Genomic DNA, 72,089 nt, shown 5'->3' on the forward strand with positions numbered 1-72,089 from the left:
ATTAACTCTCACTTAAAATTGGTCATTAAAATACTTCATTGTAAGTCATATTTGCAGTATATAAGTCAAATTATACCATTTCTGTCCAAAAGCTTCTAGCATTACATTCAAATTTATCTTCTCAAGGCAACAACTGATTGCAAAAAGTAAAGTAACAAATAGTAGATGTAAGGCTTGAAAAAATACCTAATATAAAAATATGATGAGAAAATGGTCTTGTTGAATTTATCTGGACAATAAGATGCTGGACTCTATGCTTGATATAGGTATGCAAAAAAAGAATCTTGACTGAATTTGAACTGTAATACTGCAACAAGGTGAAGGAATCCGCCATTGGGGGAGGGCATGGGGAGGGTTTGGGGGAATCCCAGAGCCTATGAAACTGTGTCACATAATGCAATGTAATCAATAAAAAATTATATTAAAAATATGATGAGAAAAATCTTAAAAGAAAAAGGATAATCTGGGGGAAAACACAGCTGTCATATTTGGTATGTGGAGTATAGCGTTTTGTTACTACACTGAAATAGTTAAGACAAAGAAAAAAGGTTATTTTGGTTCATCGTTTTGGAGGGTCACAGTGTCCACTCAGGCAAAGTTCCCTGGTTTCTGCTGTGTGGTAAAGCGGAAGGAAGGTAATATTACAGCACAGAGAGGAATCATTACATAGCAGGCCAGGAAGCACAGAATAGCTGGAGTGCTTGGGCTTTTATAAGTAGCCCTTTTCACAAGAGTTACCTTCCAGGGGCATACCCTAGGGTAACAAGGACCTCCCACTAGGCCCACCTGCCAAACAACACAACTATATTAGTTATAACCTCCTTAGTACCATTAAACATCTGCATGAGTTCAGGAGCCAAATTTTATCCAAACTACAGTATGGGATTTCATAATTAATATACTGGGAGAGCAAAAACAGACATAGGGCAATTATACTGATTTGTGCCGTAATTATCGGGTTTCACTGTGGAATGTGATATATATACACAGAGCTGCCAAACCTCCACTTCATCTGGTGCTTGTGAATATGGCTGAAGGTAGGGGAAAACTGACCACGTTTAAACCATAATTTTCTGGCACAGTTTCCCATGACACAGTTACTGTAGAGTAGAGGAAAGAAAGCAGCTGTATAACATCCAAGTACAATTTCACTGCCATCCTTAAATAATGGAGTTACACTGTGAAGTACGTAAAAGTGTTACTGCATAAACTTTACTGTATGTACTAGAATTATTGTAAAAATTAAAAATATCATTGATGACTAGAATGTCCTTTCCTTTTTTCTTACAAGTTCAATCCTTGATACATTTTTGTCAGATGTTACAGGCCCAATTATGTTCTATCATCTTTTTTCCTAGTTGAGGGTTTTTTCACCTCCTCATAAAGCTAGCTCAGTGCAAGTACTCCAATTTCCTTTAATGTAACTTTCTGGAGCCTATCCCAGGGCAACAGACCAAGATCATCTTTTTTCTTCCCAAAGAAAGGCTTACATAACTGGTTATGAAATTAACTGATATACCTTGGGTTATGCTCCAAAGTGAAACAACGAGAAAATTGATAAGGTCATTCAATTTTCTTGTTTGTCTTTACAATCAGAGAAGGGATCAGTTAGGGGGGAGTATTTTTAATATGTTTATTGCTTTCACAGACAGAAGCAGATTCAAAATGGCATCCATACTCAAAAATTCACTTACCTTCTTAAATACATGTAGTCTGAATTTCATTTTAAATTTGAGAGTGACATCTCTTTTAAATAGGAAAAAAGAAATATGAGGGGAAACAAGAGAGAAACAGATATTTTTCAAGGATAGTGTCACTAAGTAGAAAAAACTGATAGGTTATGACATGCTGTTGATGATTGTAAACGCAGCCTCACTGATGGGTTTAGAGATAATGCAACCTCATACTTTGTGAACAATACAAATATCTTTTTGTATGAAAGGGAAAAATTAAGTAAACTGGAAAAATCAGTCATAAAATTGGGCAAAGCGAATGGCTTTGGAAAACCATATGTGGTCAGGTTGTACAGATGATATCTGCTCCAATAAATGAAATGATTCAGTGACAAAAAATGGCTGAACTATTTCAAAAGTGTACTAGTGGTGCATAAAACTTAAATGGTAACTGGCTATTGGTCTCCTAGTACAATTCTGGGGTTTTGGTTTGGTTGCTATGCCCTTTTGTTGTTATGACATTTGTTTGGAAGGGAGTATGGTTTATTTATTTATTTTTGCTTTGTTCTATTTTCGGAAGTATGTTAGTGTTGGGCAAAAAGTTTTAAACAAAAAAATTTTAGAAACTGTTCCCAAAACAATGTTCTGGCTTGTTTCTGCAGAACACAGGATTTTGATCCCAGATGGGTGCAACCCTGTTATCTCCCAAGGGCCAGTGGATATCTATAACACAATTCATGGATCATACAAAATTATCAACTTAAATAATTATCCTTTTATAGATGTACTGAATATTGAGTGCTACCTGTGGTTGCTATAGAGGGACCAAATGAAATGATTTTGCAAGGTCTTATACAGCCTTCTGACTAGGTGTTCTCCACCTCCCCTCACAACACTCAAGGATTTTGGGTATAAGTTTTAGTACTGTAAACCCCAAAGATAGTTCTAATTATTAGTGATAGCATTGTATTTGTAGTCACAGGATTCTACTACTTTGAGATATTATTGACTTTAGTCTCTCAAAAAAGAGTTTCAACAGCAGCCAAAACAGTATTTTTTACACCAAGAATCTATGTCTCCTTTCAGATCATAAGCCTCAATGATTTCCCTTTTCCTTTAGAACCAACACACACATGCCACCGGCTGTCTGATCCTGCCCACCTCAGTCTCACCGCTGACGTGGTTCTCTTCAATTTCTTCTTCAGCTACTCTAGTTCGTTTAAACTACTAGTTTCCAAACTCGGTTGCTGCCAGTACCCTTCCCCAGGGGTCACCTGCCAATGCCTGGCCAGCTTTAGTTGTCACAATTTGAGGGACAGGGGTGCTGCCACCCATCTAGCAGTCCTAGACCAAGGGTGCTGCTCAAAGCACCATCAGGCACCAAGCGGGTACCAACAACACAGAATCCTCTGGAAGAAGCGTTGGTGGAGTAGAGGATTCCTTCACACCATGCTTTCCCTCTTTCAGGCCTTCCCTTCATCTTTTCCCCACTAATTCCTTTCTGATAATCACTCTCTCAGACTCTTCCATTCGGACACATATTATAGCCTTTCAAAGACCGGCAAGGCACTCAGGGATACCACTGACAAATTTTACATTTTCTCCAGATATTCCCAGGAACTAGTACAGAACAGATAATTTAGCCTCACTTAGAAAGTCATAGGATAATGATATCATTAGGTTGTAACGACTAAGTAACACATCTCTTCAGCACAGCGCTCGAAGCATAGAAAATCCAAGAAAAAAAAATAATTAAAAAAAAAACCGCTCCGTTCAATCCCTTAGTGCTTCCCGCCTTCCTGCAAACCTTCGGCGCGTGAGGAATCCTCCCTCCTGTCAGCTAGCGAGTGGACACTGCTGCGCCTGCGCTCTTTTACCTCAGCCGCCGGGCTGGCTGTCGGAAGCACTTGCTCGTCACCACCGGCCTGTCAGAAAAACCGGCCCGTGGCTATTGCGCACGCGCATACCGGGAATTCCGCCTTCTCCCGGCCGCTAGTATCCAACCAAAGAAAAGCAAGTAAAGCCTTGTGAGCACGCCTGCGCGAGCGAGCGAGCGTACCCCGGAAGCGGTTCTTAGACCCATGACACGTAGCAACGGAGCCGGTGTGGGGCTCTGAAACTCAGTTTTGGAGGCTGCTTGGGGCTCCTGGGGTTGGAGTTGCCGCCGTTCCCGCCGCCTCCGCGTTCGGTGAGTGTCCCAGACCGCGGCAGGCTGCTTGGCTTCCCCGCGCACCTGTGCGGCTCGGCTTGCTGCCGGCTCGCGGCGCCGCGCCCTGGTCCTTCGGTTCGGACCTGGGGTCTGACGGGGGTCCCCACTTCCAGGAGCGACCTGCCGGCCCCCTGCAGTCCCCCGGCAGCCCGCCGGCCCCCTGCAGCCCCCCGGCAGCCCGCCGGCCCCCTGCAGCCCCCCGCAGCCCGCCGGCCCCCTGCAGCCTCCCCGCAGCCCGCCGGCCCCTTGCAGCCCCCCCGCAGCCCGCCGGCCCCCTGCAGCCCCCCGGCAGCCCCCCGGCAGCCCCCAGCCCCCTGCAGCTCCCCGGCAGCCCACCGATCCCCTGCAGCCCCCCTGGCAGCCCGCAGGCCGCCTGCATCCCCCCCCCGCCCCCTGCAGCTGCCGGCCTGGCCGCGCGAGGCGGCAGCGGTGGTGTGAGCTGGAGCTGTCCCGAGGCCAGGGCTCCTTTGCCGGCTGTTACTTGAGAGCCCAGTGGGTCTGCTGCTCCCACCCCGAAGCCGAGGTGATTTCGCCTGTGGGGTCGCACATTTTTTCCTTTATCTCCCTCTCCCCCCTTCCAGGCTTGCAGGTGACTCCCCCAAAGTACGGAAGGCGTGTTGAAGCCCCGGGGTCGAGGGACGGACTGCAGTGACTAGTTGTCATTCCGTTGCAGATCCTTTGCAATGTCAGGCTTTGAGAACTTGAACACGGATTTCTACCAGACAAGTTACAGCATCGACGACCAGTCGCAGCAGTCCTACGATTATGGAGCGAGTGGAGGACCCTACAGCAAGTAACTTTTCCAGTTTTGTGGTTTATTTAGTCTGCACTAACAGTGACAGCATCTGTTAGTGTTTTCTTCTGCCTGAGACTGAATGAGCACATGGTGCTTCTTAAAAATGTGATTGTGTGTGATTTTTCCATCCTCTAGAGAGGAGGGAACAGCCTTTGGTTTGCCCTCTGCTGCACACTCTTAGGATGTGCTGGAGTGGACAAGCAGCATCTAGACAAGGATGGAACTAGAAGATAGGCTATTTAGTCTGGAGGACCTGCCCCAAATTAAAATCTTTGATGAGAAAACTTTCTGGTGAAAGTCCAGCTTTCAGACTTTAGCAGTGTTAATTGAAAAATGCTTAGGGACACTGCCTAGTGGTGGCTTTCTCTGGTGTAAGTCATAAAGTAATTATAATGTTCTTATAATCATGTTTGTTTGTTTTAATTTGTACTAACACATGATGAACATTACGGCCTGTAGCTTACAAATTAACCTCTTCCAGATTTCAGGGGGCGGGGCAACTAAGCCATTAGGACTCGTCTTAAAAAAAAAAAAAGACTTTTTTTTTAAACCATAGTTGTTTGCAGCAAAAGTAGATTCACTGAAGGCTTTTTCTAGCAACCTCTAGGACATCATATACTTAGTCTCACAGCCTCTAAACATTTTACCAGCCTCTCATCAAATTCAGGCGGTTTCTGTACCAGGGAGGCTTCAGTCTTCCTGGGCTCCTTTAAGAGTCTTGTGAAAGTGGCCTGTTACGCACACACTCAGTTAAATGCCCAAATCAGTGTGCATCCCAGGTGAGGGCAGTCAGATGCCATCTGATGTTCAGAGTCATCAGTACCACAATGCCTGTGAAATGTATTCCGGGGTGTGGAAACCACACGGGAAGGTTGTGTACCCCATTCAGTCTGAGCAACATGCAGTAGTGCAATGTTTCAGTTCATACAATTGTATGAAGAGCCCAAGAATTAGGAAAACAGCAAATCAAAATCAGCGCCTTTCGATGGTCTGACAGGGAGAAGCTGTCGTTTGTACAACGCACAAAATCTTTGTGTGGCATTAATTAAATCAAACCCTAAACGCCCCATTCTGCCCTCCCACCAGATTAACAAATTGAACCATTAGAATCAGTATGTTAAAATACCTTCTCTGGGGAGGCTTCAAAAAGTTCATGGTAATACATATTATGGAAAGAACAGTACTTTTTTTTTTGCAGTGAAATTATCTTTTAATTGTATTTTTCCTCATAGTTTTTGAAGTACTCCTTGATTTGTTAATATTTTTTCTATTAGATTATCAACATACAATGAGGATTTATTTTATCTCAGTCAATTGGCTAGACACAGTTTTAAAGATTATACTGAGATCAACATTCATTTGTTTACCTATTGTACATTTTTGATAATTACTCTGGCTGAATGTAAGTTTGGCCAGAGTAGGTTTAATTAATCCTGTCTGTAGTAGCAACAGCGCTTGGGAGAGCTTGTCTGTTTAGCCACGTGATCTCTGGGTTTAGGTTCAACAGAACTATTCCATTTGAATTGCTGTCTCCTAGATTTATCTGTCTGTTCTCTCCTACTCTGTTCTTAGGATGGCTGTAAGGGGGTAACTTCCTCTCCCAGCTGAGATAGTCTCACTTCAGTTTTTACACAGCAGTTTTGTCTGCCGCTAGTCCTTCATTCTCCCAGTTCCATTCCAAACAAATCACATGCCACTAGCACTGTTCCCTTACTAATGAGGTTTCTTCCGGGTGGGTATGTAGCTTCACTGCCAGATAAATATCCATCTTAACTTACAAAGTAATTATTTGGTTTTCTAGAGTTGTTAATGAAAACCAACTGATAACTTCTCACTATTGGCTGTAGAAAATGTGGGTTAAAATAGCGTACTGCTTGGATTGTCAAGTTTGACTTGACTTCGTTTTGGTGCATAGCTCCGCATTAGTGCATAAAGTGAGCTTTTGCATTTTGCACTTTGCTCTGTGGGTACTTAATAGGTATCACCCTTTTGTCCATATACCTGTTCCCATCCCTCCAAAAAAGTAATGTTGCATAAATCCCACGTCAAGTTCTAAATATGGCTACAAAATATATAATAATAGTTAAAAATGTTTAACTATTAACAGGTGTTGTGTTCTTATCTTAAACTTTACAAATATAGTACCTTTGTGAAAAATCTGAAGGTTTTTGTGAACTTATGAGTAGCTAACCCAGCATAGGAAGAAACTCTGCGTGTATCACGGAGACACTGTTTCGGAGAGTACTGCTTTGGTAAATGCTTCTCTTTCTGCCATTGAAGTGTGCTTTAATCTGCATTGATTGCTACCATACCATGTTTCGGTGTTTTTTTTTTTTTTCTTTAAAGATTTATTTTATTTATTTATTTTTTTAAGATTTATTTATTTTTATTATAAAGTCAGATATACAGAGAGGAGGAGAGACAGAGAGGAACATCTTCCGTCTGATGATTCACTCCCCAAGTGAGCCACAACGGCCGGTGCTGTGCCAATCCGAAGCCGGGAACCAGGAACCTCTTCCGGGTCTCCCACGCGGGTGCAGGGTTCCCAAAGGTTTGGGCCATCCTCGACTGCTTTCCCAGGCAGGCCACAAGCAGGGAGCTGGATGGGAAAGTGGAGCTGCCAGGATTAGAACCGGCGCCCATATGGTATCCCAGTGCGTTCAAGGCGAGGACTTTAGCCGCTAGGCCACTGTGCCGGGCCCCTATTTTATTTATTTTAAAGGCAGAGTAAACAGGTTAAGTGAGAGAGAGAGAGAGAGATAGGTCTTCCATCATTGGTTCATCCTGCAAATGGCTGCAAAAGCCAGGAACCAGGAGCTTCTTCCAGGGCTCCCTCAAGGATGCACAGGCTCAAGGACTCAAGTCATCTTCTGCTTTCCCAGGTGCATTAATGGGGAGTTGGATCAGAAGTAGAGTAGCTGGGACTCAAATAGCATCAGTATGGGATGCAAGCATTGGAGGTGGCAGCTTAACGGGCTATGTTACAGCACTGCCCCATGTTTTAGTTTGAAACCAGCAGCAGGGCCTGACGCTATAGCTCAGTGGCTATTTCCTCACCTTGCACATGCTGTGATCCCATATGGGCACTGGTTCATGTCCCACCTGCTCCACTTCATATCCAGACCCTGCTTGTCATCTGGGAAAACAGTAGAGGATGGCTCAAGCCACTGGGACCCTGCAACTGTGTGGGAGACCTGGAAGAAATTCTGGCTCCTGGCTTCTGATTGACTCAGTTCTGGCTGTTTGAGGAGGGAACTAGTGGACAGATGATCTTTTTTCCTCTCCTGTGAATCTGAGCTCCTTTACAATAAAAATAAACAAATCCCTTAAAAAAAAAAAGCTAGCAGTATTGGATCAGAAACTTTCCTACATGATTCTTGTTAGAAAAGCAAAATAGCGAAGTCCATGTTCTCTTTTTCACATTGCATTTTGAAAATAGAATGAAAGTACCACTTTGAAACGGTTGTTTCACCATGTTGCTAACACCATGTCTCTTCTTCATGTGGACTTTGAGTCTCTATTAGTGGCTTTTCTGTTGTGGATGGTAGACCTCAGAGGGCCCTTGAGGCCTAGAAGAAGCATTTAAGGTCAAAAATTACTTTCCTGACAGTACTAATATGTGCTGCATGTTTTAAGTTTGATGTTACAGAAATCCTGGTTCATAAAAATGCTGATCCATGAGACTGAATCAAGGCAGTGCTATCAAATTGCTATAGTAGACTGGTTTCTTTTTGCACACTTGTTGGAGTCAGTTGTATTTAAGTATTTTCCTGATCAGACAGTAAGAATTACAGTTTTACTAATTCTAACCCTTGAGCATGCACATTTCTTTAACATTCAGTGTGATAAAATAAAAAAATCATAAAACCCTTTCACACATACTAAAAGGGTGGTGATTTTTTCAAGAAGAGCATTGGAATAGTCCGAGTTGCAAGCTAAATAAGCTGCTTTTTCCTAAAAGCATTTTTATTTGTAAGAACTGCCAGGGGCCAACATTGTGGTGCAGTGGGTTATTCCCTGCCTGTGATGCTGGCATTCCTATGAATGCAGTTCAAGTCCTGGCTACTCTACTTCAGACTGCCCACTGATGTCTCTGGGAAAGCAGTGCAAGATGGGCCACATGGTTGGGCTCCTGCCACCCACTGGAGAGACCTGGATGGAGTTCCAGGCTCGTGGCTTTAGCCTGATCCAGTTGCGGCCATTGTGGCCACCTGAGCGTTGAACCAGCGGGATAGCAGATCGCTCCACCTCTCTTTAACTCTTGTTTTGAAACAAATAAATTTAAAACAAACAAAATAGCAAAAACAACTGCCAAAGATTTGATATTCAGACTTGAGTATTTGACAAATTTTTGTTCTCAAAAGTGAATGAACTGAACCTTTACCTTGAGGACAGTAACTGAAAATGTGTGTCACCAATGTATACATTCAAGTTTGCAGACAAAATGAGGGTTTGGAAAGCTTGAATCTTCCACTTGAACGTTGACTAGTTACACTGTCAATTTTCCATTTATTGACTTTTTTTTTTAATCAGAGCCGTGGTGATTCTAACATTTTTCTTAATTGGTTGAATTAAATGTGTCACTATTTGAAAGACATGTCAAAGTAATACTGAATATTTTCTGAATGGCTAATGCATGGTACCATAAATTCATACGCTGATAAAGAATTGAAAGAGCAAAATGTTCCTTATGTTTACATGGAAGAGGTCTAAAAAGTTTATTAATACTGTTTTCAACTCTGTGTTGCAGCTTGAATTTTGAAAACTACACTTTATTTTTGTGTGGTGCTGACCCTTCCGTAAAAATGTATGATAGTCAAGCAAAGCTTTCCATTTATATGTGCAGGAACGTTAGTTTTCCGTAACAGATTGAATTCAGAAGGAAGTGTAAGATTTTATCTTTTGTTAAACTAGACAGTAATAAGTAGTATTTTCATAATTATACCAATATTACTTACTGCATTTTTTGAAAATAGTTTTTATTAAAAAGTTTATGCTGATATAATGTATGTACTGTTTAAATAAATTCATTTAAGATTTTCTTTTTAAATTTCTAACAAGCATTTACAGGCAGTAACTCATATAAACGAAAACGCTTTGGAGGGTTTTTTTTTCTTTTTTTAAGATTTATTATTTTTATTGGAAAGTAATTTTACAGAGAGAGGGAGAGGTAGAGGGAAGTCTTCCATCTGCTACTTCACTCCCCAAATGGCCACATTGGCCAGAGCTGAGCCATTCTGAAGCCAGGAGCCAGGAACTTCCTCCAGGTCTCCCAGGCGGGTGCAGGATCCCAAAGTTCTGGACCATTCTCTGCTGCTTTCCTAGGCCACAGGCTGGGAGCTGGAGAGGAAGTGGAGCTGTTGGGATTAGAACCAGCACCCATATGAAAAGCCAGTGCCAAGGGTAAAGGATTAGCTTACTGCATCACTTTGCTGCTCCCTGTAGTTTTTACTAAATTTAAGAATATAAAGTGGCCCTAAATATGTATGTGTGTGTATGGACATGTATATATATATACTGGTCCATGCTGTTCTTGGTTTTATATTATATAATCTCTCAGAAAATAAAATACAATTTATTCAGACTATACAAATACCAAACTGGAGCGTTTCCAGATTTTGTGGCTTCAGAAATGGACTTGAGACAATCTTAACTTCAATCAGTGCAATAGAGTATTATGTACTAAATCACAAAGTGTTGGTGGTTATCTTAGTTTAGCTTGCCCTATTTGGGATGGGTTTATATGTGCATACACATTTGCGTGTAAATAGAAGTAAATAGAAGTATTTGTGTGCCAGAAAGATTGTGAAAGCACAAATACAGACCAAATTATTAGAATTATCTTTGTTGGATAGGATGTTGAGGTAATTTTTACATCTGAGAGCTGAGAGTTGGCCACTGGAATCAGTCTAATTTTGAACGCTGAGTCCATCATGAACAATTATTTTAAGGTAAATTTCCAATTCCATATCTTCATAGTAGAGACAATAATATCCGTGTCAGTGTTATAATGTGAAAATATTATAAGCCAATATAAAATAACTCACAGTAAACACTTATAATACATAGTAACATTGCAATACATGGTTATATTTTAGAAAATTTAATAAATATACCTATATCACACATGTTATTTTAGGATTAATTTTATTAAACAATAAGTATACAACATTTTCCAGCATATAGAAGTTTGTAATATGAAAATTAAGTCATCTGTTTTCACCCATTTTCAAGTTTCTCATACTGTGATTTGACGTTTCTTGTACATACACTCAGAGATACCTTTACAAGTTTGTGTGTGTGTGTGTATCTGTAATCGCTGTGTCAAATATTACCTTTATCCCCACTGAATATATTACTATTTGTCCTCTCAACAAAGTTGCCGCATTGTTTTTAACATATGCATACAATGTTTCCCTTTTTCCCCTTCCCCATATTATTGCTGTTAAAAAAATGATACAGAAAATACTTTATCGCATTGCCAGACATGCAAGTAGTACTTTATTTAAAAATGTATTGAAATAGTATGGTACATCTTGGACTCACATTGGAATTTCCAGAGTTGTGTACATCTGAAAAAATGCCGTTAGTTTGATTTGCTTTTAGTCAAGATGCTCAATTAATTTAAAAATTGACTAGTTTGGGCCCGGCACTGTAGCCTAATGGGTAAAGTCCTTGCCTTGTACACGTATTGGGTAGGCCAGTTCATGTCCTGGCAGCCACGCTTCCCATCCAACTCCCTGCTTGTGGCCTGGGAAAGTAGCTGAGGACGGCCCAAAGCCTGGACACCCTGCACCAACGTGGGTGACCCAGAAGAAGCTCCTGGCTCCTGGCTTAGGATTGGCTGGGATTCGGTTGTTGCAGCCACTTTGGAAGTGAATCAGCTAACAGAAGATCTTCTCTGTCTGTCCTCCTCTCTGTATATCTGACTTTCAAATAAAAACAAATAAATCTTTTTTTGAAAAAATTGACTTTAATTTTAAAAGATCAGTGTTATTGGATGTTACTAAATTTTTACGTTTTCTGAAACAAAAGTGTAAAAATATAAGACTAAAACATCTCTAAGACTTCTCAGCCTTCATTTTAAAAGTGGTCTTAAAATAGTTTGCTTCTACATATTCTACCATAAAATCATATTAGTCCTATTAATATATAAGTCATATTATTTGAGAACATAGTGAAATTTAAAGATGTGGCCTCAGTATTCTGTTCCCTTTTGTCATTGTACTTAAGTAGCCATATTAATTACTCTCCAATAGTCGATTGCCATAGTACCCATCAAGTAAGACATCGGGTATACAGGCAGGTGGAAACATTGAAAGCCCTATTTCAATGTAAATGATGTTAATGTTATATATTCTTTCATAAAAAGTAGATTTAATTTATTCCAGTTTATGGTTTGAAATTGTACTTATCTACTTACAAAAGTGACATACTATGAAGACTTAAAGAAGAATGATAAAAATTATAATGGCAAGTTACAGACAGAGTGTCATCTGTACCTTTCATTCACAACATACTTTTTTTAAAGATTTTTTTTTTTTTATTAGAAACCCAGATAGACAGAGAGGAGGAGAGACAGGAAGATCTTCTGTCCGATAATTCACTCCCCAAGTGACCGCAACGACTGAGCTGTGCCGATCCGAAGCCAGGAGCCTAGAGCTTCTTCCGGGTCTCCCACATGGGTGCAGGGTCTCAAGGCTTTGAGCCGTCCTTGACTACTTTCCCAGGTCACAAGCAGAGAGCTGGATGGGAAGCAGGGCTGCCAGGATTAGAACCAGTGCCTATATGGGATCCTGGCGCATGCAAGGCAAGGACTTCAGCCACTAGGCTTCTGCGCCATGTCCACAGCATACATTTTATTTCACAGTGTTTGTGTATACTCACTAGGAAGGAAAAAAGCCACAATTTGGAATTTATTGCTTGTTACCCTAATGTTTAAACATTTAGTAGTTAATGAAGTACTGTTTGCCACAGAGTTGTTATCAGCATCATTGGGAGGATTCTCTGCAAGCAGACTTCTTGTTTAATTATCTTGATCTTAGTAATAATTCAACAACCGTTTATTTAAAAAAAAAAAAAAAGGCTGGCCAACTCGGAGCCCCATGTATTACATGCCTGAATTTTTCTGTCAAATGGCATTTAAGAGATACTCATGTTGGGTACCTGAAATGTTGATGAGAAATTTACATTCCATTGATTCATAGACAATATGCTGGCTACGACTACTCGCAGCAAGGCCGATTTGTCCCTCCAGACATGATGCAGCCACAGCAGCCATACACTGGGCAGATTTATCAGCCAACACAGACGTATACTCCATCCACAGCTCAGCCAATCTATGGAAACAACTTTGAGGATGAGCCACCTTTATTAGAAGGTAGGAGTGACGGTTACATTTGGTAGTATGGGTTGAATATCCTTTATCCAAAATGTCTGGGGCCAGAAGTGTTTCAGATTTTGTAGTTTCTCAGATTGTGGAATACCCACAGAGTATATCTAGTCTAAAAATCTGAAACCTATAGCATTAGAGATACCCAAAACTATAGTGTTTGGCTGGTTAATAAAAATAAATATTAATTTGGAGAAATTGTCCTTTCCTTTAACCCATTGTGCCCATTGTCTTTTACAAGATAGCTAGATAGGAAAAGTTAAACTGAACAATAAATATACTACTTGGCATAACTTTGAAGTAAACATTTACTTTAGATTATTGATTCATTTTGTCATTAGAAGAAGTGAAAGAAGGTAATATGATATTGAGTATTCTAAATGGAAATAAGCTGGTGGAAATATTGACATAATTGAAAAGGAGAGTTTTAAGGTTATTTTCCAACCCCAAATACCAGTTCACTAACTCTGAACTTTCCCTTTCCCTTCCTTTCTTTCTTCTTTCATTTTTCAGGAATGAGGAAGCTCAGGTGCACCCCGTTTTAAAGGCAGTAAAGGTGTGGAGACTTTTCAGAAAAGTGCACAGATGTTGTTTGAGACGTGGCTTAGTATATAGCTTCATGGGCCTCTATATTTCTGAGATGAATATCGGGAATTTGCTATGAATCCATGTGTTCTTTTCTATGCAGTTCGGGCTGAGGATGTCATGATCATAGCTATATTCTTTTCCAATACCAAACCAGAAACCAAAAGTCAGAAATGGTTTAGTTGAGAGAGAGACACCACAAACCAGGTAGAATGTTAGTGATATTGCTAACACAGTATTCCTATTGTTGCTGGATCCTCTTTTGCAGTTAGATATTTCCTTTTGTTTCCTGTTCCAACACAAGTTCTGTTGAATTAAATTATATTGCAAATCCTGAGTGACTTCCTTATTTTCTTTTTCTTTAGAGTTAGGAATCAATTTTGACCACATCTGGCAAAAAACACTTACAGTGTTACATCCTTTAAAAGTAGCAGATGGTAGCATCATGAATGAAACAGATTTGGCAGGACCAATGGTTTTTTGTCTTGCTTTTGGAGCAACATTATTACTGGTAAGATATTTATAATTTTTGTTTTTTAAAGCCAAGAGACACAGATAGATTCCCCTTTTGATAGTTCACTTCCCAGATTCCTAGAATAGCTGAAACTGGAGTGGGCTGGGGCCAGGAACCCAGAACTCAGTCTGGATCTCACACGTTTGACAAGGACCTGGATTATGAAAAAAAATCTGGCAAACCTGGTACTTTTTGGAAATTTCTCTGTACTTTAATTTTAGTGATAATATGATCTGAATATGACAGTTGTTCACATAGCATGACTAGTATGCTATTTCCAGTTTGGTTAATCTTTGCTGTACAAATGCAATTCAGTGATATTTTTTAGCATGACAGAATTGCTAGAGGTTTTTTGATTTTGTTTTTTATTGTCTCACTGAAGGAATGGAAACAAATGTTTTGTTGTATTACTTTTGCCTTTTCTTCTTTCCTCACAGAATCCTGACTTCCTGTTTATCCTGTATTTTTGTCCTCCTAATTTCTGTAACACTCATGTAAAGTGAATAATGAAATTATTTCTGTGGTTAAAAATATTACATCCGCCAATGATAATAAATTGCTGAAGGCCATTTGGGGTGAATTAAAGGTTTTCAAGTGATATGGGCTGCTATCCAAACATTCTGAATTATGTTCCATCTTGTCTCTGTAGTTTATTTACTTAAAATCAACCAGAGTTCTTTTTAGGAATCAATTTTAGTTGACTTGCCATGGTTTTGTTTCTTAATTATATGTTAGGTTTTATAGTCAAATGCTAACTGAAATAGAAAACTAAATATTTGTGTATTAGAAAGTATTGCTTCAAAGAAGGATGTAGAATCCCATTTTTTTTATGTCCTTGCAGAAAGAATATTTATTTCTGTTCATTACAGTGGTCATGAGTTAAATGTCTTCCACATGTACCATTTTAGGTGAAATCACACTAAAAGTAAATTCTCCTTTGTCCTTTAACTTTTAATCTTTTCTCCACCCTAGGCTGGCAAAATCCAGTTTGGCTATGTGTACGGCATCAGTGCAATCGGATGTCTAGGAATGTTTTGTTTATTAAACTTAATGAGTATGACTGGTGTTTCATTTGGTTGCGTGGCAAGTGTCCTTGGATATTGTCTGCTTCCTATGATCCTGCTTTCCAGCTTTGCAGTCATATTTTCTTTGCAGTAAGTACTGATATTTGTTTGGGGGGTTGATTCACTGATTTTGTGTGATATGAATTAACTGCATCATCATTTTGAGATAAATCACTGTCTCAGCAAACATCAGGTAATTGGTATTAGAAGTAAAGACTCCTGCATACTTTTGCGTGATAAATAATGGGAATGAAAGTAAATTTTAAAATCATCATACTATATCTCTGCTTTTACCTGTGATCAGGAATTAAACTATTTTTTGTTTTGCCTGTGTCATAACAATAATGAATCAAAAAGTGTGGTTAGCTTAAATATTACATGGAAAAGCTCAACTCATTATTGCAATTTTTTTTACTGAGGCAATTGAGCATATTACAGACATGTAAATAAATATATACAAGAACACTCTGCTTTAAGCCTTTCAGCTAAAGATGAAACATATCTACACTACAAAGCCTATTATTGTCTTATTTAATTCTCAGATGTACTTGTAAACAACTTCAAATATATGTATTTTTTAAAATCATGTTTTAGGTTAGGATGAAATAAAGGGCTATTTACTACCAATAAGGTTATCTGTGACTGTGTGCAGGTCCTCTCAGTGGCTTCGACTCCCCTTTGTGGCCAGAGCTGGATGCTGCCAGTCTGAAAAGTACACTTAGAGTGTTTACCAACTGCTTGCTTCATGCTAGAGATGTGGCAAGATGATGGTTTCAGCATGTTCCTGCTTGACATAAAAATGTTTCAGATTTTCAGGACAGAAATTTATTGTTGAAGAACTGATATATTTGAATTTTACTTAAGTTATTGTTTACTGGAAGTGTTTCTCAACCAGGAACATATTTGCCTCCCAGGGGATGTCTGAGAATATCTGGATACAGTTTTGGTGTTGTGGTTGTGGGTGGTAGGAATACTACTTCCTTGTGGGGTGCAGATCAGAGATGGTGCTGAACACCCCAGCCACGCATGGTGAGCCTCAGAACAAAGACACATGCAGCCCATTCATCAGTAGAGGCAGGGTTGAGAAACTCAAGCAGAAGTAGCAGTAAGTGAGCTTTTTACCACAAGAAATGATTTAACACCATGAAGTCATTGAGAGGTCCATTTTAACATTTGAAAAACATCCTGATAATTTCTGCATATGTCAACATGTGAATTTAAAATGCTTTTCTTTCAAATAGGTTTTTGAATTATTCTTAGGCAACTAATCTCACCTGTTTTTCTTTCCCTGTTTGTTTGTTTGTTTGTTTGTTTTTCCTTTAATGGTTGCAGAGGTATGGTAGGAGTCATTCTCACTGCTGGGATCATTGGATGGTGTAGTTTTTCTGCTTCCAAAATTTTTATTTCTGCATTAGCCATGGAAGGACAGCAACTTTTAGTAGCATATCCGTGTGCTCTGTTATATGGAGTCTTTGCCCTGATTTCTGTCTTTTGAACTGAATTTGTCTGGGATGCGGACATCAGTGGGAGAAACACGCAAAGAGACCTTGAACTCTTAGATCGGACCAGCGAACCGCTACAGCGCACCTCTCCTGCAGATTTACGTTTAACAATTGGAGCAATGGAAGCAAACATGGGTCTTTTGTTCATTTTTATAGAACTTCAAACAGTATGTTGGATTTTCCTACAGTGTGACTAGCTTTAAGTGTTTGTGCTTATAGAAATAAGAAGTGCTATTTCTTTCCTGTTACACAGCCTTTGAGAAACTTTTAACTTGCAAATTATGTTTTTATAGATTTTTATCAAACCAACTGCAAGGCTGGTATCTTTTCTTAAAAACAACTCAGACATAGTAAAAAAAAAAGACACAAGACTTCTTGGAGAAATACTTTTCCAAGGAATTTGGAAAGAAAAAATTACATGCCCATGTCAGTTGCACTTGAAGACTAAAGAAAAAAGATCTCATTGTTGACTTGTATGAGTTTATGTTTCAGAAGTTTGACATTCCTGTCAATCAGTCTCTTGAAAATTTTTGCTAAAATTCAGATAGGAGGCTTACTGTCTCTTATTACAATTGAGAAATGTGAACTCCTGTTTAGAGAATATTAATTAAGCCATTATGACCTAGACTGGCTGCATTAGTGCTCATAATTGGGTCTTCACCTTTTCCCAGAAAATCACTATCCTTTTTGAGGGAAGATATTTAAAATTTCACAATTTCTGTATTGCAGTTATCAATGTAAAGTACATTTGATGCTTACTAATTAAAATTTTCCAAATTAACTTTATTTGTGTTTTTGAGTATGCTTTCATCACACCACTGTTTCAAGTGTCTTGTTTTTCTTTAAATGGGGATGTTACTTTGACTCCCAGCTCCGCCTAGCCTCGAAGATAGAAACCACCTAATAATAGAAAGAATGGATTACATGAAAAGCAGTTTGGTTTGAGTTATATTATTTTTTGTATCGAATATGTTTGTTTTATGTTGTCAAGCTCTCTTATCACTGCATCTGTAGGAAAATACTGTATATCCTGTATGTTTTTCATGAGCTTTTTCTAGATAAACAGCTCTGATTGTGGAAAAAAAAGAGTTACAAGAAAGGCATGGAAAGGAAAATGTCTTTTTGTTTTGTTTTGTTTTCAAGTGGAGACTCAGACTAAATAAAAAGGAATACCAAACTATTGTGGTAATGATTCTTTTTTGGAGTAAGTCTTCAACAATAAAAGGAGGTTGAGATAAGTAAAATTTTCTCACATTGTCATACTTTCTCATTACTAGCATCACAGTGTATTTTTTCATTAATTCTTAATCTGGGAAAACAAACTAATGATTAGTTTTGGACTAGGTTTCATACATAGAAAATTGCTATGGAATATTTTTGTCTAGTAAACCTTATATATCAACTTTGATTTTTTTCAGTTTATTTTACTAATACAATTGTTAAGGCAATTGTGACAAATGCCTTCTGTTAATATCCAGTTCTTTTTTTTTTAAGATTACTTTTATTTTTATTACAAAGTCAGATATACAGAGAGGAGGAGAGACAGAGAGGAAGATCTTCCATCCGATGATTCACTCCCCAAGTGAGCTGCAACTGCCAGTGCGCGCCGATCCGAAGCCGGAAATCAGGAACCTCTTCTGGGTCTCCCACACAGGTGCAGGGTCCCAAAGGTTTGGGCCATCCTCAACTGCCTTCCCAGGCCACAAGCAGGGAGCTGGATGGGAAGTGGAGCTTCTGGGATTAGAACTGGTGCCCATATGGGATTCCGGCACACTCAAGATGAGCACTTTAGCCACTAGGCCATGCCGCCAGGCCCAATATATCCAGTTCTTTCTAATGAACAAGGTAGATGATTCTTTGGGAATTAAAATCCCTCCTTTTTCATTCGCTTTCAAAATTAAATCAGCCTAATTCCCCAAATAAAGTGTTTATTTGTTGTTACCCCAACCAAATAATTGTTTGAATTATTGTTGTAGAAATTTTGGTTTTGTCGAACTTCCAAATGATGTCAAACTGTTTTATATTCAGCTGTTTTGCAGTGTCAAAAGAGGCTTGCAGGGAAATTTCCTGTATACTTTAGCGTTTACTTGGTTTCTCGAGGAATTGTGTATAGCCAAAATTTCCCTTATAAAGTTCTCTTAAATTAAAAATACAACATATGGATAGCCATAGTTACACATACCTTAAAGACATACACCACATCTCAAAAAAGTACCATGTGACATTTTTGTGTGTGTGTCTTGCACTGTATTAGCTTTGGGGTTTTTTTTGTTGTTTCTTTTAAAGATTTATTAATTTTATTACAAAGTCAGATATACAGAGAGGAGGAGAGACAGAGAGGAAGATCTTCCATCCGATGATTCACTCCCCAAGTGAGCCACAATGGGCCGGTGCTGCGCCAATCTGAAGCCGGGAACCAGGAACCTCTTCCGGGTCTCCCACGCGGGTGCAGTGTCCCAAAGCTTTGGGCTGTCCTTGACTGCTTTCCCAGGCCACAAGCAGGGAGCTGGATGGGAAGTGGAGCTGCTGGGATTAGAACCGGCGCCCACATGGGATCCCAGTGCATTCAAGGCGAGGACTTTAGCCGCTAGGCCACGCCACAGGGCCCTGTAATAGCTTTGTTACTTCAGTTAAGTACATACTAGATTAAGCATCTGGCTTGCTTTTGAGGCCATTTACACTAGAAACATCACAGCATAGTTTAAAGGTCACCCACTGATTGTGGTGAATACCCAAAACACCTTGGGGATGACCATATCACTGCAGGTTTTGTACTTCTGGGCTCACTCATCATGCTTGCATGCATGCAAAGATGTAGTCAATTTTGCATATTTGTGTAAAGGTGTATTTTATGAATTGTCTGTAACAATTTGCCTACTCTGTGTTTTAAGAATTGTATTACTAGCCTTGTGGAAACAGGTATTTCCCCAGATACAGTTTCACAGATAATAGAGTATAAATCTTAAAATACTCACTGACATCCCCTCCAAATACGCTTTTTTTAATTTAGTAATTTATTGTTTAATTCACAAGCTTAAATGGCTATAGTTAAAAAGAAAACAATAGAAATTAAACTCCACCACCACCATCATCAAAAACAAAACAGTGAATCCAAGACACTATTTGTAAGTCTAAGGCCTTCTAGCCTTCCAAATGTAAGCACTCCTAAGTCTGTAACAATTGGAAGAACAAGGCACAAATATGAATGGAACCATGACATTTATATAACTGGAAGATCCTTCCTGGAACTATTTAATTGGCTTTAAAAGAGAAAACAAAAACAAACACTTCCTAGTGTTTGAATAGAATGAAATTCTAGTGTTCCCAATCAGCATGTTCCATGTGGATAGACACCAACAGTGATCTGGCTTTCCTTTATGCCTTCCTAGAGCTCCAATCCATATTCACTTCAGCAGAGACTCACAGGCAACAGGAAAGAGCCTAGCATTAAAATCGGTACAATTCAGTGTAGTTGTATGATCTTGTTTATGCACAAGCTCACAAACCTGGAGTTGGAGGTGTAACCTAAATGGGTGCTAAGAGAAGAGTTAAAGAAAAATTAAAAAAATTAAAGGAAAAAAAATTAGAAAAAAAGGGAGAAAACAAAACCCTTGGGAAATCGGAGCATTTAATATAGGAACTATAAGGCCAACAGCATTTAAATCCACTTTTTTATTTAAAAAAAAGATTTTTTTTGGCTTAAAATATTTCACTCAAAAAGAATCTATGTCAGCAGTATATGATTGTCACCAATACACTATGAATACCTTTCACGATGTAAATCCATGTCCCTGCCCCTTTTTTTACCCTATTGCAATTATTACAACCAAGAGACTAAAGCTCAAACACATTTTTGCACTTTTGAATTTGAACTGTGCATAAACCTAATTTTCTATTTAAGATTGGGACACTGAGTCTTCCCTGTGGATCTTAGGACCTTTTCCCACAGGTTTTTCGTTTCATTTTTTTTTTAAGATTTATTTTATTTTTATTACAAAGTCAGATATACAGAGAGGAGGAGAGACAGAGAGGAAGATCTTTCATCTGATAATTCGCTCCCCAAGTGAGCGCAACGGCTGGTGCTGAACCAATCCGAAGCCAGGAGCCAGGAACCTCCTCCAGGTCTCCCTGGAGTGCAGGGTCCCAAAGCATTGGGCCGTCCTCGACTGCTTTCCCAGGCAGGGAGCTGGATGGGAAGTGGAGCTGCCGAGATTAGAACCGGCGTCCATATGGGATCCCAGTGCGTTCAAGGCAAGGACTTTAGTCACTAGCCCACACCACCGAGCCCAACAGATGGTTTTCTGGTTCATCAAAATTGCTGCAGCTTCACTGTCTCCTTAGGCTTCTTCCTGCCCGCAAGTGGCTGTGGCGACAGTGATGGCTGCTGGGGTGACAGCAGCAACTGCAACCACGGCCTTCTCAACTTTTTGATTTTTTGTGTTTCTTGTCCTTCTTTTTCCTTTTTCTTTCCACCTCCTTTTTGATAGGAATTCCTTGACCGGTGCCGCTGGTGACCAGTTTGTTGAGAGTGCCTGAGGCAGAAGAGAGGATGCAGGTGCTCGGAGCTTTTTAGCGGGTGGCTTAGTAGATACAGACCCAGATTAGGAGATGAGACCCTCCTTACAGACTGTGGGCCTGGACAGGCGGTCTTTACTCTGGGAGACTGCCTTCTCTGGGGTGAAGACGCGTGGGCAAGGGGCCAGGAGAAGGTCCGAGGAGCGCGAGGCCCAGGGGAAGGCAGGTGCCCTTTGATGGTGAGAGCGCTTTGTGGGCAGTGTGGATTCATGAAGGACCTTTTCTATGCTTGGATGACCTCGAAGGCGACCATCCAGGTAACTGGGGAGCTTCTTGGTTTGGGTGACAGACAATGAGAGTCCTGCTGTTTCACTGGCAGCGATGGCGACCTTCATTTTGGAGAAGATGGAGAAGAAGCTGTCCTGTTCTTGGGAGGTGGAGAAAGGGCATATTTCCGTATTTCCAGTATCTGATGAAGTACCGCCGAGGGGAAGGAGAACGCGGGCGGGGTGAAGTCCCTAGTCCTTTTGGTGGCGCAGGAGACCGGAGTGACCGGAAGAAGTGAGCGGAGAACAGACCGGAAGAAGTGGGAGAACGCCGCCTTCTGGTGGCTGGTGGGGAAAAACTCCTCAGTCTACTGTGAGGAAAGGACCCACGGGCGCTGCCGCCGTGAGGGGCATGCCCTCCTGGCAGGGGACGGTCTCCACCGGCTTCCTATCTCGCCATTCTTCACCTGGAATCCTTTGAGTCACTCATTTTCTGAGGAGGAAGAGCCAGAGGCAGATGAAGACTGCCGTCTGTCCTGGTGCCTCTGTTGCCAGAACCGGCCGCTACCATTTTACCACCTTCGTCGGCTTCAGGGAACTCTACTTTTTTAAAGTTGTGGTGCTGGTGAAGGAGACTCTTTTCTCAGGACCTTTATGCTTTGACGCTTTCCCTCAAGTCCTTCCCTGAGACACAGAAACACGGCTCTTTCTCGTGCGCCTTGACTGCTGAGGTGTTGGGGAGTGGCGAGTGCTGGGTGGTGGAGCTGCTGGAGGTGATGGCCTGCGTCTTCGCCTCACTGGACTTGCTGAAGCAGAGGACCTAGTTTTTTGAGAGGAATTGTCCGTCCTCTTGGGAGGCTGCTTAGGGATGCGGAGGCTGGCGAGCCACTGTGGACAGGAACGCGGACCCACGCCGTCGTCCCACTGGAGACCTGCGTTGTGCCCGGGTGGGGTTCTCTGACGAGGCCGTCTTCTTGGTGAGTGCCGTGTTGAATTGGGATCTATGGCTCCGACTAGGTCGAGTGTGAGAAGGAAGATGAGACCATGGAAATGACCTTGATGTGGAGCGTGACTGAGCTCTTGCCCGGGTCTTTCCTTTTGTGGAGATATATATATATATATACTTTTTTTTTTTTTTCTGGAGAAGGTGTGGTAGGTTTTGGGACAGGTTCTGGCTTGGGAACTTGAAGGATGTCGCTATCAGAAGTGGTCTCTTGTACTGAGAGTTCTTTGACTTACTCTGAAGGGTCTGGGCCTCTGTGGAGTTTTTCCTTCTGGAGGAAGGATAGGACCAGCAGATTCTGTGGTGGAAAGATCGAGAATCACTGTGCTTTCTCTCACGCGTGCCAGAGGAAGATGTTCTAGGGGAAAGGGTTTGGATTTGTGTCTTCTCTGGCCTGCAGCTGCTCCTTTGTGTCTCTGATGCTTCCTTTTTCTTCCTTATCTCTCTTGTCTTATATTTTGATAGTATATTTGATTTTACTTGTAGAAGTGGAAGCATTTAGAACTTTGGGCTAAAAGGAGTTAACAGAGTTTTACCCTAGAGGATAGTCTGACTCATCATGGAGAATTTGGGGAAACAAGACCATATTTAGAGAGCATCCAGCCTGCTGTCATTGTCCAGATCCGGTGTAATGAATGACTCGGCCAAACTGCTTACACTGCCTTACTTTTCACCTGGTCTAAAAGAGCATGTGTGCGTGTGATATAACAAGTCTGGACTTCCTTAAAGTCACATAGAAACTTCAACAGTAAAAGCGGCTCAGCAGCAGACGTGTGGTGACGCAGTAAAGCCAAGCTGTCTCTAGATACCGTATCTCCTGAGTGCTGGTTCAAGTGCTGGCTCCAGTGCTGCTGGTCCAGCCTCCTACTGGCAGCAGATGATATAGCCCAAGTTTGGGGGTTCCTGTCAACCACCTGGAAAACCCAGGTGGATTTCCAGGTTCTTGGCTGTGGTATGGGCCAACCAGGACTGTTGCAGGGGTTAGGGAGGGCGTGAACCAACCAGTGGGCTGATCTCTTTCCCTGTTTTTCCTGCCTTCAGTCCAAATACTGGGCCTGCCTTCAAAGTGCAAGCTAGAGAAGGCCTTCGGTCCAAATAATGGCCCAGGTTAAATCTGTGCTCGTGAACTATCCACTGACAGTTTTTGTGATTCCATGTCAAATTCTAGCTACTAGTTCCTAAGTGATCTCAGGGTTTGTATATTCCAACTTATTTGCAGGCAAAAGCAGATCATTCTCAAGCCATTTATCTGTGTTTAATGGTATGCTTGCTTCAAAATATGAACTTTAGGAGCAACACAGAGAAAATCCTAAGCACCTTATCCAAGACATTCCGACGAATCAATAAAAAGAGAACCTTTTCTCCTTGTTAGCCTGTGTGTTAGGATTAGTGGGAGGGAGTGCCAATGGCAAGATGTCAGCAGTCATTGGAGATGCGCGTTAGGAAGGGTGGCTTGTGTGCTTTACTGAGGAGATAAGAATGCTCTGCCAAGCATCTCGTGCTTGCTTTTACATGGTCTAAGAGCCTGTCTTCCCCACTCTCTAAGCTAGGCTGTTGCTACTCCACGTCATTTATCATCAATCAGGAAAGAATTGATTTTTAGAAAATCCTGACTTTTCATGCCATCCAAATTGTTTAAGCTTGAATTGTAGGGCATTACCAGTGCTTGGATTCACTACATCAACTTGGTCCCTTAATTAGATGTCCATTTTAGCACTGGGCAGATAAGTTAAAATGAAATATTAAATATTCAAATTATTGATTTCCAGAAGCTTGTTGAGTGCATAGTCAAAAGTTTGTGACATTGTTAATCAGAGTGATGGCCATAAAAACTACAGAATGCAATCTGGTTGTGTGCAGTTCTGATTTTGCATTAAACATGGAAATATTTCTTCTGCCCTGTGCACAAAGTTCCTACTTTTGTTAATCAAGAACATTATCTGCTGATGGAGCACAATGTCCTGTGTTTATGCAAATAAATTAAAATGATTACATACTCAAATGAGGACTAATTAAACCCAGTGCTGTTCTCATTTGAAAGCACAAATACTTTCTTGAGCACATTAGGTTCTAAACATCACTTATTACATTTTTTGTGAGCTTAACATATTATGCTTACCTTGCATATATAAATTTGGTTTATTTATGAAACTAGCACTAAATCTGCAGATAGGTTTTAGAGTAATTATTTCAATAATTTCAATTATTATTCAACACTTGTGGCATACAGTCACAAAAATAAAGGAAAAATAATAAAATAATCACTTGACATTTTTAAGATGCTTGTGAATTATAGTTTTAGGTGGCTTATTCTTGTTCTAGTAAACTAGACAAAACAGTAATTTTTAAAAGCAAAGTTACAAAAGACTGTGACCCTCTAATAAAAATAAAAAATAAATCTGCAAAAAAAATATAATGACTTGTTTTCAGTTTCATGGTTTTTGATAAATAATGTTGAAGGACTGTGTAGAAGTTCCAGACATCCACTGTCCTAGAGGCAGTTTTACTTCCTACATTTTAATCTTGAAAATGGAAACATTATTTCTTTCTCTAATGATTCTATCATAATGGCAAAGAATGATATCCCCGTAGTGCAGTAGAAAGACATACACTCTTGGTAAGCTGTTTCAGCATGGGTGGCCCTCAAATGTGCTATGGTAAGTTTAAAAAAATGCACTTATCTTGTGATTCCCTTTCTTTAAATTTTTAGGAGAGATGGAATGCAGGTTAGCAGTCTCAGGAGGTGTCAGTGGGTCTGACTGCGAATGGGCAGAGAGCTTACACAGCAGTGATGGCTGCACAACTGTGTGTTTATTGAAACAAAAATCTTCAGTTTAAACGATTGTATTTTGTGGCATAAAATATCAATTAAATTAAAAATATGAGAATTGGAAACTGGGGATTGAGCAGCTGCTAGAACAGTTGCATTTTTGGAATTCAAGACAAAGTTTTAAGGTATATGTTAACAAAGGGAAAAAAACACAGTACTTTTTACTTGAAAAAAAAATGTGATCCAAAAGTGTGAAATTCCAAATTTCATTGTTAAAATAGCTCTCTTCAAGTAAGTGTGCATGCGTTTTACCAGAACATACTACATATAACAATCTTCCCCTCCCTCTTTGTCTCAGTGGTTTGTATAGACATGTGAACCAAACACTGCAATACTGGTTGTAGTTTTCCCAAGTAGCAACTTAATATCTATGCCAAGTGTCCACATCTTCTAGCCTGCCCTTGTTTTTAATGTAGCTGTCAGTCTATTATAGGCATCATATGTGCTAAGCATTGAGAGTTGCTTATCATTTTTATGGGCTGAGCATTATTTTGTGAGCAAAATCTAATGAACTGGTCTTCTTCTGTTGAACAGTCATCCAGTTGGGTCAAATATTATTTGGGGATTTCTGTGTTTAGTTTTTGAATTACATGTAGCACTGCACTAGTGTCGGCCTCTTGGGTTACTAGGATGTCACATTTCTTTTAATAGTGCTCAGCCTGATTGTTACTGTTTTCGGCTACTACCCTTCATATCACCCCTACACTAGAGCGCAGGGCTTTACTCAGAGGAAGCTGCCTTTGTCCTTGCCTACTTAGAGGGGTCATCCTGATAATGTCATTTTGAGGTCACTGTTTTAAGACAGCTTTTTAAAAAATTTTCTGAAATATGCTCGTTTTAATGTATTCTTATGTACACCCATTTAACTTAGTCATTTTAGAACATTTCCAACATACAATGAAATTTTTTTCAAACTGTTTTCAATTGCTAGAGAGATTGTATGTCGAGATCAAATGTATAGCATGATCCGATAATGGTTTTTGGCTTAAATTAGGCCTGATTACCCAGCTTGTTCCTACTTAAATTACTAGAGGTTACATTTTTACAAGAGAAATAAGATTAAAACTCGCACCTTAAATTCAGTTATGTGCAAATACCAGTTTGTCATATGCATTTTTATTGAACTGCCAGAGTTTCTTACCAAAATTATTTAAAGTGGCTTTTCCTTATGCTCTTTTCTGTTTCTTGGATGTGAGTGTCTTAAAGACATTTGTTTTGGTATTCTATTATATTTTATTATCTATGAATAGGTTTGCTTTTTTAATGTGTTTTTAAAAACACTGCTTTAGATGTACAGTCACTTTGAATACCATCCCTTGGCTTAAATACCTGTTTTAGTACTCCTGGCCCAAATCCCCAAAAGAGATTTAACTCATACTTCACCTTCTCCTTCAACTATATTCTGTTGTGACTCTGATCTAGATCACAGTCTTCGTGGTAGGATAACTTAGTTTTGGCTTTATCTTTGAAAAATTCAAACATTTTTAGTTTGAATAAGTGATGAAACTGCATGTCCAATAGAGTGGCTGGTACATAGACTATGATTATAGTTGACCATCTACTTTGAAACAAAAGTAAAATTTAATATTTGATGTAAAAGCTTTTTATTCATGTTACAAAAGTAGGAGAGAATAATTTATGAGCGAACTATGAAATCTTAGTCTAACCAGAGGCCAGCCACAGGCAGACTGTGAGCTGAGGTTTATAACTGAACACTGGATGGAGGGTCGTGGGTGGAATCTGGGGTTTTAGGAGATCAACACTAGAGAGCTTGAGAGTCAGTGTGCTAAGAAATGATAGGGAATTTGTTTTGATATTTATACTGTGCATGTAAGCATTTACATAAAAATATATTTAAAATAGAGTTTGTAGTGGTATAAAAGCAGTCTTAAAAGTATAAAGCAGTATAAAAGTCTGCCTCCAGCTTTATTCATTGTTGTTATTATTTTTGTTATTATAGCTACTATTATTTCTTTAGAGTTACTTTGGGTATTCTCAGTCTTCAATTCTGACTTAAATGATTTGTTCTAGTCTAATTGTTCTGAAAAAATACTACTATTAAAAAGGCACATCATCTGTAGTCCAGAGATTGATATTCTACCAGATTAAATTTTCACCATTTGGTTTATCAGTGACCCTTCCAATTGTATAAAATAAACTAATTCACCCTAGGGTACTGAGGAATTTCATATATATTATCACTGGCCTCCTTTTTGAATATTACCAAACTCTTCTTTAAAAAGTCCAGGAGTCATTTCCCAAGTTCAAAAGCCAAAATATCTCTAGCAAAATATAAACTTCATTGCAATATATGTATGTATATATATATATAATACACACACACACACCTTTACTATAGACATGTCTGCCCACAATACTGAATGATTCAGCCCATTTCTTGACTTTTAAAATATCTTACTGCATTGTTATGTAATTTGCTTTGTTTTCTCATAAGCCTGCTCATAAGATTACATCATGTGAATACTTCATGAAGTTCTGTTAACTGTTGTGTAATATTCCATGAATATGTCACAAGTCTCAGACTTTAGAAAGAGTATAAAAGTCTTTTTTTAAAAGAGACTTCTTTCTCAAGTCTCAGACTTTTACAAAGAGTGGTCCTTAAGCAATGTATTTTCTTCTATAAAAGTATGCAAGGGTGTCCATGGGTTCCTCTGAGGGATCAGAATGCTGCATTTTTTTTTCATTAGGAATTTGGGTCTTTTTGTCTTATCCTAAAACCACAAAGCATCCTCAATATTTTTGTTTAAGGATTTAAAAATTTTGCTTTTCATCTTTAATTTAAAATTTTTAAATTCAATTAAAATATGGGGCAGATTTTTTTTTTGAATAACAAGTTGTTTTGTCATCATTTATTTAATAGTCTATGCAGGAAAGAAACTGTTAAAGTAACTGCAAAACAGTTTCCTGAGCTGCTCACAAAAGAGTGGAGGACAGAAGAAGCCTTCTTAAATATGTCTCTGTATTTTCCTTCTTTTAGCTCCAGCATATCTCCATTACCCCCTGTGAGTTCTGTTTCATTAATGGAAAAAAATATTGTATTCATATGGCTCAAGGGAACAGTGTTTTGAGAAAATTTGACTTCTTGTCCCCAAACCAGAGATCAGTGGACTCTTTTCTGCTTTTTCTGTAAATGACTAGATAATACATATTTTAGACTTTTCAGTTCAATACACAAAATCAGGACTACTATGTATACATAATATGTCAATAGAATAATCCACATAACAAGAAAACAAATGTCTACAATATTTTTTAAACATTTATTTTTCTTGGAAAGTCACATTTACAGAGAGGAGAGACAGAGAAAGATCTTTCATCTCCTGATTCATTCCCCAGATGGCCACAATAGCCAGAGCTGAGCCGATCTGAAACCAGGTGCCAGGAGCTTCTTCCGGGTATCCCATATGGACTCAGGGTCCCAAGGGTCTGGGCCATCCTCTCCTGCGTCCTAGGCCACAAACAGGGAGCTGGAAGGGAAGTGGAACAGCCAGGATATGAACTGGTGCCCATAAGGGATGCCAGTGCAGTAGCCTAGTGGCTGAAGCCCTCATTTTGTGCAATATTTTTTAAAAGATTTATTTTCTTTATTTGAAAGACAGAGTTACAGAGAGAGGTGGAGAGACACAGAGAGAAGACTTTCATCTCCTGGCTCACTTCCCAGATGGCCACAGAGTTAGGGCCACAGGCCTGGCCGAAGCCAGAAGTCAGGAGTTTCTTCTGAGTCTCCCATCTGGGCGCAAACACTTAAGAACTTGAATCATCTTCTATTGCTTTCCCAGGTACATTATCAGGGAGCTGGATTGGAACTGTAGCAGCTGAGACTCGAAACGGTGCCCATATAAGATGCCAGGTTCTGCAGGTGGAGGCTTAACTGGCTGTGCCACTACATCACTCCCATCTAAAAAATTCTTGTCAAAATCAAAAATATAATGTTGAGTACAATTTTTAATTTATTTGAAAGGTAGGAAAGGTAAGTGAGACTGAAGTCTAGAGAGACAGAAGAGCTCTCATTCGCGAGTTCACTGTGCACGACCACCAGAGCTAGACCAGGTCCAAGCCAGGAGTCAGGAACTGAATGCAGGACTCCCACCTGGGTGGCAAGGATTCGGTTACTTATGCTTTCACAGTTGCCTCTGCATTATTAGGAAGCTAACCAAGGAGAGCTTGGAGGTGAATCCAGCTACTGCAGTCTTAATTGCTAAGACAAATACCCACTGAAATCCACTAATACAGAATGTAGTTCTTCCTGAGGGTGTAATTAATAGCTTCCAAACTACCTAATGAAGTAGATATTATTACCTGTATTTCAGTCATAAGAAAATGAAATTCACTCAGGTTTATCCTCCTAGTAATTTTAAAGCCCTTGCTGGTGCCTGACTCCAGGGTTTGCACTCTTTCAGAAAGCAAGTGATGTGATTTTTTCCATTTTTAAAAATGTAGAAAGTGAAATTCAAGAAGTGTGAAGCAGCTTGGTGAAGGCAGTCAGGTTGCTGGGGGGACTATGTCTGGGCTTTCACCACCTGTGCCCTTTTCCTGCCACTCAGCTACCGCAGTACTTCCAGTGGTCTCCAACCGTGGTTAGCAGCTCCAGGGAGCAGGTCCCCTGCCATGCTACATTTTGAATTGAAATATCTTAATGCATAATTCTGTGTACTTTTTTAAAAGTAGTTATGGAAATTATAAATGGTCATTATAAGAAAAAAAATTTTTTGAAGGGCATTCTGTGAAAAATACACATGAAATCATTAACTCATTTTTCCCTCTTTTCTGTTCACTCTCTTAATTGCTCTTAATACTCTCTACTCTAGTCTCCGCAACCCTCCCCCCCTTTTTTTGGTCTTGTTTGGGAGATTTGCTTGAAGTATAATACAGCAGTACATGCCTAAGAGTAGAAGTAAGATCCAGAGAAATAGGGATCTTCATGTTGATTTAACGTAATGGAAACCTCAAAGTTGATCATGATACTTTTAGTAAATGGACAGCTTTTAATCTCTTGACATCAAGTCAGTGCTCTGGCTCTTGTCTGGTAGATATCATTATGGAATACAGAGAAAAACATCTCTGTCTGCTTCCAAGGAGCTCACACCTGGTGAAATTCTAACAATACAAGCAAACTTCAGAGGAAAAAGCAAGTTCAAGTAAGCTTGTTCAGGGTCAAGACTGTGTCATAGCTCTCACACCTTGCATCCTTTATTCAGAAAGATGCAAACTAATCCTTGACATCAGCTCTCAACTGAAAAGTGCATTTGTTTCACAAATTCAAAAAATATCAACACTAAGATTTTAAAAAAATTGTCAAAAGCATAAAATCTATTTGTGTACAAGGCTTTAAATATACATCTAAAATGCACTGCAGAATGAAGTTGGCATCAAAAACTCAAATGTAGTTATCATATATATCTGGTGCCAGGTACGCATCCAGATTGACCAGTGCACATCTCAACAAGCCAGTACATCAGCTGTCTTTATTATCATTTGAATTTATTTTAAAGATGTGAAGTATATGCCCTATAGTTGCACAGCTAACAGTGGATCATAGTCATGGTAACTCAGAGCAGTATAGCAACTGGAAAAATGGGAACATTTAAAGAGAAGGCATGCTTTCTTATAGCTTATTTTAGATCCAAAAAGCAAACCAGGAAAAAAATATGTGCGTAGCAATAAATTGATAAATAAATTAGGATTTGGCACAGTAGTCTAGCGGCTAAAATCCTCGCCTTCCATGCGCCAGGATCACACATAGACGCCAGTTCTAAGCCCCAGGAACCCTGCCTCCCATACAGCTCCCTGCATGTGGCCTGGGAAAGCAGTCGAGGACGGCCCAAAGCCCTGTACCCATGTAGGAGACCTGGAAGAGGCTCTGGGCTCCTGGCTTTGGCTCGGCTCCGTTCTGGCCATTGCGGCCGCTTGGGGTGTGCATCAATGGACGGAAGGTCTTTCTCTCTCTCCTCTCCTCTCTCTATATATGACTTTACAATAAAATTAGAGAAATACTTTAAAAATTAAATATTCAGTTTGTTTACCATTGGGTTTTTTTTGTTTGTTTTGCTTTGCTTTGCTTTTGTGGCAATAAATCAGAAACGGTGCTAACTCTCTTAGAATTGGATTAGTGATCATTAAATCAATTCTGAAATTAACTGAAGCACTTTGCCTCTAAAGGCTAGAGAACATGAGCACATAGTCTACCAGGTGCTACCCACTTTGGTTGTTATGCCCCTGGACAATCTCTTGGACACTCAAGTTTTCCCTTGCAGTGAAGAGCCGAGGAGATCTGGAATGTGCTTGGAAGAAGCAGAGAAGAAACACAAGCAGTGACAGATTCTGGCTGTGTTTCTGTCCTTTAGCCTATCACACAATTTGAAACAGAGTAGTTTTATACTTCCTGTAAAAGGAGTATAAAAATGGTTTCTTTGTCTGCTGGATAGAGAATCCAAAGAGACAATCTATGTGAAATGCTTCAGCAGAGTCTAACAGCATCCACCCATGCAGGCCACTGCCCTGTGAATAATACACAGGTGCTTGCTCCAGGCTGGTTGTAGTCAAGCCAGAGATCAAGACAGATACACTGCAGGATGGGTCCAGCCTGTTCCCTAAGCCGCAGCAGGTGAAATTTTTATCTCTTTCACACTAAAGTCAGCTATTCCTGTTTCCAAAAGTCCCACACAAACTTTCCACATCTGATTTGCTGTTTGTCTAGAAAAGAGATTATAGTTTAAAGCCCTGGAGAAGGGAGGGAGAAATCCCTATAGCTACAAAACTTATCATAGAAAATAATAAGAGAGCAGCTGGGTTGGGGGAACCCAAGCTTTGTAACCTGGCCAATCAGACCACAACAGACAGTTTCCCCTGGGAATCTTCAATAAATATCCCCCTGAGTCAGTCTCCTGATCTCCAGGACAGGAATAATCCAGCACCCACAAGGTGAGTTGTGTTTTCTGAGCAACAGTATGCCAAAGGCTGAGTGAGGTGGCTTGTAAAGTTAAGTAAAGACTGTATAGTAAAAGGACAGTAGTAGCCTCAGCAACAATTACAGCAGCAATTTCATTAAAGGACTGGTTAAATAATTTTTTCTGACAACCTAATTATTTTGGATTCTATGTAAGTACTAAACTAAATAAATATTTTTCTTTTTCTTAAAAAATATTTATCTATTTGAAAGACAGCTACACAGAGAACAAAGAGGGAGAGAGAATTTTGCATCCTCTGTTCACTCCCCAAATGGCCACAATGGCCGTAGTGGTCAAGGCTGTGCCTGTTTGAACCAAGAGCTTCATCTGCGTGTCCCACATGGTTGGTGAAGCTGATACAGTTGGGCTATTTTCTGCCGCTTTCCCAGGCACATTAGCCACTACAACATAGTGTGGACCCTAAATATTATTACTGTTATTGTTATTATTATTACTGTAAATTGCTTACTGCCAGCACCTTATTGAAGAGATTTAATGTGTCCTTAATGAGTTGTATCCAGTTTGGCTCAAATAAAATAAGTACCCAATTACACAACTTGATGTGCGTATCTGAGAATATGTTTTGTGAGATCTAGTGTCGGAATTTTGTTTCCTGAAGGCTAATGCAGTTGCAGAATAATATGAGTGGTAAAAGTCCCCACACATAATTTGAAAGAATAATAACAAGCCTGTATTTATTGTAATTGCACTTGGGTAGTATCTCATTTCCACTCAAGCTTCAGGGCTATAAATAGTTCTAATTTGTTTACTTTTATACACTTACTGAATTAATTACAGTAGAACAAGCCAAATGATATTATTGTGGCAGTTGGCTAAACTTGACACAAATACAATAATTAAGATGATTGCTTTCTAATTTGTCCCCTTTTCAGTGGTTTAATGAGCTGAATTTACAGAGTTATAAGCCTTTAAAATTTGAAGCTGGGCTGTGGTGGCAATGTGTTTTCGTTGTTTACATTGAGTTTCCTTGTTGTTCGCTGTTGGGAGTTTCCCTCAGGGAGGAAACACCTGGCTCCTGCTTCCATGTGATATCTACTTAGGAAAAAGTGAATTGTTTCCATCTTACTGAAACATCTTGGAATACTTGCATGTTTCCATCTTGGAATACTCACATGGTGTGTATGTGTGTGTGTGTGTGTATGTGTGTGTGTGTGTGTGTATGGTAACACACCTCATACCAACCCTTATCCCCTCCTTGATAGAGAAACTTTATCTGTCCATCAGTAAGTCACCTGTGTTTATTTCAGTATGTCCTCCTCTGATATCCGCCACTCTAGCAATTGTATTAAGCTGTTCTCTTGTCTAGCCGGTCTCCTGTTTCCAAAAGCCTGGTTACATCTGGAGAGAGACAGAGAGAGAGAGGGAGAGAGAGAGAGAGCGCGCGCGCGAGCGAGCGAGCTCTGTTCATGTAAAAGGAGACAGCCTCAGGGAAGCAGGCAAATAAAAAATGGCTCCTGTCAAAGGTATAGTTCTTTCATACTGCAAACTGGCCTGAGTCATTCTGCTGCTCCCATTATGTTTTATCAAGGTTGGCCAATCACCTTTTCCCAGTGCTCTGGGGTCACTGGTCTGGACAGCACTCCTCTGGTCTGCCCACCCTCTGATTCCCAGCAAAGTGGTTAAAAATGTACTGTGCTTGCTTTTTCATTTTCCCTTAGTGGCTGAGTTGCTTCGAGAGAATTTGATGCACAGGTTTAAACAACCTCTACAAAATGAAAACAAAAGCAAAAATAGAATGGAGAAAGTGCTCTCCAGTAGACTAGTTTCAGCTCAAGCGTCAGCTGCCAATGTTTTAATTGAAGTGCCTAGATTTTTGTTGCTTTTGACAATTTTGGAACAGAGCATGGCTGAGAGATGGAAATACTTTATTCCCTCTGTGCACCTCACAAGGATTTTCCATTTCGTACCCAGCTTTGAGCAGCTCTCGTCTACAGTCCACATTTAAAATACGAAGGACTTTTCACTTCATCTTTTGTAAAGGCTTTAACTGGCAGTGGAGAAGCTTATCAGTTGTAACTTTTTTAAACAGTTCACAACAAGTTCTGAGAGATTGCTGCTCAGAACTCAGTTCTATGCCTCTTGTCTTAGATCTTTACTTCCTGTCTTCCAAGGCAGTTCTTTGCTCTTGGCGCCATAACTCATGCATAAACATTAGCAATGGCCACATCTGTACCCAAACATTATCAGCTGCCTGATAGACATTCTTCTAAAGTGTCCCAGATTCATCTCAACCTCAAACTACACACACTGAAACTCATCTCTCCTCCTGTCTCTTCAGCTCTCATGGCTGCCCTTGCTCATTGCTTTTGTTTAAGCTTTCCCACACTGTTTTTCTCTTGCTCCATGTCCCCCTGTCTTTTCCCTCTCCCTTTTCCTCCTGGTAATTGTCCAGAATGCAGACACTACCTAATTTACTCTCTCCTAGCTTAATCCATCCATGGACTAGATTAATTTGCTATATTATTTCATATCTTTCCCTTGCCTTCTTCTCCTACTACTAGGCTTTGTGCAACCAGGTTATATAAATGTTGTTATATAAATATATGTAAATATATCCTGGGTACCCTGGGGATGTGGTAAATTGCCATCCCAGTTGCTCCTGTATTAAAACTCTCTCTTAAGTGACATCTCAGAAGAAAGGCTGCTCCTGCTCCATCACATCACATATAACCCCAAAGGGCTTGGTAGCAGTTTTCTACATAACATGTCAATAACTGCAACACATTGCAGCCTAGGACCCTGAAGTCATGTACACAGGGCATCACAAAAGTGTTGGAGAGCTTGGCAACCCTGCCAGGCATTTTAAAACATGGCTATACATTGCCCATTCTCTCTTGATCAAGACCTATTAGCTTTATGGCCTCCAAACTCCATAGCAGACCAATGCTCTGGAAAATGAAGGACAGCAGCCAAGCATCTCACAGTTTCAGGACCAACAGTGGAAAAGACCAGGAGGCCCAAGCTCACATGAACAAGTGAGCACCATTTAGTGCCAGAGCAACTGTGCTCATTGTGACAGCTGTAGGTGTAAAATTACACATGGCATTTGTGGATGAAGCAGTGTCGGTTGACTGCTGTCAGGCCGTAACATTAGGCAATGTTCCCTGATGAGGTGACACTCCTTTCTTTACATTTGAAATGTCCCTTTTTTTGTTGTTAAGGGAGCAATGCATGCATACTGAAAATTAATTCAAATAATGCAAAATTGTATAAAATAGAAGCTGAAAATCTGACAGAATATCCAACTCACAGAGTTCTAAGGGCAGCAGGAATTAGTAGATGTCAGGAAAGCATGTTAGTTTTGAATTTTTAAAGATTTACTTATTTTTAAAGATTTACTTATTTATTTGAAAGTGACAATTATACAGAGAGAGAGAGAGAGAGAGAGAGAGAGAGAGAGAGAGAGAGAGAGAGATCTTTCATCTGGTTCACTTCCTAGATAGCATCAAGGCCAGGTATGGGCTAAGTTGAAGTTAGGAGCTAGGAACTTCATCTGGGTCTCTCATGTGAGTGGCAGGACCCCAACTACTCGGGCCTCTTCTGTTCTTTTCCTAGTCACTGTTGGGAGCTGGATTGGAAGTGAAACAGCTAGGAATGAACCAGAGTCCATATGGAATGCCAGCTTTACCTGGGCGCTACAATACCAGACTCTGTATTTTATTTTTCAGTAAAACTTTCTGCCTCCTTGTCATATCAACATCTCTCCTTTCTTGAGTGTCTCCTGTAGCAAAGTAGAGATAAACAGCCAATATACCTGACTCTCTTTATACCATGTTTCTGCCTTCTGAAGCATTCCCAAGAAGAGGCAGAATAGTGAAATTCAGGGAGGGGGTCTGGACCCTTTAGTGATTGAGATACACCATTGCCCAAGAGTCAGAATGACAGATTATTGAACTCAGTATCCACAAATGTCTTAAGCTTGTCCTACTAGCATGTCTGCTATTCTGCCACTAGGTGGTTCTATAAGCTATCTGATTTTATTCCCACTTGCTGGCTGAAGAATGGAGAAATGTCAGGATAGGATTCCTGGCCTCCTCTCAGATTAACTATCTGTTTACATCTTTACTTTCATTGACTCCTCTGTGTCCAGAATTTGATCACGGAGTCCCTGTGTACAGTCTCACTATGGCAGCCTGGACATTCCTTGCTGGGGCAGGAAGGGGGTCATCTCCCTTTACAGGATCAGACTCCGGGTGTTTTGGAACTGTTACCTGCTGGCATCAGGAAGGAAATGTACCTCAGGTTCTTGACTGCTGGCTTTGCACCTATTGCACTCATTCATTCAATAACGGCTATATATGGTACCTGTTACTGTGTTCAGGGACACTTGCTGAGTACAGTAGAGCTTAACAGTCATGTGAGAGACCAACAAATAAGCAGCAAGGACACTTGGTATTTTCCATCCAACACCCATATCCCTTCTCTTGAATCTCAGTTTTACTCCAGGAAAAAATGTCTCCTCCTGCCTCAGCCCTTGGATATTGGGTATATGAATCCGCCTCTGTCTCCCTAATGGGGAGGAGACTCCATCCAGGTTCCAGCACTGCAGCCTCTACTTATACTGACTGAATCAGGGAAGACAATCTGGCCTGAGCCAAAGACAACCTGGGGAATTTTTCTGGGCTGTTGAGTAATCAACTTTTTCTTTGTTTTATATGCTGGTCTTGATTCTGGGAGTACTTAAGCTTACTGCCTGGCATCTTGCCATCACATGAAGTCTGAGAAGGAAACTGGTATGGAGGAAAACAGAGTTAAGAGATGAAAACGAATTGACCCTAATAAAGCAGTGAATCCCTGAATCAAAATAGACTGAAGCTAGTGTCAGTAAATTGCCATTTTACTTGCTCTTATTTGAATCAGATTTTCTGTAACTTGTGACTAGATAAGATAGACATGTATTTTCACACCAAATGGATATTTAATTAGGTTTTGTTACAAACTTTTTGAAATACTCTAAGCAGTAAAGTAGATTATCACAATATAGATTATCACAGTATAATCAGTGGATGATATCACTGGGGTTACATGAGATGTTACTGCCATAAGTAAGTGAAACATGTAATCCAAAGAAGGGGATGACTTTCTTAAGAAGCTCATTTATTTAAAAACTATATGTTGAGGACTGTTGGTTTGCTAGGGTTACAATAACAAAGTACTACAACATAAATGATTTTTGTTGTTTATGTTTTTACAGTTCTGGAGACTAAAAGTCTGAGCTCAAGTGTCAGCAGAGTCAGTGTCTTCTGAGGCCGCTGTGCTTGGTGGCTGTCTTCTCCCTGAGTCTTCACATGATTTCCATCGCCCTTTCCCCAATATCTGTAGCCAAACTTCCTTCTCCTACTGAAGCAATAGTATAGTGTGGCAGTAGACACAGCTGAGCTTCTTTCAAAGGGACTTTCAAGAAGTCCCTTCAAGGTAGAGTGGTAATTGAGAAGCCCTATAAACAGCTGTGAGAATTTTGGTAGACCTAGAGCCAAAACAGAAACATGAGGCAGAGATTTTTACACTGTGATGCCTTTTCCCAAATCTCTCCTGTGAGTTGAATAAGTCGCTGTTCATTACCTCTTGCCACCTTCTTTCCTACTTCTGAGTATTTAAAGACTGTGTTAAATGTATTATTTTTAAAGGCAACCTTAAAACATAATATTTTCTTTGTTACCGGGCTTAATCCTTATTGCTTGCAATATTTACTTCATTTCTATCACTGTCAAAAACTGCAGAAGGTTCAAGACATTCCCCACCTGCAAGCTAGCAAGCAAACCTGCTAGAGCTTCATCGGGGTTGACAGATGGTATGAGATACCTGCGTGAGAGATAAAGGCTAGTTCCTCTCTCCCCACTTTCTTTTTGCTATCCTTATTTTTTCCCCTTTTAAATCAAAGACAGCCAGATGATATTCTCATATGAAGTATCATGGGACCTCATCCTAGAGAACACAGATCATTGGTCATAAGCAGTTGGCATGCCAGGTCTTTGCTCCTGAGGAAGACACTATCTCTTTTTTTTTTGAAGACTTATTTTTATTTTATTTTTAGTTTTTATATTTATTTTTATATTTATTGGAAAGGCAGATATACAGAGAGGAGGAGAGACAGAGCAGAAGATCTTTCGTCTATTGATTCACTCCCTAAGTGGCCACAATGGTTGGAGCTGAGCCAATCCGAAGCCAGGAGCCAGGAACTCTTCCAGGTCTCCCACGCGGGTGCAGGGACCCAAAGCTTTGGGCCGTCCTCAACTGCTTTCCCAGGCCACAAGCAGGGAGCTGGTTGGGAGCAGGGCCGCCAGAATTACAACCGGCGCCCATATGGGATCCCAGCGTGTTCAAGGCGAGGACTTAAACCACCACGCTAACGCGCCAGGCCCAGACACTATCTCTTTTATACAAGAGTGTTCACCATGAAAATTTATTGCAAAAGATCAACTGGGACAAAGGATCCATGAGTGCCTTGCTCACAAGATATCAGCCAGCCAAGAGGCCCATGGAGAATTACGTTCTAGGAGCCAGGAGTAGTTTTGAGCAAACAGATTTCCTGTTACTTTTGTGGCAGAGAAGTCCTGAGCTATCTATACTTGGAAGGAATGCTTCTTTAAGTCTTGTGTGTGAACTCTGTTTTCCATATTTCCATCTCTCTGTGGTTTTCACTGGGACCTGATCGTTCACTCTTGTATGCCTTCCCCTTCTACTTTATCAGCAGATACATAATGCTCTGAACTTTAAACACAGCTATGCATCACATCATTCTTCAAATTTTCCTAAAATATTTACAGTGATTGACTTTAATAGGTATCAGTACAACTTGATTCATGTACCCAAAGTGATTTTTTAAACATTTTTAAGCTATGGTAAGAAAATAACATGGACAGACCTGGTGTGGTCCCTGAAACTTAAAATATTTACCAATCAGCCCTTCACAAATAAGATGTGCCAGCCTGTGTTCTACAGTATTTGGGCAGTGTCCCCTTCGTCTTCCCATGTTCCTTAACTATTGTTAGCATCACAAATGCCTTGGAGTTGGCTCCAAAGTAGCTACTGATCCAAACAAAATTAATATCTTATTATAATGCTCCGTCTATTGTATTTTATTTCCTTCCTACTAACCGCATTTTTGCTTTCATCTTTTAGCTCTGTTTTTAAGATTGTTTATTTTTATTGGAAAGGAAGATGTACAGAGAAGGAGAGATAGAACTGTCTTCCATCTGCTGGCTCATTTCCCAAATGCTGCAGTAGCCAGCGCTGAGTTTGTCTGTAGAAAGGAGCCAAGAGCCTCTTCCTGGTCTCCTGCATGGGTGCAGGATCCCAAGGTTTTGGGCTGTTCTCAACTGTCTTCCCAGGCCACAAACGGAGCTGAATGGGAAATGGAGCAGCTGGGACACAAACGGGGACCCATATAGGATGTTGGCGCTTTCAGAGGAGGATTAGCCAATTGAGCCATTGTATTTGTCCCTATCTTTAGCCTCTTGCTTCAATCTTACACCATTGCTCCTTGGTCATACATAGCAATCCATTATAACACATTTAGTTCACGATAAATGTTTCAGGTACAATTCTAATTGCTGCATGTAAACCTTATTTTTTAATCCTCACTACATCTGTTCGAGGCAATTACTGGTCTCTCCATTATAGGCTGGAAAAAAATGCAGTTGTTGACTAACTTCTTGCAATTTCTATGTGCCAAATCAGTAGTGTTGTATCTCATTGCAGTCCGTGATCTGTTTTAATAGCGGCCTCAGGTCTCCATCACTCCTGGGCAAAAGGAGCTGAGAAGACACAGAGGAAGGATAAAAATGACCGCTGAGTCCTCTCCTAAAGGACTTCATTTAGTGTTCTGTATGTGTGAGAACTCTTTATTCAATTAAAAAAAGTAAAAACTTTGTTTTATCTCTAACAATGAGCTCTAAAAAGCTTTCAATCTTTCAATTTTTATTCCTTAAGAAAGCAACTCAAGAGAGCTCAAGAATCTTATCTAATAGAGCTACTAGAATTTAAGTCAAAATTAGCCTATGTGATTTCTTATCTACTGCTTGGAAGGGAGCTTACTCGAAACCCAGCCTGTTTCTTCATATACAGGGGACTCAATAGTGTGGATTGGGCAAGGCAGTGGTGATAGAGCAACCACTATAGGGCAGGTCAGCTATTGGATGCTGGCAATACAGAACATAATTCTGATTCTTGGTCAAGTATAAGCTGTTATATATCTGGACAAAGAAACCAATGAGTGTTTTTCAAATTTTGTTGCCATCATGTGAATATGAGGCCCAAAGTTTGTGTGTTGGAAACATAATCCCCAGTTCATGTTCATGAAGGTGAGCATTTGAGAGCTAGATTTGTAGTAGATGAGGGCATGAGGGTGGGGCCTCTAAACAGAGAAAGAGACCCACGTTAGCGCCATGCTCTTTGTACGTGCAATACCATCTGCTGTGTTCCCCTGCAGCGAGACAGCTCTTATCAGGTGCCAGCACCGTGCTTTCGAACTTTCCAACCTGCATACCCAAACCAAATAGAGAATGCAGTAAGGCATTTGGGCACCAATGTATAGTTAGCTTTTTACTTTTCTGTGTCTTCTGTTTATTTTCTAACAGTCAAAGATTTAGAGCTAATTTTAAAATAGGGTTCTGAAAACAAAACAAAATAAAACAAACAGGGTTCTTGGGCCTAACGTGCTGGCTCAGTAGTTAAGTCCTCACCTTGCAAGTGCTGGGATCCCATGTGGATTCCGGTTCATGTCCTGGCTGCCCCGCTTCCCATCCAGCTCCCTGCTAATGTGTCTGGGAAAGCAGTAGAGGATGACTCAAAGCTTTGGAACTCTGCCCTTATGTGGGAGATGCAGAAGGAGCCCCTGGCTCTTGGCTCCCCATCGGCTCAGCTCTGGCCATTGAAACCATTTGGGGAGTGAAACAGTGGGCCGAAAATCATTCTTTCTGTTCCTTCTTCTCTCCATAAATCTGATCTGCCTTTTCAGTAAAAAAAAATCTTTATTAAAAAAAACCAGGGTTTAAACCTTGCCTTGGGATCTAAGTTTGTTTCTCAAAGGAGTTAGTTTTCTGTAGAATTCATATTTAGTACTTTTTGATGAAAAGCTTGGTATGGCTACGTATATCTATGCATATTTGATAATACATATTATTTAACCAGCATGAAAATTAGATGCATGTGAATTCTGCATGAAAAAAATTGACAAATGCTAATATCTTTATGCCAAGAGCTGTTCCAGATGCCCAGGAAATAGCAGAAACAAACGATCTTTTAAAAATATACTGTCGGGCCCGGCAGCATGGCCTAGCAGCTGAAGTCCTCGCCCTGAACACGCCGGGATCCCATATGGGTGCCGGTTCTTATCCCGGCAGCTCCACTTCCCATCCAGCTCCCTGCTTGTGGCCTGGGAAAATGGTCAAGGACAGCCCAAAGCCTTGGGACCCTGCACCCGTGTGGGAGACCTGGAGGAGGTTCCTGGCTCCTGGCTTCAGATCGGTACAGCACCGGCTGTTGCGGTCACTTGGGCAGTGAATCATCAGAAGGAAGATCTTCCTCTCTGTCTCTCCTCATCCTCTCTGTATATCTGACTTTGCAATAAAATAAAGCAAATCATTTTAAAAAAATAATCAGGGACAGGCTCCCTCGCTTTCAGAGAAATACAAATGAAAACTACAGTGAGGTTCCACCTAACTCCTGTGAGATTCAGAAATCCACTAACAAGACCTGTTGCTGTGGATGTGGGGAAAAAGGCAATCTACTCCACTGTTGGTGGGAGAGCAGGCTAGTGTAGCCACTATGGAAGTCAGTATGGAAGGTGATAAAACAACTGAAAATTGATCTGTCTTATGACCTAGTTAACCCACTCCTGGGAATATAGTGAAATGAAATGAAATATGCACATCAGAAAGTGACCTGCAACGCTATATTTATAGCAGCACAACCCACAATAGCAAAGATATGGAAACAACCCTGAGACCGTGGAAAGGCATGGATAAAGAAGCTATTGTATATTGTTTCGAAATAATAAAAGGTAAGTAAGTCTCCCAGAATGTTTGTTAGGGAATGTCTGACATGACTACTTTGCAAGTGGCTACCACCTTCTTCCTGATTAGCCTGACACATGTGATTCAAGTGCACACAGACATCCTTGAAAGATTCTCAACCTAGCCTTCCACCGCCCAAACATCCTCAATTTCTTCCCCACCTGCTGTCTGGCTTCTGGGAGTCTTAAAATAGAGTAAAAGCTTTTCTGTCTGTGATACTAGTCAAATCTAGAACTGAGTTCCCCTGGAGAAGAAAGCACATGATTTTAATTCACCTCAACTTCTAAATGACAGCTATTAGATCCTTTACAAGGAGGGCATTTTGAACATTCCAAAGGGTAGGATTCCATAAAGTGTTAACTGCTTTAGAAAGCCAGCTATTCGTTACAGTAGGTGATTTTGTATGGCCACAATATATAGGAAGTTAGAGAGTTAGTGATGATTTGCTGAAGATTCTTGTGGTAAATTCCTTCCTGAAGTACTGCAGTGATTACAAAATAGGCAGATGCAAAGAGGTTTTGTAAGAGGTTCGTGAGCTGTGTGTAATTACTCAAGAACCCTAATGTAGCCTCAGATAGAGAGATCTCTTTTCAATAGTCATACGGCGCATCCAAGTGAAGATCTTGTTAACCAGGGCCTGTCATAGTTTGGGAGTAAGAAGAGAGTGGAAATACCCTTTAATCAGAATTACTGTGACTGTCTTTTTTTTTTTTTTCAATAGTATCCCCTCCATTGATGACCTCCTTGGGCCACTGAAGGAGGTTACATTTTTCATGGCTTAAAGTCCTGAATGGATCAGCTTCAGCTAGGCTGCCCAGCCCCTCACTAGCTATTCTCCGTTCCTCAGACACACAGATTCTTTCCTCATTATGACAAATCTTTCCTCTGTTTTTCCTTTGGGAGCATTCGTATTCATCCTTCAGACAGCCTTCCATAACTTTTGGGAATATTCTAGGTCTCCTTGCCATGCATACTCAAAAACCTTGCCTTTCTCCATCACCCTGAGGTGTTTAATCCTTCCCTCTTCATCCAGACTAAATATAGAATATGTCTATTCAGTAAAATATAGAACTTTTCTATGTTGCTAATCATTGCCAAGAAAAACGTAGAGCCATGTCCAGCGTATAATAGGGGCTCAGTAACTAAATAGTATGCAGGTAAAGGGATTAAATGTAATTTATTAGACCTGGAAGGGCCTAGGTTCCAGTCCAAATCCTGATTTATAGAAAGAGAAACTAAAGTCTGTGTCAGTTCATTGCCTTATCCGAGGTTCTACCCAGGAACAAAATGAGAAACAGAACCCAAATTTCACCACTCTTCCAGAACACTTTTCTTTCCTCTCCACAAAGTTCATAGTCTAGAGATTCATCATACTGGAGGGAAAAGCAATCCATTGCAAGTTATTTGGGATCTAATGAAATTTCAGACTTGTGTTTTATTTAATTCTCAGTTATGTAAAATGAATCCCATATTCTATATTTATTCCACTAGTGTTCAGTTGCTGGAGCAAATGTTAATCATCAAGAAGAAAGGATAATGTGGTAGTCTGGAAAACTTTGAGCGAGCAAATGTGTAATGGGATCACAGATGGAAGCATTTGCATGTCGGGAGAGAGTCCCCTTCCCCTCTCCTTATGATACTGTCCTAATTAAAAGCTGACAATTCACACCAGGTTACCGGTTATAACAGACAGAGATCTGTACATGATGGAGCTTGAACTCAAGCTGATGAATCTTTCCTCAACTCAGTCATTTTGTGTTTCCCACTTTTCACAGGCTGGGAAGTATTTCAAAGCCAGTAGTTTCCCCAGTAACACAGAATAGTTGCATTTGCATTGGCCAGGCAGCAAAGTTTGAAGAAGCCAACCAGAGGGAACATTGTTTTCATCTCTTATGCAATAAGAGATGGCAATAACTTGTTTCAGGTAAACAGTTGTGTGACTTTCCTTTGGGAAGTACTGTGTTCAATGCTGGGGGTGCCAAGGTGAATAAGGCATGGTCTGTGCAGTTGAGAAGCTCCAGAGAAGCACAGGAGAGAAAGTGTTATTTTACTTCTATATGAGGTACTCAGGACAGGGATATAGAGATACATAAGGTGTACTGGGATCCTGGGTTTGGAGGGTAATAACGATTCTTCCTTTTCCAGGGAGACCATACATGACCCAAAACTTAAAAGGTTGTCAGGAAATACCCAATCACAACAGTGGAAAAGAGCTTTCAAAACAGTTTCCAAAACACATGAAGAGAACTGTGTGTGAACCGATTTGCGATAATGCATTTTAAAAATTTGGTCTGGAGCTGCTGTGCAAAAATATGCTTTGAAGAGGATGGAAAGGAAGGGATTACAACGTCCCTGTTTTCTTTCCATTCCCTGTCTCTTACGTGTAGCCCTGTTATCTACTCCGTGTCCTTTCTTCATTTTGCAGTGTCCCTTGGCTTCTCAGGCTTGCCGGCTTGATGCATGCAGGGATAATGGAGAAGTACTCCTCTCAGCTTTCCTCACTGAAATTATGCCTTTCCCACTACTTACTGTAATCTAGAATTGCATTGCTTACTAATTTTAGAGGCCAATTACATAACTTGTTTGTTGGGAGAGTCAAAGAGAATGACTGGATTCTAAGCCCAACCTAACCCCTTACTGCCTAATGGGTCTTAGGCAAATCAGCTTTTTGCTTTAGTTTCCCATCTACAAAATCAGAAACTCCAAAGTTGGTTGTGATGATAAAAGGAGTTAATGTATGCAAATCCCTGAGAAGAGTTTTTGGCATATAGCAGATGCTATATAAACACTAGTTATTATTATTCTTTTCTCTCTCTGTCTAGAACGTGAAAACAGAGGGCCTATCTGTTTTTGTTTGTTTGTGTTTGTTTACCTCATATTTCAGTCTCAAGCACAAGACTTTGACCTTTGGAGAGGTTTCATTATCAGAGGACAATGTGGAAAATCAGACATGGCCATTCTGAATAATCTACAACATTCCCATCATGAGGGATTGCTCATTGGTCATTTTTCACTCTGTTTTCTGCCTGCTGACTCTTCACTCAGGCCCATTTCGCCCCGGGACCTCAGTCTTCGCAGTTGCAGGTGCAGGTGCAGAGCCACATGTCTTGCTGTTTATTCATGCACGGAAATGACAACATTCCGCTCAGAGCTTCAGGTCTGTCTTTGTTTATCCAAACACAAGCCTTCTCTCTCATACACACACACACACACACACACACACACAGAAAGTTCACAGAAAATGGAATTAAAAGGTAAGTTTATTTTGGTGTAAAATATTTTTTGAAATCCTTGAATCGTCTTTTTAAATACGTAATTCCATGAACTATTTGAAGTCTCTGCATATGTGCACAGATTTCTAGTTTTGTTTTGTTCTGTTTTTTTTCCAGTACAATAAACTTTTCTTTTACTTATATTTTCCATATTTTGTCAATAGCCATTGAAAGTCTATGAATAAGATTCATCTGCTAAAAGATATTAAGAAAGATTTTTAAAAACATGTATCTTTCTTTTGTAAATGATCTTAATCTTAAATAATGTAAATAATTTAATGTCTTTCATGTTAAGTAAAATTACATGGAATAAAACAAAATATTGAGGTAATGGAAAATTTATTAGAATATATGTATTACAATAGAAAACAGAGAAAATTGGAAAGAACAATATAGATGAATTTCACTCGTAGGTACAGCCTGTAGTGTGTAAAGGCTCTTCAGAAAGTTCATGGAAAATGCATGTTATGAAAAAAAATTATGCATAATTTATAACCTTTTTTTTTCACCAAAATGAACTCACCTTTTAATTCTATTTTCCCCGAAATTTTTTATATACTTTTGCATATCACTGTTAATATCTTGGTTTGACATTTTTATCTACCTCTAGTCTTTACTTTTCTCTACAATTTTATTATGTTTGTATATGGATGTGGGTATGAGCATATGTTTGTGTGTATGTGTATATTTGTGTTTATATATGTGTGTGTATGATGATAGAATTATTAACGGCAGTATGATAGGTTCTTTTCATTCAGATTTCTAGTTCTTTTAAAGATTTATTTATTTTAAAGAATTACAGAAAGAAGCAGAGAGAGAGAAGAGACATCTTCCATCCATTGGTTCACACCCAAAACAGGCATCATGGACAGGATTAGGCCAGGCCAAAGCCAGGAGACTGGAACTCCTTTCAGATCTCCCAAATGAATACAAGGAGCCCACTCCCTTGGACCATCCTTTGCTGCTCTAAAACCCATTAGCAGGGAACTGGATCAGAAGTGGAACATCTGGGGTTCAAGTCAGTGCACATATGGTATACCTTTATGGCAGACGGCGTCCTAACATGCTGTGTTACAACCCAGCCCCTAACATTATGTTTTGAAGAATTTCCACTGTTAGCAAGCACTAGACTCAGGAGTGACCACCAAGAAGAAGACAAAGTCTCCTGGATCTCCAGATCTGACCTTTTATCCAGTTGCTCACACTATCTCCATTTCTTCAGACTATTGATCTGTGAAGAGTTCAAAGCAGTACCCTGAAGGCAAGTTAAAGGACAGATTGCATGTAAAAACCTCCATTCATATCACAGACCTGTCTCTTCCCAGTACTCTAGTTACTGCAGCTCTGAAAGGAGGGTCACCTGGAAGATATTTTCCTTCCTTCTTACAATGACTGTGCAAATTGAAGATAATGGATTTTACAGCTCAGGCTCATTGTACAGAATTAACTTGGTGCTGCCAGGGTGTTAGACTACTGCCCGCCAGTATTCATAAATCCTCCCAAGTTCTGCTCAGGTTGTTCTCATTTGATTCCTCACCTTACCCACACTGCCGCCAGCACAGAAGCTCACAAGGAAAGGAGCCATGTTTTCTTAGGTCATTGTCACATGACCTCTTCTAGCTCCTTAAGCCTCCAACTCTCCTTTACCTCAGAGACTTTCTCATGGCGTTCTCTAACAGTTTTCCAGAACCGTCCACTCCACTCCATGTCACATCTGTCTCTGATATCAGAGATCGTCCCAGAGATGACACCTCTGGCCAGCCTTTCCAAAATACATTTCTCTTGTAATTCTTTCAGCATCTGGGTTTGGTTTTGGATTTGGTTTTTCAACTTACTACGCTTATCAAAGTTATCCGATATTCATGTGATTACATTTTAGAATATAGGAACAGTGATCTAATTTGGGTATCCTTTTTTTATCTGCTAGATGACATATTTTGATTGAATACATCCTTTCATAATATGTATATTCTATTGTGTGTATGTCCTTTTAATTTATGTGAATGATATTTGGTTCTTGATCTTGCTCAGTTTTTTCCTTCTCTCTCTTGCATTCACATGTACAGTACAATGTATATGTTAAATACAGATATATTCTTTTTCTGGTATATACATAATAACATTGTATGTGTATAACATACATAATGTGTGATTTTTCTCTATTTTCTCCTCTCACACACGTATTATAACATACATATTAAATATAGGTATATTCTCTTTTTTATGATCACTAAATAATAACTCATGGTCTGTGTCTACCACATTGTCATCATTCCTCCTTCCAGGAAATGGGTACATCCAACTTCTTATCTTTGACAGTCTTGTCTGTATCAAGGAAGAATTCTGTGAAATCTATTGTGCACGTGCCTTTGTGGACCTGATTGAGAAAGCCGCTGATATGCTGACCCTAAACAATAGTATTGCTTGGTCACTGAATTTGTGGTTTATGTAATGCTAAGTTGACCAAATTGAGCCCAGCTGCTCCCCCAAGAGCTGTCCTCATCATCCACATAAGAATACAGAGTCCTGTATTCCCATATTTCTCTAATTCTTATTGATATCCAGCTCTCTAATTTCTGCCAGTTGAATGAATATAAAGTAATATTTAATTATTTTAATGGAAACAGCTCTTAATCATCATGATTTTGAGCAGTTCATTATGAGTTCATTCACTTTGGGAATTTCCTATTCTGTAAATTTCCTATTAATATTATTGCCCATTTGCAACTTTTCTCCTTGATTGCACAAATTGGATGCACACTCTAGAAGATAAAAACTGATCTGCGTGTTTTCCTTTGACATCATAAGTATCATCTCACATTGTGCATGCCTTCTATCAATTGTATCCATGGTGTTAGAATTTAGTCTTAAACTCGCTGTTGTTTAAACCCTTATATGTTTTGCTTTCAGAGGTTTATGATGTCTGTTTTCTATATGTTGGCCTCATTTTCCTGTATTGGACATATTATTCTTCCCTACCATGGAGAAGATCTACCATCACCTCCACTCCAAGTTTTCAACATCTCAGCTTTGCAGTCAACCTATAAAAAGCCCTAGGATTAATCTTATGCCTGCATCGGACAGTCAAACAGGTAGAACTCCGCTTACTCCTATGGATGAAGAGTTAAACAGAGTGGTTTCTAAAAAAAATGCCATGGTTTCTTTTCCAAAACTATGGCAATGAATTCTGAACTAAAGCAATAGACAATAACTATAAAATCTGCTTTTTTTTTTTTACATATTTTCAGATAAACTAATAGTGTCACATTCTCCAGTTACGTTTCCTGGTTTTCATCCTAGGATAAATATTATTTTTAATGTGTTACACATATTATTTTAAAAGTATTTCTTTGTTTGAAAAAATGGATAGGGGAGAAAAAGAGAGAGAGGAAAGGATTCTACGGGTTCACTTCTCAAATATGTGTGACTTCCAAGGCTGAGCCAGGCCAAAGCCAGGACGTTAGAACTTAGTCTGGGTCTCCACATCAGTGGCAGGGACCCAAGTAGTTAAACCATCATGTGTAGTCTTCCATTGTGCACATTAGCAGGAAACTGTATCAAAAAAAGGAACAACTATTATTTAAACCGGGCACACTGTATGGATTGTCAGTGGCCCAACCAGTGGTGACTTTACCATTGGTTCAAATGCCCACCCCAGATATTTCTTAAACATTCCATTGCACCTTGTGCCCACCTAATGAGTTAGTCATGGATTCAATATCCCAGATGGGGGCCTGGCGTGGTAGCGTAATGGTTAAAGACCTCACCTTGAACACGCTGGGATCCCATATGGGTGCCGGTTCTAATCCCGGCAGCTCCACTTCCCCATCCAACTCCCTGCTTGTGGCCTGGGAAAGCAGCCGAGGACGGCCCAAAGCCTTGGGATCCTGCACCCATGCAGGAGACCGGAAGAGCTCCTGGCTCCTGGCTTCAGATCGGCGCAGCACCGGCTGTTGCGGCCACTTGGGGAGTGAATCATCAGATGGAGGATCTTCCTCTCTTTCTCTCCTCCTCTCTGTGTATCTGACTTTCCAATAAATAAATAAATCTTAAAAAAAATTTACTAATTATCTCAGATGGGCAATCTGCTCAGAAAAGGATCAAGGAGATTACTGACTAGTGGTTCCCACACCAAGCTGAGTATTAAGAATCACTAAGCAAGTTTTAAAGAATGTGAACAAACCAGGGTTTCTTATGAACATGATGAATAAAAACTTTGCAGAGCAGAAACTAGGAAATTTTATTTCTAAGTCTCATTGGCTGCTGGTCCACAGTGAGAATCACAATCCCTCATTTCACGGGTGAGCAAACTTGAGCCCAAGGGACAGTCTCTAAGAAAACAAAGTGGGCTGGGGGCACCTGTTCTGCTCAGCTGTGTTGCTGTGTTTGTGCCCATGTGTTTTCTGACTGCTAGACGTGAAACTCTCTTTGGACCTTTGGAAAAGAGGCCAGTGAATACAAATATAACCGTCTCCGAATATATCATTTAACAAAATAGCTCAGCCTCTCATCTCAATTCTCTATCCTTCCCGGAAATCCTGGCAGGCTTGCAACCATGGAAACACACATCCTACAATGCACAGCAACGCAGCTGCAACACCCTGACCATCTAGAGAGCAGTCTCTTTATGCTTGGGAAAGTGCTTTTACACTTGCCTATCAGCAGTGCAGGTGTCTCAAATCTGTGTCTCAAGAGTCAGCCATTCCTGATCCCCCCCTTGGCTTCATGACTTTCCAGATGTGCGACCCTGAGCAGTGCAATTTTTTCTTTGTGGTTCGTGGTATCCCTCAGGGGCTCTGCGTGAGGGGGAGACAGGATAGTGTATTCCCAGTGTTGAATCCAAACCTGGTCCAAAATACATGCTCAGGAAATATTGGAGACTGCAGCCTCCCAAACATCTCATTTGTACTGATCCATGTGCAGAGGGGTAGGTAAGGAGTGAGACAAAGCATGGGTCTGGCCCTCTCTGAGTTCAGTCAGGGTCATGTGAGGCTGAAAGATCAGCAGATAATAATGTGGAATGTTGTGGCATCTCTTAGCCTGGCTGCCCAGCTCATACATATTGTATACCCAACTGGAAGCCATAATTCCCATTCCTGGGTTGATCAGGTTGAAGAATATCTATTCCAGAGGTGTGCAGGCCAGACAAAGGGGTATGGTTCTGAATGATCAGTATCTGACATGTCAGATACATATTGTCTCTCTACAGCCAGAAGGACTTTTTTTTTTTATATCAGGACATCATAATATGCAGAAAAATTTAAATATGTACAATATACCAAGATCCTGCTTGGCAGTGAAGTCTCCATTAATTTCTCAATTTTTGGCTTGCCACTTTGCACTGCTTTCTCTGAGTTAAGATGGATGCTTACGCAATGTGTTAGAGAAGCATGGGAAAGAAATTTTCGAATAACCTGGGGGGACTTCTAGAAACTCTATTGCAAAACTAACAGAGAGAAACTTCTATTTTCTGCAGACTTTATGATGTTAGCTTCTGCAACATGAGAGCATGACACACAGGTTTCATGTAGCTAACGAGTAAGCCTCTTCCAGCAACCACACAACTCATCATGCCTTTGTCAGTGTTCACTTCCGGAATTTTCATTGAAAATGGGATCGGTTACTTGATATGTAAATTTATGTGTTTGTGGTTGAAATTTCCTTTTAATCCTTATCCCTTTCCTATATTTGCCTATTCAATTTGAGGCAGATTGATTGCTTCTAGGAGAAAAACTGCAAAGACTGCTGAATTTTAAAAACTATTGTTTTTGCTTTTTTAACTCAAAGGGCTTAATAAGGAGCCTCCTTAACAAAAAAGTTTGCTTTAATTCAGATGAGAAATAGAGAAGTAAGGAAATAGAAACATAAGGATATGCTGGTACTTGAGAAACTGGCTGTTGGACCTCTCTCTTGCTTGACAATGCCTACCCCATTAGGAATGTGGTATGATGGAAGTCCAGGTGGATTTAGGGATTTGAGAGAAAAGAGGGGTTATGTCCATCTTCCAGTCAAGCCCAGAGAAATGTGGGGTGCAGTGCAGAAAAAAACCACATGATACTTGTAGGATTATGGGTACAGGGCAGAGAACAGAGGCCTTCTCATGTTTTGAGAGGAGCAAAATGTTCCAGTACTTGAGCCATTACTTGCTGCCTCTGAGGTGTATAAGCAGGAAGTTGGAATTGGAAGCAGAGTGGGAACTCAAACCCAAGCTTTCCAATATGAAATGTGGCTATCTCCAGGACATCTTAACTGCTGAGCCAAGCATCTGAGGTTTATGTATATGTGGTAGAGCCTGTGGGTTCTCTTTTTAGGATAATGTTTTTAAATACATTAAAATTATAAAATTACAAATGAATTATAGAAAAATAGGCTTATTAACTTATGTTAAATGGATTTGTTAAGAAACAAATATATTTTGTATTCATGCATTGAATGGTAATGAGTATAAATGATAATTACAGATAGTCCTATTTGCAATACAGTATGAAAATACCTGTGGTTTCTACTCATGACAAAGTAAGTCACAGATTCTATGAATACTATCAGGGTTTAGTATCTTCATGCATAAGAGATTATTTTTCCTACATAAACTGAAAAAAAGTCTTGGCTTTTGGATCCTTGGATTCAGGATCACAGAACTACTTATTGATTACTACAAAGATTTAGTCTAAACGTTCCCAAAACAATACAAAACCTACATGAGGAAAAAACACAGAAGTTTTGAGGTTGAGGATATGAGAAGTCAATAAATAATTTCCTGATTTCTTTTCATGAGATCTAGGAGCAGTTAGATCTGGACAAAACTCTCTGCAATGCACAGGCTGATTTTGGAGTGTAGACCAAAACAAAAAAACAAAACAAACAACCAAAATCAAAAAAACAAGGTGGCCAGAGCCTGATTTTCTCAAAAAAAAAACAACAAAAAAAGTCACTACCAGCTTTGTATTTTATGCTGGATATGATTCCTAAAGATAAAGTAATATGCTCTTTGGTGTCCTTGGGAAGTAGTTAAAAGATGATAGGAAGCTGACAAACACTGAATGAAGCATGAAATTGTTCCATCATGCCAAAATAGTGAGGTTGGTAGGAGACAAAGGGAGGGACACCCAAGTGTGAATTCCTTAGCAATGAGTTAGCAAAGAGAAAGAGTTTGATTGATATTAGTATTTTAGTTACTCTTTTGTTTCTACCCTACATGGATTTTTATCGTTGTTGTTCTTTCTCTTTTTTATCTTTAGGATTTGGATATTTATTAGACAGGAATAAATGGCACAGGGGAAGCCAAATGCGTAGTACATAGTAATTAAGTGATTGATACTGGTTCTTATGATTCAATAATAATAAATTAAATATTTGTTAGTAATAATGTGACCATGAGTATTAATTAGCGCAGTGAATCAAACTTAGTAATGTATTAGAATTACAGACAATACGTTCCAAGTTACCTCTTCTCTAAGAGTCCTCTGAAACAAATTCAATAATTCCCTGAAGGGGACTTTCTCTTCATTTCCTTATAGTTAGGAATATCTTTTTGCTTCTGAGGTTTGGAGAAGGGAGAGTAGAGAAAAAAATCCTCTGGATCTCTATAACTAACTTTAGCCTAACACTATGAACTCGTTTTAACCTTTAGACATTTTGGGTATTTTGTATAATCCCTTGAATTTACATTAAAGCAAAGGTACCCAGTTGGGTTTTTCTGGATTCACTTACTCTATGTTTTATCTCAGGTGTGTGAAGGGAGTGGAAGATAGAGGCTATGACAGAACCATGTGGGGTCATCTGTGTGAGCATGCGCTGGTTGAAAATACTGCCTTGTACATCGTTTCCACAACACATTCCTCTATATTAGTCATTTTCTTGCTCCCTGCCACAGTTGATTGGGCCAGCAGAGACACCTTATATAAGTCAGCCAATCAGATCTTGTTTCTGAGAATTTTGGCTTTGATTCTATAGCACTTGTGTGACTGACTTGGCCATTCCAGAACCCATGGTCTGCATAGGTCTGAGTCTTAACCTGCATTGGATCATGTAATTGCTCAGGACTTTCTCTTTAATATCTGTATCTCCTTTTTCTTTCTATTCTTACCTTTCTCACTACCTAAAGGAGTTTCCCACAAAATACAAATCTGAGTGGTGACATTGCCCAAGCAATACAGTACCAATCTTTGAAGACATTTTCTCCTGAAGATAGATTGCTTGCTGAGATTGTGTCCTTAGATTCTGGAGTGACATAGAAGTGCTATAAACTCAAAGCCAAAGTTCCCAGAGAAATGCTTTGTTACAGCCCAAAGTAAAATCAATGATAAATTCTGTTAGCACAGGAAAGCATGTCAGGTTAGTCACATGCATGTTACTCAATAATAGAGTATACTGATGTGAATATTTTGACCAGTAGCAACAAGATGTCTAGTTCCCTCTCTGACCCAGAAGGAAGCAAAAAGAAGTAAACAAATCAACTTAATGAATTAGAGCCTGGGTTCTTAATATACTGGGGACATTTCTCCGTGAATCAACCTTACTGCCTGAAGAAGCAAATTGGAACAATATGTATGGGAAGAAAATGAACATTGGGTGAAGGATTATTTAAGTATTATTCTACAATTGTGAAAACATGACTACAAGTTTGCCAGCTCACCTTTATCCAGTTTCTAGATGTTTAAAGCACCTCAGCCGTAGATGCCTCTCACAAAACTCTTTATTATGATCTAACTCCAGAATTTATCATCTGCATACATATGGATGCATTTATTTCTCCCTTTGCTACAATTTTTGGGTAATTGTGCTGTTTGTGTACTTTGTGGGGGCTTTGCTAGGAGACTAAGGGCTTATCTTAACATTTGGAATTTGATTAATTCAAATTTAAGTAAATAATCCAGAAGCATGTTGGGGGGGAAATAAATGGACTCTCCTGTTTCCGCGTTCAAAAGAAGGCATTGTCTTTCCTCCCTGTGGGAATTTCCATTCTTTATTTATTGTTACTATTTGTTGAGTGCATATCATTTTCCAGGTACCATTCCAAGCAATTTGTATATGTCAGCCAGCTTATTTCTCACTGTAACCTATGAGGTAAAGAATTTTGTTATATTCATTGTACAGATAAGGATACTAGACCTTGTCTATGAAGTTGTAGAGATAGGATTTGAAGTTGATTGGAGCCAGTCCAAAGCCAGACATTTCCACTTCTTTGTTCATGTTAATTGATAATCTCTGGTGTTTCTGACATTGAGGATAGTGTGGCAAGTAGAAATGCACAGAGCCTGATTTCATGGAGCTTTTTCTAGGGAGTAGAGAGACGTGTACTAACCAACCACAGATCCATATAATCAGAAGCTGGTTGAGGCAGTGAGAGCTGTGTTCACACAAGCTTGGCGTCGCTTGAAGATCAGAAGTCTTCCTAATGAAGTAACACTCTTACTGAAGGGAAGAAAAGGATTAATGGTTTTGTCCATGTATGTGTCCATGTAGAGCTGCTCAAGGAAAGAGAGCAGGCTGGTTTGATAGGAGCAAGAAGAGCTTATGACAGAAGGTTAGCAAGTCTACAGTCCACAGAATCTGTGTCTGCAGAGTTTACCCAGGTCTGAGGAATGACATCAGATACCAAAAGATAGGCTTTGCTATCTGCTCTGCATAATAACTTAACGAAAGTGCTGTAAATAATGGCATTGGGTGAACCTGATGAAGTTAAGAGATGAGAATATATATCCACAGAGGGAACTAATATAAAGGATACAAGTCTCCAATTTTGTTCTCATTTTCTATCCCACAGTATTTTCAAGGATGGAAAGAAAGGCCTGTTTGCTCTGTGTCTGTAATACTCCCTTCCTCATTCATTCCTTCCTTCTGTGTAGGGGAAGCAAGTCACTTGATTGATGAATTTTTGATGATAACTCAGGCTTCTCACCCCAACTTCTTCTGAATACTTTCTGTCAATGGAGAATTTTGTGTGCTATGCTTGCACTTAGATAAAGGTTCTCATCTTCCTGTAGAAGTCTACTCTATTAGTACAATTAAGTCACAGTTATTGATAACACACTTGACCAGTTGCTCCTCCAACTTCAGTTTGTTTTCTCAATTAGAACATTCAGAGTGGAAAAAATGTTTGGAGGGTTTTTGGGCCATCTTGAATCCAAACAGCTTTGATACAATGCAGGCCAATCACAGTCCCATCTTTGGCATGGAAAGTTGGGAAGGAGAGCTGGATTAGCACACCTAGGATATCAAGTTCAAAAACATGAGATCAGGAACTGTGTACAGATGTACTCAGCAGAGAATGTGGGCATCAGGGTCACAGGAAGATGATTTCAGAAGGTGCCAAGAGGCACATGAGCATGCCACAAAGAGCAGAGGTGGAGAAGGTGTTGGAAAGGCCTGCCTCCTGGAACCACACCTTCCTGGTGGCTAGGTAATCCAGTCTACTCTGGTGGATCCAAAAGACTCTGCTGTCTCAGGAAAATGAATTGCAAGTAGAGTGTTGGTTTCTGTGTCTTTCCACCAAAAGCATCTTTATACTGTTTGGTGAAGTTCAGAATATTCCCAAGAAGAATAATTGAAATGTACTTTCATTTTTTAGCATACTTAGAAGTTATTGACATTTTTGGGAAGTGAATATGTATGCCTATAATTCATTATGATTTGGTGCACAATAGCTGCAAATGAAAATCTGGGAATTGCCTCATGAGAAGTCTCTCTTTTGGAACAATGCTACCTGTTTGTTCCAACCATTTTTAGTTGGATGCAAAATGGACAAGAAAACTGGAACTCAGATTGGAAGTGGGCTCTATTTCTGTTACCCTACAGAGTGCCCAGCAAAGATTTAGAGCTGGTCTTCAAAAAGAATAATGGCTTAACATCAAATGTTTGCTTGATGGATTGTAAAATGCTTTCAAATTTACATTACTGTTTTTAATGATTTTGCATACATTCCCAAAGAGCCATCAATTAGGTACTCATGACAATTATTAGCCCCATTTTACAGAGGAAGGGTTTAAGAGTTAGAGAGGTTAACCGATTTGTCCAGGTCCTTGTGACTTAGAAGTGGTATTAAGAATGCTGAACTCAAAGCTTCTGATCTGGTATCTGCTTTTTCCCCAAAGCCCTGTGCTAATAGAGAAAAAGGATTTCACAGATAAGCAGGATTGTATATCTAGAAGAAAATGATGTTTTGGAAGTATAATAAACAGATAACTTCCCCTTTTTGTAGGACAGAAGGACTCTGCAGGGCATAAAACTTCTCTATTTAAGAGCACAGAAAAAACACTTGTCTTTCCCGAGTCTGTTAGTCCCTACCAAGTCTCTTAAGAGCTGCAGAAATTTATTTGGCTACAAAGTACATAAGTCAGTGCTTGGTATATCCTGGGTTTTCATCAAAGTTTAACTGAAGCAATCAGCGACTAAGTGACTAAGTAAAATTGAAGCAAAATGTCTGTTAGATTGTAACACATGAGTATTAACCTTAAAAAGACATGGGTTAGCTTTAGGAGACCTCTGAAACCTTTAATACTTGAACAGATTTTCATGTAATGTGTGCATTTTTTTCTGGTATAAAATGGGTCCTCATTTTTCAGTGTCCTAAAGAGATGATCGAACCAAAAGGTTAAATATTATTGACATTAAAAATAGAAGGCAAGCAAACGTAGTAGATGGAAAAGCTGTTTCTCTCTCTGTGAGACCAAAGAGGTACATTGTACATGCCTTGGGGATGAAGAATTGCTGTGGTTTGAAGGTTTCCTCTAAGATTCATGCACATACAGAATTCTGTAATAACATTGGGTGTTGACTCTAAGAGCTGCCCTCATGAGTGTAATTAAAGCCATTATTTCAGGAGTGGATAAGTGATCTCAGGGAAGGAATTTAGCCTTCTTCTCCAAGTCTCCCTCCCTTTATCTCTCTCTTTCCTAGGTTCATTCACCATGTGACATCTTCTGAGGCCAGACTAGGCAGAAAGGAGATCCTTTCTCAATGCTAGTACCTTGATACTGAGTGTCCCAGCCTTCAAAACTGTGAATCAAGTAAACAGTCTGTGGGATCTTTTATAGCAGCTGCAAGTGGAGTAAGAGTGGAATCAGACTCAGTTGTGTATAAGAAAATGGATTTGATCTTTTTAAGGGGAAATCAAGAGCACGCCCATTTAGGATTTTTTTTTTGGATTAAAAATGCCTATAAGTTTGGCCATTTTTTTTTAAGATTTATGGTATTTTTATTGCAAAGTCAGATATACAGAAATGAGGAGAGGCAGAGAGGAAAATCTTCATTCCGTTGATTCATTCCCCAAGCGGCCACAATGGCTGGAGCTGAGCTAGTCTGAAGTCAGGATCCTCTTCCAGGTCTCCCACACGGGTGCAAGGTCCCAAGGCTTTGGGCCATCCTCGATGGCTTTCCCAGGTCACAAGCAGGGAGCTGGATGGGAAGCAGGACCACCGGGATTCCAGTGTGTTCAAGGTGAGGACTTGAGCTGCTAGGCTACCGCTTTGGACCCCAAATTTGGCCATTTCTGCCTTGAATTTGAATTTTAAACCAAATTTTGAAATGAAATAGTAGAATTTCTGATTCCTCAAAGCTTGTTATTTTTTTCCTAAGAACTGAGCTTATATCCCATTCTTTGAAGTTCTGTGGCAATCTACCCTTGAGGCAGAAGACAACACCTAATGATCTGTGGAACTAACTTTCATCTGTATGTTTTTAACAGAATGTAAAGGGTCTTGCTAGAGAATGCCTCTCAGGTTGGGTTTCTATATGATGAATTACATTTTGTCGCTACGGTAACTAATGCTCTAAATATAGAACGAAGAAAAAAGTACCACTTACAAGGCAAAATGAAATTGTTGTGACAACGGTAGTTTTAAAATTAACTGGATTGATTCTTGTGTTTTCTTTTTTTCTTATAATGAGTTTAATAAAATCTTAAATATGAGTCAGACTTTCATGCTAACTTGTAAATAAGCAGAGGCAAAGTGAAAACACTTAAGAAGTTTCCCCTTCAAAAGAAAACGAGTTAAATGAATTATATTTTCTATTTATCTAATTGATTATGTTTAGGGTTTAGAACATGTGCTGTATGAATAAATGCCTAGAGAAAAGTGTGTATGGTGGCACACAAAAATATTATGATTTTCTTCAGATGGTGCTGCTATGAGTGGCACACTTATACACACAATTTTATTTATTTATTTTATTTTTATTTATTCAAATAGTGGCATAATTTCCTGTCTTGCATTATGTGTCTGTCCCTGAACAACCACTGTGTCCAAGACACCAAGTTGTTTATCCACAGCGAGATTATTGATTGACCTCCCCAGGGCCCACTGGTCCTAAGGATTATATGCAATCAGACAGAAAGTTGGGAACATGCTCTAAAAGGAAAATTAAAATGCTATCTTACAAAAAAGAGAGACCTAGTTTCTGCTGCATACAGCGAAAGAGGTCTACTGCAGATAGAAAAGTCCAGAAAGGTCTTTTTGGTCCAGGTGTCCACCCCTACATCTATAGGTATCACTTGGAACACCAGTCTTCCTGCTAGCGCATACTTCTAATTCTGTAGGTATCTGTGTTAGTGACAGTTCTCAACCCATCTGGCAGGCTTTGACACAATACTGTGTCTACTCTTAGAAACTCATGAAGGAAAATGCTCATTCATTCATGAGTATTTCTAAGTAAGTGAGTAAATTTTAGTTCTGTAGGTTAGTGATTAATAGCCCTATCATTCCACATTCCCATTTCACCCATCACAACTGCAAAATGCTCTCATGCAGAAACAAGAAAGGTCATGAAAATTCTTATTCTTGGAAACTGCAGAGGAACATAACTTGAGGGTTACGGTTTTATACCAAGTTTCACCTTCTACCATGTAGCATCCCCTTTATTATGGAGTGGGCAACAGATCCAGTAGTCCTTCTTTGGTGTTTTTCCACACATAAAGAGAGAGCAGCTTTCACTTTCCCTTGGGATTGGGAAGCCTGGGAGATTTATTACAATCTACTCTGCTTGTTATGTTGAGGAAGTCTGAAGAGAGAACACTATCATCAATGGAACACAGCATTGTTTAAGTCCTGGGTTTCAACTTCCCAGGATAGTAACCCTTATTCCTCCTTTTACCTTAGCTAGTACTAATTGTTTTGTATTTTAAAAATCATGTTTATGGGTGTATTTCAACAAAAATATATATACTTATTTAAAAAATATTAAGAAGGAAATTCTCTTTCAGCTTTTTCCTATACTGTCCTTTTTTAGTTCATTTAAGCATATTGAATATTTGTCTCAATAATAGAAGAAAAGATCAAACCCTTCAAATTAGTAGTTTTTGTATTTCTTATTTTGGAATATTTTCCCATCATCTTGTCACCTGAGAAACATTTCTTGTGTATTAAGTGCCACTTTAAAAGCCATGGCTACCATGAATTTAAAAGAATCAACTACCTTTTTCTTTTCTACTGTGTAGCACCTTGATTAAATCTCTGATGGATTTTTTTTAAAGATTTATTCATTTTATTGGAAAGTCATATATACAGAGAGGAGTAGAGACAGAGAGGAAGATCTTCTGTCCATTGACTCACTCCCCAAATGGCAGCAATGGCCAGAGCTGAGCTGATCTGAAGCCAGGAGCCTGAAGCCTGGAGCCTGAAGCCTGGAGCCTCTTCTGGATCTTCCATGCAAGGTCCCAAGGCCTTGGGCTGTCATCCACTGCTTTCCCAGGCTACAAGCAGGGTTCTGGATGGGAAGTGGGGCTACTGGAATACGAACTGGTGCCCATATGGGATTTTGACCCATGTAAGATGAGGAATTTAGCCACTAGGCTATTTCATCAGGCCCTGATGGATTTTTTAGTAGCTATTCTTCCTAGTTTACTTATAAGGCTTTCTATCCTCCTTACCCTTAACTAAAAAACATTTTTGTTAAACTCTATCATTAAGGGTAGTTTAATAACCTCTGTCCACCCAGGGGAGGAATCTTGACTGTTATCATGTCAACTTGATAATTCATTCAAAGTCTGTCTTAGAAATACACTAGTGGCCCAGTTACAACCATTGACTAATAACAAAAGGTCCCTGGAGGTTCCTTTTGCAGTGCATTTTCACACTGATTGACATGGCTGCTCTTCTGTGTTTGGTCTGTGGATAAGTGATGCCTAGAGCTACAGAAGTTCTTTCATAACCTGGGAGGATAATCACATCCAAAGAGCCAACATGCTAGTAAGGCCAAAGCAGAAGAAGAAATCATCCAATCCTTGATAAAACTCTCATAACACAAAAGTAATAAATGCTAGTGGTGCTGCCTACCCCCAAGCTTCTCATTCTATAAAGTATTAATATATGCCATATAATTTTGTGCAGTTATGTAGATTTCCTCCTGTGGAGTGAATTCTGCTACTCTGTGCTCTCTGTACTAAATGTTCTAATGTAAGACTGTATTTTCCTGGGAATGAAGCATCATTTCTAATTTGCACAAGAATATAGAATTAGTTATTGGAAGCTCTGATTTTAGTTGAATGCTCTCTTCATTGCCATGATGGCGTACTAATTTGGCATGGCACTCATCACATTTTCTCAAAGTTTTCAGTGTACCTTATGTGTAATTGTCACATGATGTGACCCAGACCATATGTTCTCCAAATCGCAAGGGGAAATTTGGTAGTGAATTCCAACAAGAACAGGAACAATGACATAATTTAATTCATCCTGTAAGGCAGGCACGTAGATGATAATACATGCTTAATGACCATGACCAAGGACCATTCCTGCATTATCTAGTTTGTGCCACCCCATGCTCTGTTTACGAGATGTCAGACATCTGGATGCTTTAGAATATTTGGTTGGATGATGGAATGTTTTTCTGTTTTAATCTGAATATTATGGCATCAAGTAATACAACCTCAAGGTTAGCCTACAGAAACTAGGGATTCTCATTCTTTGATTCTCAGATGTGTTAAGAAGCTGCACTGTCGCACAGATGAGTGATGACTGTTTAACACTGTCATACTAATTCCTGGGGAATTTCCTCCGGGCAAGCACAGAACAGCCAAGATTCCTTTGAGAAGTCTTCCTTCATTCCAGATGTTAAGGATATGACAAGATATAGCTAGTGTGTTGTTGAAGGCAGGGACTCTGAAGAGAATTTTTTTAGGAAATTGGTAACTAAGATCAAAGTTACTTTGTGGGATCAAAAGCATCTCACAGATGTTTAAGTGTCAGAATAATTACTGACATTTTTCTCTTATATTACCTTTCAAACACTTCCTCTCTATATCCCCGTCTCAGATTGGGCCCATAACTTAAAAACTACAAAAATTAATCACAGAAATCTAAAACATACTAAAGAGTATTCTCGTCACTCTTAATTAGCCCGTGACACTTTCCCTGTCCCAAGGGTGTTTTAATTTAAAATTTAATTTGGGCATATTTCAACAGATAAGCTCATATTTTCCTACCATGAAAGTATGTATAGCTTTAAATTTATTAGATGTATCATTTATTAGATTTATAATTTTTCCTCTTTGATTTCAAATTCTGTTTTGAGATGCTGAATTCAAGCTCTTAACAGCATTTTAGAATTGAAACCAAGAAATAGCAAAGGATGCTATCAGAAGGTCAGCATTTTCTTGCAAGTTATAGCCCAGTTCAAACTAACTTAACCCAAAAGAACTCACTGATGTATGTGATGCAATATCTTATTACCATGATGATTCCATTACTGATTTACCCATAGGAGCAAAGCGATTTTAACTGCTCCAGCTTCCACTTAAGGATTCTCAATTAAAATGCCTTTGCTCTCATTGCTCAGGTTCTGATGGTACTTCTTATCTTGGGAGTAAGAGCCACTGATTGCCTGAATCCCTTTATTCCATACCTGAGTTGAAAGAGTAGTGAAGTATATGTCCTGACATAAGAGAAAGGTGCATCCCCCAACTTGACCTGAGAGTTTCACCCAGAATTTTCAGGAATAGACTTGGGGAAGGATAACAGTGAATTTCCAGCCTAGAATTTGAGACCCTGCACGATACCTAGTAGATGTGATTTGGATCAGTATGTATTGAATGAATAAAAGAGTTATTAAAGATGTATCATGACCCAAACTATGCATCCCCCAAATCCCAAGGGGAAATTAGTAAATTACCTGAATGGTTTCCTCAAAAACCCTTCTTTCCTTTCTCACAAATTAGTGTCAAGTGTTTCCCTTCCCCTTGTGCAAATGAGCAACAGAAGAAGCCAGAGCCTCCACTTCCTGCATTATTCTAAATTCACTTGTCTTATATTCTGAAAGGGGTAATGGCCTGATTTTCAGTGACCTCCTTTATCAATTTAGTAGCACCAGATCTTAGAATGTGAAGCACCTGATATTTGGAATTTTAATCTTGGCCTCTGAGGTCTCAGCCAGAACAAGATTAGCATCCTGCTTTCCATACGCTTAGATACCTGCAAACACACACACATATACACACACATAGATGGAAAAGCACATGTATGAGACAAGTTCAAGCTTCAAAAATGGCTTGGTTTTCCATATTTTCACACAACATTGTAAGTATTTTCAGGATATTGAATATTAATGCAAAAACGAATTATGGCAATGACATAGTATTTCATCATATGGTTCCATTGTGATTTATTCCTAATACTTGGCAATTAAGTTTTTTTTGGTATCTAGTTACTGGATAGACATTTTCCATGCAATCTTTGGTTGATTTATAAAGTCCCAGAACAGAAATTTTTGTATCGAAGAATCTAAAGGTTTTTTGAGGGACCTCATGTTAGTTTTCTATTGCTGCCATAAAAGATTACAGCAGATTTAGTGGCTTAAAACAACACCCATTTATTCTTTTGCAGTTCTGTAGGTTACAAGTTCAATATGCTTGGCTGCTTTCTCTGCATCAAGTCTCCCAAGACAAAAGTCAAGGTGTGGGCAGGACTTCTGGAGACTCTAGGGAGAGTTTGTTTCCAGGTTCCAAAGTGTGGTTGATACAATCCAGGTCGGTGCAGCTGCAGGACCAAGTTCCATTTCCTTCCTGGCTATCACGTGGGGCCTCTCTTGACTCTAAAGATTTGGAGCTCATTCTGATTCTGCAACAGTGGGACTAAGTCTTTACACTAAAGCAGCTGTCTGCCTTCCTCTTCTTTTCCTAAGGCTTTATATGTTGAGGGGGAACTGTCTAGTAACTGAATCATCCCTGAGGGTAAGGCCAGCTGATTAGCAGCATCAGTTCTTTCTACAAAACCTCTTTTGTTCTGTAAGGATTGAAAGCCATGGTTGTCCTCCTGCCTACCACAGAATATGTATTCCCTTCCAGAACGCCCTGTATCCATTTACACTACCTCCAGCATTATATGAAAAATTCCATCTGTTGATACTGTCCTCTAGCTATGAAAAGCACAGTAACAAACTTCTCCTTGGAGAGCTGAAAGGACATCTCAGTAGTGTTTATCTGATATTCCTCAGGCTGTTAATCAAGGGGGGATATTAGAGGATACTTATAAAAGAGTCAGTCAAGGCAGTTAAAGCAGAAACTACTGCAGACTGTGTGCAGTGTGATTGGCAGTCAAAGTGGCTGTTGCTCTGTTAATTAGATTGGCATAGAGAAGGAGCATCCCTGAACTGTTGGGGACAGCCAAAGCACAGGTTCGTCAGCTGAATCAGTTAGGAAGTGACTGCCTTCGACACTGTGAAGGAGGCCACCAGGACTGTTGTCACCAATATGCTGACATGCATTTGGGCACAAATCCCACAATTTGACAACATATGCCAAACACATCAAAATGTACTTTGTACATGACTGCTCACTAAAAAAACAAATAATGATACCAGCTTCAGGTTGCTTTCATGACAAATGATGTGAGAACCAAAAAAATTTAAACTGTAGGATGATGGCTGAAGGAAAGAAACTGAGAAGACAAAGTATACCCGGGCTTGCTGATGGACTGTCAGTAACCTGTTAAAGTAAATATATAATCAGAGCAAGACCCATGTTTTATGCTTAAAGTTCTTGAAAAAAATAGTAATGGTATCAGTTCAGAGAGAGCAGAAAACCAGATTTCCTCTACACACATAGTTAGAGAAGCATTTGGCTCCAAAAACTTGGATTAGGTAGCATAAAGGTTGTGAATTCAAAGACTTTTCTTTCCTTCGCTTGTTTGGATAAAGTGAGTGGAAAATTTGGCTAAGGTTGTTGTCTGAAATGATAAATTATCTGAAATGTCAGAGTAAGGTGCCTAGCATGTAAATTCTCTTTGCATACATTATTGTTTTAGCAGCCCCATAGTATGTATTGTTACAACTAATTCATGCTTGGATAATATTCAATGGATTCATTAATTTTTACTTTTCTTAGAGAAGAGATAAGAAAAGTCAGTAGAAAAGCATTAATTTTAAGGGATCAGGTGATGCCTGGAAAGGGGACCACTGGGGAGGTTTCTAGAACAATGTTCTGTTTCTAGGACACAGTGCTAGTTATACATACACATTCAGTTGTTGAAACTGTATATGTATAACATATGTACCTTGCGGAATACGTAGTGTAATTTTACAAAATAAAATCAAGAATGCATGGTAGCGGTAGGGTGTTGAATTTTAGAATATATTTAAGGTGCTCCAAAGTCATGGAAATTTGAGGATTTCATGCTTTTTTTAAATCAAAATGCAGTGTGCTCATGCTTACTGTCTTTCCATCATACTCTTAAACAAGGAGGCTAAACAAAATTAACCAGAAAAATGATGAATGGAATGAGTTGCTTTTCTCCAGATGTGGATTCATACACATCTATTGAGAGAGGGCTTTGTCCAATTTTTACATAAGCCTCTTTCAATTGTGGGGTGGTCTTAATTTTGTCCAAATCTGTTGACCTGGTCAGTGATGGGAGGATGATCCCACACAGGCAAATCTGTCCTGAAAATGGCATCTGTAATTTTTCTGTTTTCTGGAGATATGTAAAATCTTTTCTCCTAATATCTCCACATTAAGAGTCCGGAATGGTTACCGAATTTCTGTTGTCATGAGACACTTCTTCTGAGTTGCATCAGGAAGCTTCATCATATATAACTCTTGTTTCTTCAGTTTGGAGATTTGAAGTTCAGGATTGGGTGATATGTAGTGGAGGCTGCGAATTGCAGAACAGATACAGAGAAATAATCACTGGTGGCCCAAGGAAGCACAGTGTCGTAAGTTATTAATACCAGAGGTTACAAAACCATGGACAATAGACATCCCAGGTTCAGATACAGATATTGTTGACCTGCAGGATTAAACAAAAGTTATATTAGCTTTTGATCTTTAAAACTGGAGAATTTATATGAAAATCTGTAATGTGTACTTCTTTTGAAATGCTGAATACAAATACAGCTTTTAGACCAAATACAGCTTTTCTGCTTGGCCACAACATTCCCTCTCCTGTCTCTAACAAAGCTTGTGATTTCCATTCAGTATAGTTGAGTGTTCAGTTGCAGCTTGGATACGCCTTATCTAAAACGTTTGAGATGATGTTTCAGATCTCAAAGGGCTTTAGGTTTTGGAATATTTTTATGCATTTTGCCAACCGAGCGTGTCTAATCTGAAAATCCAAAAACTAACATCTCTGAAACTCAAAATATTGTGAGTTCTAGTGCTCAAAACCGCTGATGATATTCAATCAGAAAATTACAGTGAGTCCTCTAGACTTGCACGCTGGGTGGCTTTGTAGGTTTACAGTGAATTTATGACTTACAAAGAACACAATGAAATATGGGTTTGATCTTTATCTGGTTAACCACAGCATGAGTGCAGAATCTGAGCATCAATAGCTGTTGGGTTTGCACTTTGTGTAGATACACAAGGTGCACAATTCACCATCTGACGGCCACTAGGTGCTGGTTTTGAGATAAAATTAGAGGAATAAATTACAAATGAGCTCAAAATAAATGTTTGGAACAACTGTGAAAATATGAAATATACATTTTGAAGCTGCAGCTGTAGTCTTTTTATTGATCACAGCTCAAGACCTGGGAAATAAGCCTCACTTATGAAAAAAGTGGGATTACTGTTTAGAGAGTCTCTCAGAGGAATCAGCTGTAGATCCCACGATCAGAATCAAATGAGCCAGAGACACACCCATAAATGCTTACAGGTCCTAGTTATTGGCAGTACCAGAAAGACAATTACAGCTCTGGTAGTGTGTGAGTATGACAACACGTGTGTTGGTCATCAATGTTCTGGCAACAGTTGTTTCCCAAAAGATGTTCGTAACTGATGTGTCAACAGGTCCCAATCACTCTGTCACTTACCAAGAGGGAGGCTGTTAGAAATGAGCATATGGGCCCAGCGGCGTGGCATAGCGGCTAACGTCCTCGCCTTGAATGCCCCCGGATCCCATATGGGCGCTGGTTCTAATCCCGGCAGCTCCACTTCCCCATCCAGCTCCCTGCTTGTGGCCTGGGAAAGCAGTCGAGGACGGCCCAAAGCTTTGGGACCCTGCACCCGTGTGGGAGACCCGGAAGAGGTTCCTGGTTCCCAGCATCGGATCGGCGCAGCACCAGCCGTTGCAGCTCGCTTGGGGAGTGAATCATCGGATGGAAGATCTTCGTCTCTGTCTCTCCTCTCTGTATATCTGGCTTTCCAATAATAATAAAAATCTTTAAAAAAAAAAAAAAAGAAATGAGCATATGCCTGCAGATGTGACTGGAAATCTTCTTAAGTCCCAGAATTTGCCCTAGTCTGCGATATATTATAAAGCCAATGACATTCTTAAAAGTTTATTCATGTGGCATTGGTATTCCTGTTCCATCTTGACTTCAAAATGCTGAGAATTTTTTTACTTACCTGGGTCTGCTACATTTTAATCGTAAAGTGGGTTTTCCCTGAAGGGTTCTAGAGTTTGCAAATGGGAATAACATAGCACAGCCAGATCAGAATTTGATCTCTTCCTTCCTTTGTGCCTGTTTTCTGAGAGTGATCACTGAATGGGACACACACACAAACACGTCTTCAAATTAATGCAGTAGGAATGTGCTGACACTTGTAATTCCTTATGTCCTTGTGACACTAATACACACAGTACTGAGTCACTTGCTCATGGCTGCAGAAAAAATTAACAGCAAAGATTAAATGTGGACTCCAAACCTTTATTGAAAAAGTTAAAGCTACAATATAAATAATTTTGGCCAGGGGCCATTTGGATTTTTATCAACAGGATGACAAATGTCTCCAAGTATCGTTATCTTTGGTTTCAAGTTTGTATGTATACCACAGCCGTTGCTTTTCTTTATTTCTTTCTGTTTCATGTCTAAGGTCCATTCTTTCTAGCACCTGAATATCCTACTTCCATTCTCTATAAGATGCTTTTCATCCTAGAGTAAATAAATGTGTTTGTCTTTAGCACCAAATTGGAAGCGCTGGGAGTCAGTGGCACAAGGGAATGCTGGAGATAGGTTATGATTGTTTACAAGAATGTATTAGATTTTCCAGAATGTTGCAATCCAGCTCACAAAAAACTAGTGACATGAAATCTATCAGGGTGGAAATATTTACACCATGCATATTGGCGAATGATAGAGTTCCCTCCACCTCCACCCATACAGAGCCAGTTTTCAACATTTAGTCGCATGTCACTGGTCATGAAACTTTCTTATCTCTCTCATCAGTTCACTCTCAGTGGTTCCTGGTAACAGCATTTACTCAGAAAACACTTTTCTAAGGGGAATCACTGATGCTTGAATGCAAAGGCAAATGAATGAAGCTGCTTCTCAGCTTCTTTCCAGTTCTGGCGTCCTGCAGACCATTGACAGCTAGAAGGAGCATGAAACGGGACTCCCAATACTATAGCTTTTGAGAGAAACAGAAAATATTAGGCTGAGGAAGATGCGTAGGTTTGACTCAGTTCTGTCATTAGTTGCTGTGAACTGAAGGGAAGTTATGCTTCTATATTTCATTTGCTGAGTTTCAACTTTCTCTTATATAGTAAAAGGTACAGTAACACACCTTGCAGAGTTAAAATGAAAGTTGAGGATATTATGATGCAAGACACTGAGTACCCAGATGCATAGCCTCTGTGCCAAGTCACCTGCTTGGTGCAAATCCTAAATACCACCCACATTTTGTTGTAGATCCCAGACATTCTCCTTCCTTCATTCAGCCAAACATACACAAAATACCTATTATAATAATTCAGATATTTGTGTATCGCTTGTTGTTTTACCAAGAAAGTAAGTTGCAGACACTAGGACCCTATGAGGTCCTTTCTTAGTTTACTGCTCTGTGTCCATTGTATTGACCAGTGCTCGACAAAGTAACACTTGATAAATATTCCTTGCCTGACTGAACAAATAAAATAATGTAATGAGTCAATGATGTCCTTATTTATGAATAAGATGATGATTTACAGCGGGGATCAGAAATTAGGTCTATGTGCCAAATCCAGTCCTTCACTTATGTTAAAAATAAAATTTTATTGGAACACAGCCATGCACACTCATTTATGAATTACTATTGTGGTTTTTATGCTAAAACAGCAAAGCATTGCAATACAGATTTGTGCTGTGCTGAGCCAAAAAATATATACTATCTATCCATTTACAATGAAAGTTTTCTGACCTTTGATTTAAAGGGTCATCCCTGAAAAATGTGACTGAAATTTCACAAAATAAATTGCTGGCGACAGGAGGGGAGAAATGGGACTTATAATATTGAAGTATAGCATCCGAAGATGGGGAGAAATGATAAAGAAGGCATCAACCATATCTCTTGTAGACAAACATCCTCTCAACTCTTCCCTACAGCTGGAATCACTGTATTGGCTTCCCATATCTGAATGCAGATCTCTGTCCTCTGAGTCTGGGTGATGATTACATTTTTCCATAGGAGCTTTACACTGGCACCAAAGGAAAACATGTGGAGCTTCCATAAGAGAGGGTAAAATCTGAGACATACCTGGCAGAATTCCAGACTCTGATCATGACAGCAGTATCGAATTATTATACTGAACTTTGGGAAATACAATATTATGCAAATAAACTGCAGCTGCATTTTATGACAGCACATACAATTTTTTATTTTTTTTAAATCCCCAAATCCTTTTTTATATGGAAAAATCATTCTCTTACAGTATTTGGAATTAACTTAGGTTCCAGTCTAACTTAGTCTAATAGCTTAATTCACCATGAATGTTGGAACAGACTGAAATGCTCTTTTAGATAAAGAAAAAGTTCTGTGTGTGTAAGAGAGGGAATCTTTTCTATTGTCTGCATGCAGTAGGGGGGCTTTAGTGCTGGGGTGGTGGAGGCAGGGGTTCTTTTTTCTCAGGCAACAAACCATGGTGGTTTAAAAGTAGGAAAGTAAACCTTTGAGTCAGACAGGCTTGCGCTTGAGTTCCAGATCTGTAACTGATTAGCCACGTGAATTTGAACACATAATTTAACTTCATCTTCATGTACAACATGATATAACATTAATCTACCAGTTGGGAAACAATAATTTCAAAATTCAGGTATGTTGCTGCCGTAGGAAACATTGTTCTTGAAGCAGCATGGTTCACCTCTGTTGACATTTGTTGAACAGAGCTCATTTTCATGGTTGTTTCTAAATGCAGGCGTGGCTGATGACCTTAAAAGGAAAGGACACACCTAGGAGATGCCCAGAGGAAAAGGTGGTTTGCTGGGCAGAACATTTATGATGCAAGGTCAACCTATTATCACAGAGCAACTGGAAAATTCATCCAGTGACTGTGAAGCGCCTGGCTTACATAAAGCCTTTATGAATGTGCTGCTCCATTTATGAGATGACAAAGTCCAAGTTACAGTTGCCCTCTAAAAAGGTGTTTGGTTTCATAACTCCTTACGTGGGACAAGAGTAGAGACCTTCAAGACCTCAGCAGGTGATCTCTCTCTGTCTCCTTCTTTCCCCCTCTGTGTCAGTAACAAACACCGTTGTTGGAAAACCATTGCGTGGTAAAATCCTTTGTGTTCCCTTCTCCATCTTTTTGTGCTAACTGTGGAGCTAACCATGAGAAGAATATGAATGAGCAGTAATATAATCCTTTAAAGTCAGCAAATTGGCCAATTAGCAGATAATGTGCTGGTTGTGGCTATTGCAATTTTGGCACAGTCATGCAGCCTGATTGCAAATCATTCAGAAAACTTAGATTGGTTGAGTCATTACCTCTGCCTTTGAACAAAGATGATCTGCAGCCTCTCTGTCACCTCAGGAAAATGAACCCTAACATTGCTAGGCCTTCTTTGTCTGCAGTGTGGGGAGAATGTTCTTCACCTCTTATAATTATGACAATAAGTGAACCCAAATCTACAAATGTCTAGTTCATTGCCTATAATATAGTGAGGACTTTGTGTTATTATTGATCACTGAAAATCTTAGTGATGATGTTCTGACTTTTTAGCGTCAATTAATCAAGGCTGATAAAAATGTTCAGTTCTTAGTTGGCTGTTAGTGTCAGTAAATTCACGTTTTCTATTGGCATTCCATATCCACTTGGTGTGGTGGAGAGAACAATAGCATCACTGAATCATCTGAAAAGTGAAGTATTTAACTCCTATTTTAGCAAAAGCAGAATGTATCCTACCAACTGGGGCTATGGGCATTATTTATTTAGACTCGATCATAAATTAGAGTGACATTTTTAAAACTACATTTTAAAATGTAACAATTTTTGGGTTTTTGCCATGACTATTTCTTATGTGAATAATGTATACATATACAAACATACTATTTTTTCTTGAAGGCAAGGATACCATTATCACTGGATAATGTGGAACACATGACATTGATCATAGTGAGGAAAAAAGGATATACTACTAAATAGATGGTACAATTCAATAATTTTCCTACACCAGGTAATGAAATCATTGCTTTTGATTCAGGAATCCTCCACCCTCATTTTATTTCTTGAATTGTTAATGTCAGGATCAACTGCATTTATGAGCATTTGTGGAAAAACAAGTCATGCTCTGAAGTATCTTCCCCATTCTGGCCACAAGTGAAAAGCAGGGAAATGAGGGGGAAATTCTTAGAGAAAATATGGGAGCATCTTGGATTTCTGCCCTTTCTTGAGAGGCACTTTTGACCATTACTACTTTTTCTGAGGAAAGCCACACATCCCACTAGGTGGACCATTACAACTGTCCTTTGCCACTAGGAAATCCCATGCTACCTCGCATTCTTTTTTCCCTAAGAGAACTTGAAATTCACTTGTGTGTTTATTTATTCAAAAATATGTATTCATTTGATTGTCTTCACCATGAATAATGAAAAACAAATATGCTGTTCCTTAGCCTCTTAGGATGTAGAGTTCAGTGGGGAATTGTAACCTAGCAGTTAAAATGTAGAAAAGATCATGGAAAAGTAGTATAGGGTTCTATGGAAGTGTAAGTGTGGGACAAATTACCTGGTCATGTGAATGGTTAAAAGAAAGCAAAATTACCACACACAAAGACAGTTCTAGGGGGGTGATGGTTGTGAAGTGGATGCTGAATATACTTCCTCATTACAATTGTTTGCTT

The 72,089-nt window shown here is 39.6% G+C and overlaps 1 protein-coding gene and 1 pseudogene across 1 annotated transcript; one reads left to right on the forward strand and one right to left on the reverse strand.

Annotated features, from left to right (window-relative positions):
• Window positions 1-3,713: 3,713 nt before the first annotated feature.
• On the forward strand, window positions 3,714-17,516 carry YIPF5 (Yip1 domain family member 5). Its single transcript, XM_004586515.3, has 6 exons — window positions 3,714-3,861; window positions 4,556-4,675; window positions 12,886-13,058; window positions 14,021-14,166; window positions 15,142-15,323; window positions 16,566-17,516. The coding sequence occupies exons 2-6, from the start codon at window positions 4,566-4,568 to the stop codon at window positions 16,726-16,728; spliced, it is 774 nt and encodes a 257-aa protein (XP_004586572.2). The 5' UTR covers window positions 3,714-3,861; window positions 4,556-4,565; the 3' UTR covers window positions 16,729-17,516.
• A 4,131-nt stretch (window positions 17,517-21,647) lies between these two features.
• Window positions 21,648-47,426, reverse strand: LOC101529693 (serine/arginine repetitive matrix protein 1-like; annotated as a pseudogene).
• Between the last annotated feature and the right edge of the window lie 24,663 nt (window positions 47,427-72,089).

This window comes from Ochotona princeps, chromosome 19, assembly GCF_030435755.1.
Source record: "Ochotona princeps isolate mOchPri1 chromosome 19, mOchPri1.hap1, whole genome shotgun sequence".
Classification (NCBI taxonomy): domain Eukaryota; kingdom Metazoa; phylum Chordata; class Mammalia; order Lagomorpha; family Ochotonidae; genus Ochotona; species Ochotona princeps.

Coding starts and splice junctions, on each gene's coding strand:
- YIPF5 (XM_004586515.3), top strand. CDS start 4,566: ATGTCAGGCTTTGAGAACTTGAACACGGATTTCTACCAGACAAGTTAC. Junction 4,676..12,885: donor AGTGGAGGACCCTACAGCAA/GTAACTTTTCCA, acceptor ATTGATTCATAG/ACAATATGCTGGCTACGACT. Junction 15,324..16,565: donor GCAGTCATATTTTCTTTGCA/GTAAGTACTGAT, acceptor TAATGGTTGCAG/AGGTATGGTAGGAGTCATTC.